Here is a 63,211-nt window from a genome sequence, read left to right on the forward strand (position 1 = left end):
TTGCAAATTGTTTATACTTTAAGCAAAAGCTTGAACTAAATCTATTAGGAAAAGTTATTTCCATCTTATATGTTAAATAAAATTTATAAAAATGTGATCAGTGAAACAAAAAATGGACCACTGTGCTGCTTTAAAATTCTTTATTCTTTTGATGCAGAGTGAAGAGAAAAAGGATGTGATTCATGTTAGAGAAGTTCTTCCACCCCATGGGTTGTGCCAGAAGAGTTACTTTTAAAATTTCATCCAAATCCAAATAATAGAAAATTCAAAGGATAATCACAAATAGGATATGCTGACACGCCATTAAATGTATTACATTTGTTGGAACCACACACACATGCATTCACACACACTATATATGTACATAAATTTTTTCATATGGTTTAGTTGGAGAGATAAAATTAGCGTAATAAAAATAATTTAAAACTAAGCTCTCATTACACAGAAATCCAGAGAAAGGGACTTGAGCAGAATGATCAGGCAGAATTAATATATTTGAGGAAAATTACATGGGAGAGTCCAGAGATTGAAAAATCCCCCCAAATATGTAAATTAATTATATATAGATAGATAGAGTCTTAATTACACATACACATGTATATAAGGATCACACTTCATACGTGATTTTAATGCATATGTATATAATTATATATATTATAATATTATTATATATTATAATATATATATTAACCCATATATATAATAGGATAACATGAGATCTTGAACATAACATTACTTATTCTTCAAGCTATGACTTTAATTGCTGCATGGAATTCCATCATGAGTATATCTTATTTAATTTTATCAATTCTTCTTTTGTAGTGGTCATTTGGTTAACCTTTACTAGTTTTCTAAATAATGTTGAAGAATATCCCTATGTTGAATATATTGATATTTTTGTATAACCAAATACACCACTATTTTCCTTTAGTTTTGGTTCTTCCCCTGCTTCTATCATTGGGGTCTGGAATGACCCATGATTTTTATATTATAAATGAGGTATAGCAACAGGTGCTCTGATTTAAAGAAAGCTCACATATGAAAATCAATTTCTACAAGAGATAAAACTGTGAAAATATTCTTCATTTTATATGAATGGCTTCGCAAAAGGTCTCTAAATACAAATGTGCTTAAAGTATATTTATAATATTTTAACTTACAAGCCTTAGCACATAAATTTCTGTTGTATATGCGATGAGTTTATTTCACTATACTTTAGATACACTTTTAAAGATAAAATTCATTGATACAAATACATAAACTTTATTTTATGTACTTTTTACCAGATTTTATTAAGAATAAACAATATATTTTTAATCATCACTCTGAAAATTATTTTTGTACTGTCCACAAGCTAGACTCTTTGTATCAACCATATCAGTAATTCAGATACTAAGATTTTGGGGGAGAGATAAATGATTCCTATAAATGCAGAGCTTGAGTAAGTTTTTCCACAATGAATATGCAATATTGCCAGCATGCTTTCTGTGGTAATGTGTCTTCAGTTTCCTTTAAGGATTTAATATTTTTCCAAATGCAGCTGTATGAAAAAGCTGAAGTACAGCACTTCCTACGAAACCATTTGTCATTTACCTTCATTTACTGTGTTTACCGTCCTCTGTGTATTGCTAAACTTCACTTTTAATAGGAGAAAATAGGCCTTAAAGGGGAAGCAGCATTTTACTGCTGAGCAAGAAACTATTTATATTCCTTTTACAAAGCCTGCCCAGAAGCATGTAGAATGCCTCTTGACCAAAGGAGATGGGATGAATATTCATGTGTTTTATGAATCACAGAGTTGAGGCCGTATGGTTTTCCCATTTATCAATTACTGGTTTAGGATTATCCAGCCGAAGAGTTGAACTGATTAACAACGCTCTTTTTGTTTGCTCTGTGTTGAGGTGAAACAGCCCAGTGACAACTGTATTATTTCTTGCCTCTTCAGCTGTCCACACTTGTGCAATAAGCTTAACATCCTGTCAGGTTTCATCATGTAGCCTCTTTATTACCACGTTGTGAGAATTTGTATAGTTGTAAATCAGAATGACTTTTTAAAGTTTAATTTCTCATTGCAGTAAAGACCTCATGGTTACTACGGCTAACAAGCATGGCTAATCACGCCCATCATAAGAGAGCTCAGGTATGCTTGGCATCTGACTGGAAAATTAAAGTTTTAAAAGTTAATGCCACAAGCAGTTGAGAAAAGCAGCTGCAGTGGTACAAACTGACTGTTGGAGAGAAGCTGGAATAATTCACACAAACTCACCTGATTGACTAAGTTAGTATATTTATTTTGGTTTTGTTTTACATTTGTTGTTGTTTTTTTCATTTTCTTTCCCTCCAAACTTCTGCCTCAGTTCCTTTTTAAACTGTCACTAGGAGATTTCTTCTAGGGCTATTTTACTCTAATAAAAATTAGGGAAAACAAAACAGTGAATTCTTCCGTGGTTTGAGAACTCTGCTTTTTAGAAACTAAATTCTAAACTCTTTTTGCAAAAGACACTTGATCCTTCTTTCTTTCTCTCTCCTCTCTCTGTCACTCTCTCAATCCCCCAGCTCCCCCTCCACCTCCTCTATGTTTACTTTCATTAGTATGCAACCGTAGGTTTTAATGGGATGGTGTGAAAATAGCCAAAGCCTAAAGGGGCTTTCTTGAGTATATTCTCACTTTAAATGCTGAAGTAGCAATTTCTTTCTCAAGAAAACAATGAACCTGCTCATCCAGTGTTTAGCAGCTTAGACTTAAATCCAAACTTTTCTTTTTGCACGGTTACATATTGATTCCCACTTTATCCCTTTTCCTGTTTCTTTGTGGTTGCCTTTGCTGTCTTTGACTAGGGTCACCTATTTCAGTTTATATGTGCATCAACATCCCCATGAATTGTTCTCTTCCCTCGTGATGGGCAGTCAGTTTCAAATCTATAGAAGATTATTTTTAATATACATTTTGAATTATTTCTAACATTTCACTGTTATTGTGACTATGAAGGAAATCCGGCTGCCTCTACAACGTACTAAATATTCCAGTGTGGTCTGAATTAGCTGGCATTTAATTCTCTCTTCATGTACACAACTTTTATTGCTAACCTACTTGAAAAGGAGCCAGGGACAAGAGAGAATTGCCCTGCACTTTAGTTGTATGGCGCTAGTACCTTTGTTCTAGTGTGGGAGAATCTAATTTTCTCTGTGAATCCAGGGCTACACAAAGGCAAGTTAGCACCTTGGAGCACTTAGGAATTCCTCAAACAGCCTTTGCTGACAGAGTCTCTGAAGCGATTGAATCACCCTACAAAAACCAACCTGATACATAAAAAATAGCTCTATATATTTTACATGGATTAAAAAAAGTCTGTAGTTTGGAAAACAAATTAAACTTTTTGAGGGGCAGGTAGTGAATCCATTTACACATAGGACTCTACTACATCAAGACAGACTGTGTCAGTGCTGTTGAATTTCTTCTCTCAGATCCAAGCATATCACTCTATACAAAGTGCCAGGCTTTGGCTGTCTGGGATTCTGAAAATTCTGTTTGTGGAGGACTGAACAGTGTCAAATTCTTTGTTCGACATTCTGAACACCAAGTCTCACATTGTGAATTCTGTTTTTCTGGTTTCCCAACCCTGAGTGTTGCATGCAAAATACATATGGGATGGAGATTAGAAAGATTCTGGCTGTGTAAGTTTTTACTCCTTTCAAAGCATATGCTTTATTTGGTGAGAGCAACTCAAGTATACCTGTGCTCCTTTTTTCCTAATGAGTGAGTTAGATAGCTTGGTTTACATTTTATCAAATATACTTTCAGCATTATGCACACTCTAAGGCTATAGCACTGCATTTTATTTCTGATTTAGATTTGGTGGCTGCTAAATGACTCACTGGAAAAGACTCTGATGCTGGGAGGGATTGGGGGTGGGAGGAGACAGGGACGACAGAGAATGAGATGGCTGGACGGCATCACCAACTCGATGGACATGAGTTTGAGTGAACTCCGGGAGTTGGTGATGGACAGGGAGGCCTGGTGTGCTGTGATTCATGGGGTCGCAAAAAGTCGCAAAGAGTCGGACACGACTGAGCGACTGAACTGAACTGAACTGAAATCACTATATGGTAAAAAAAAAAGAGAGAGAGAGATTAGGTCGTCACTAACTAAGTAGTGAATAAAACATAAGATAGATTTATGAACATGTAAGAAAGAGAAAAATAACAGCTTTTGATGTTGAGTTTGTTTTTCAACAAAGTTGATCTCTCAGTTATTCTAGTGTCCTTCATCATACACTTTTCCATTCATTTCCTTTCCATATTACAGTGAAATGGAAGTCAGCCAGTCATGTCTGACTCTTTGCCACCCGATGGATGGAGTGGGTAGCTGTTCCCTTGTCCCAGGGATCTTCCCAACATAGGAATCGAACCCAGATCTCCCATACTGCAGATGAATTCTTTACCAGCTGAGCCACCAAGGAAACCCAAGAATACTGGAATGGGTAGCCTATCCCTTCTCCAGCAGATCTTCCCAAACCAGGAATTGAACTGAGGTCTCCTGCATTGCAGGCAGATTCTTTACCAGCTGAGCCACCAAGGAAGCTCATTAAAAGCAAGAATCTTATACCTTTACAATGCCATCTTTATAATTCAAAATCTTGCCTAAAAAAGTCATTCATTCAGCTGTTCAGGCTGAAGAATTATATATAACATCCTTACAATGTTTGGCATGGTGATTACAACTCCAGAGAAAGCTGCATTCAGCAAACAATTGAAAACGTTGCCTTAAGGCTTTTAAATTTACTAATAAACTGCATCTTAAACAGTAAATAATAGCAAATAGAACATCAATCTGAAGCATGAAACGATATCTTTAAAAAATATTAAATATGTTGCCTCAATTTATAGAAATGGAGTATTACTCCTCCCCACTTTTTAAATAGACTATTTTTAGAGCAGTTTTATTCTATTTAAAAAGTGGGGAGGAGTAATGCTCCATTTCTATTAATGGAGATTAGGGCTTCCCTGGTGGTTCAGATGGTAAAGGACCTGTCTGCAATGTGGCAGACCTGGGTTCGATCCCTGGGCTGGGAAGATCCCCTGGAGGAGGGCAGGGCAACCCGCTCCAGTATTCATGCCTGGAGAATCCCCAGGGACACAGGAGCCTGGCGGGCTGCAGTCCATGGGGTGGCAAAGAGTCGGACATGACTGAGCGACTATGCACACAGAGCAGTTTTAGGTTCACAGCAAAATTGAGCAGAAAGGACAGAGAGTTCCTTTAGACACCCTCCCCCCAAACACTCACAGCCTCCCCCAATGTCAAAGTTGCTGCTGCTGCTGCTGCTAAGTCACTTCAGTCATATCCGACTCTGTGTGACCCCATAGACAGAAGCCCACCAGGCTCCCCCCAATGTCAAAGTTACACACCAGAATGGTATATTTCTTTCAATTAACTTTTTTGTTAGTGATTAGAGACAACTGTCAGGTGTTGAATTCACTGACACTCTGGGTTAATAAAAAAATAATAATAATCCCATTTTTAGCTCAGCTTCAAGCCTTGCTGAGGTACATTATTCCAAGAGATAAATAATGCTTTGAGTGCTACTACATTCATGATACTAAATGCATTAGAGGACATACTGTATACAATGCATGACACAGAAGGAAGAGGTGCCAAAAGTAACAACTTGGAGGTGTCAATAGAAGCACTAGTTGGTTTGTGGATATAAATTAACAAATGCCTCACCAGAGATTAACACTGAGGATGCAGTACAGCCCTCCATGAGACTTCACCTCCTTCTGCTATTTGCTGTTACTTCTACCTGTGGGAGGACAAAATTCCAGATGCAACCACTCAGCACCAAAGCCTTGCTTTCTCAATCTACTTCTTAGTGGGACTATTAAAATTGAAGTTCTACAGAGAAATTAAAACAGCAGTTGCCATAACATCTTAGGAATAAGTAGACATTTAAGGCAATCAGACACCAGTGTAAAAGAACATGAAATCTAGAGAAAAAGACTTAAGATTGGACTAAACAATATGAAAGAGATGGTGATTAGAAATCACACATACTTGAATAGCTGGGTTTTTTCAGGCTATTACAATATTACAAACATGCTTTGTGAAGTCAAATGGTGGATCTTTCTAATAGCAATTCCGGTCTGAAAACCATACCAATCCTGAGTGTTAAATATAAACCTGTGAATTAGTTAGATATCTATCTTCTAGATTTTGAATACTAAATAGGAAAGTCTTAAAAACCTTGGTTCTATCAGCTTTCATTCTATTGGAGAAAGATTTTTTTTTTTTTTTTAATGAATCAGGACTATGAGTATTGATTCAATCAAAAAGTTCTGGGAACATGAACAGAAAAGAGATTCTCACGACACCATGTCCCCAAAAGAATGTGTGCATATAGTCCATGTGGGCCATGTGTATTTTATAAAATTATTCATAAGAAAAGGGGATCCCTTTAAGCTCCTACTCTTTAAATGATGTTTCTTCACTATCTTCTTATCTTGTTTCTTAAAGACTTTTCTAAGTGGTTACTGGTTCATGTTTCTAATCAGTTTTTCCACCAGGTTTTCTCCTCTGCTTCAAAAATTGTCCTAAAGCTTGCCTTCAGTCCTTATCACAATGGCCTCTTATCAAATGACACATTTGCCTCTATATGCCTTCCCATCTTATCCTAGTTTCATAAACCATTTACAAATAATTATTGTTTAAGAATCAACTAAGCATTCAGAGTGCTCCTGCTTTTCAGGAAAATTGGTAGTGAAATTAAAAAGCTTATGACATAAACAAATTAGTATAACATTTATGAATGGAACTTTTAATTTCAAAGCAAATAACATGTAGCCAAATTTTTTTTCCTTTTTTACTTTATTAAATTACTTTGTCACTGCTCAATATTACAAACTAATGGTATTTAAGTCATTTCTTATAGCAATAACTTATTTCAATCCATTTTTATTTTAACGATTTACAAAATATTTTTGGATAAAAAATCTTTTTGCATCAACCCTGACTGACAAAATAAGCTCTACAGATATTTATTCTATGAATGAATGAGAAAAAGATTGTCATTTGCCATTTGTGTTTTTTTTTTTACAAGTAAATTATTTAATGAAATAAGTATGGAGAAGCATTACCAAATCCATATGTATACATACCACAAAATATTTGGTCTTTTGTGGTATGTATAAATACTATTTCTTTAAGCATTAAAGGTATTTCCCTTCTCCAGTGTTTACAAGACAATAGAAGGTCTTCTATATTGGAATAGTGTTTTCAAAGATAAAGTACTGTATATAAGAAAAGGGAGGGCTTCCCACATGTCTAAGTGGGTAAAGAATCCACCTGCAAAGCAGGTGATGCAGGTTCGATCCTTGGGTCAGGAAGATTGTCTGGAGGGAGACATAGCAACCCCCTCCAGTATTCTTGCCTGTAGAATTCCATGGACAGAGGAGCCTGATGGCTTACAGTTCACAGAGTCACAAAAAGTTGGACACGACTAAAGTGACTGAGCATGCAGGTAATCAAAAAAGGAAGACTTTTTTTCAGAGCTGTGCTCAGACAGAAAGAAGGGATTGGTGGTTTCACTATGTGCTACATAGTTGAAGGTAGGCAGTTAGTTAGGGCTCATTACATGTGGTTTGAATCACTAAGAATAATTGTGTTCAAAGCATAGATATCCATGTCTTAAAAACCACTTACGGGATAGACAACAGCTTCTTCTTAAGCCACTTAATATTTTCTGTCTCAAAATTAATATTTCATTATTCCTTGGAGCACTTGACATGATGTTTGTGGTTTGAAAATATACAGAAACTGCTATACAAACTAATATTAAACTGGCTTCAAAACTCATAGAGAGAAGGTGCTACAACTAAATGCTTTTGCACATAGCTGAAGTAATTAACTCTTGTAGACAGATATAATGCTATGATCATTTATTTTAAACAAGGACAAAGGTAGAAAGGGGCAAGACAGGAGATGAAATGGATACAGTGAGAAAGTAAAAAAAAAAAAATTAAATAAATGTCAGTGTTTCCCATCTAGGAACAGTGGCTCCCTGCTACTTTCTGAACTATCATGTTCAAAGCTGTTGATTTAGGCTCCTGCTGGTAAACATGCTTTTTTATAACCTCAACTCATCCATATTTCACACAAGGGACTTCATAAAAGAGACAGATTTATAATTTCCTGTCACTGAATTCAAGATTACCAATTATTTCTTTATTGAAATTTTTGCATCCTTTACTAGAATAGGTATTCATAGCTTTATAGACCTTTTCTTTTTTCTCAGTCACTCAATTTAGATTTATGAAGCCTGAGAGTTTTCTCCTGCAGCAACTCACAAAAACATTCTACTTCAAATTTCAGTGCCTCAATCAATGTAATTATTTCCAGGAACAAGCCACAAGTTTTAGAATTTATATGGTTTAATAATTCTATATTCTTGGATTTATGTAATGATTTTGCATGAATAGGAAATAAGGAATTTTAAAGATTCCTTTGTAGATTAATTGGACATTCATATTTCTAATTTTAACTTTCCTTTATGTACAATCCAAGATTTTAAACTTTCCAAGTCATATCAATATCACACCTTCAGAGCTCTAATTATGTTGAAGTTTGCATAAATAGCAGAGGATTTCAACCTGAATATTTTACAGTGAGACTACAAAAATGAGGATAAGAAATTTCTGAAATGTGGCTTATCTCTTGAGCCTGAGAGCTGAAAGTCAGTGTCCATGAAAGGATGAAGGATATGTCACCTCATCTACAGGTGTTGCGCTGTAGCCTGGACAGAGTTTGACTCTGGCGCAAGTCTTAGATGTGTGGAATCTGTGGAGATGTTCGAAAGATACAGTCAGGCAAATTTCCTGGATTATCGTCTGAGAAATGGTTAAGACCCAGAGAAAAACTCTCTGAAATATGTCATGAAGAATCTGGCATTTCTTACAGGGCCAAGAATCCTATCTCATTTGAAGGCAATAGTGATGATTCCAAAGAAAAATACATAGGGTTATCTCACACTTTGGCTTTGGAAGAATAAACAAAGGAATCCCTGGTTCCTAGCAGACAGGGTACCTCCCTCCCTTGCCAGGATATATGGCCTGAGGAATAACAGAAAAGAGGCTGAATTTCATCGCTCTTGCCCCCAGGCACCTAGTATGGACATGGCACAGTCACTTTCTACATTCCATGATTGATTCCCAGGCAGTTGAACAACAACGACTGGCACAGAATGTGAGACCAGACACCTCAACTGTCGGACATTTCGTCTGTAACCTTCCTTATGAACACCTCTGCTGCTGCTGCTGCTGCTGCTAAGTCACTTCAGTCGTGTCCGACTCTGTGCAATCCCATAGACGGAAGCCCACCAGGCTCCCCCGTCCGTGGGATTCTCCAGGCAAGAACACTGGAGTGGGTTGCCATTTCCTTCTCCAATGTGTGAAAGTGAAAAGTGAAAGTGAAGTCGCTCAGTCGTGTCCGACCCTTAGCGACACCACGGACTGCAGCCTACCAGGCTCCTCCATCCATGGGACTTTCCAGGCAAGAGTACTGGAGTGGGTTGCCATTGCCATACCATTAATCACTCAGAATGAGAATTTTCAACAAGTTTGCAGAATAGATAAATAAAACAGAAGTCGGTGTCTACAAATGATGAGAAGTGATAGATTACTCTCTAAAAATGAAAAGTTATTCGGATCTAATGCTATATGTCTAGCTAAATACTGCTAACATAAACTGTACATGCATTTTATAGTATATATAATCTTCTTTTGATCTTCATAACAAACCTGTGAGATAGAGTCAAATACTTTTAGCCAGATTTTCACATTAAGGAATAGTATTTCAGGGAGGTTAATTGGCTTGCCTAAAGCTGCACAGCAAGTCAGGTAGCAACACAAGTAGAACTCATTTTCTGAGTGCAAAAAAGACAGTAAGTACTATTTAGATTCACATGGAAGAAACAGAAGATTTGGGATTTTGAGAAGATTTTATCAAATGATTATTTACATCTTTCACTGAATATTGATGGTTAGGAGAGTCCATGGAAAATATGGTGAGACCTTCCACAGCTGTATAAGTAGTCCTTTTTCTAGTTTTATCTTTCAGGCATTTTGGGGTGGGAGGATCTTAATTCTGGACCAGGGATTGAATCGTGCCCTCAGCAGTGAAAGTGCCAAGTCCCAATCACTGGACCACCAGGGAATTCCCAAGCATTTTTTAAATATACAATAACTCATATTAATTTTGATATTTCTCAGTTTGCTTTGTTTATGAATGTGTGTGAGGGTATCTGTGTAATTTGATATTGGATTCGAGAATAACTGTGACCCATTGAAGCGGGTCCAGAAAAGGATATGAAGATAAACAATTTTGTGAAAGATATTTTTGGTGAAAATTGCTAATACAGAGTATTTTTAAAAGTTTATAAATATCATAGTATTATCTTTGATCATTCTCACATATAGGTAAGTTTTCATAGGGTATTCTTCCAAAATCAAAAGAACAAGGGTATCACATGTAAATGACTCCTAGTTAAGTCATTTTGTTCTCTTGTCTTTGTTCAGAACTTTTAAGTTTACACAAGAATTCCAAGTTAGGCTAGGTGGCCGTTAAGCCAACATATTTTCTTAAGATGTCATGAAATTCAAATGTTAAAATTCTTGAGATTCTAAAGGTAGTATAAGAATTGTAAATATTGTTTTACGAGTGATATAAAAGTATACTATATGTAATGTCAAACAAGTCACACTGTAAATGAGTTGAAATTGTGCAATCCTGAGTTTTTATTTTTCCTCAATGGTATACTGTTCTTCTATTTTAAAAACATAAATATGACAAATACAGTACAGAGGCCCTTTATAGAGTCACATTCACTGGTATAAAGTCCAAGTTGCTATAATAATAATAATAATAAAAACACAGTATAACTTGAAGATAACAAAACAGAAAGAGAAGGCAAGGAAAAAAATGTGTATTTTATATAAAATATGTCAGCTTACAGTAGCCTAAATAGGCAAAAAATTGTTGGACTGTAACATTCACATATTATTTATGGACATACTAACTAACAGTAGGATCTGAGTTTCTCAAAACCTTGTCTTGCCTGTCTTGGCCTATTAACTTTTCATCAGTATTTCTGTTCTTTATCCTCTAAACAATACAAAAAAGAGAAGAGTGATCAGTGAAATTTTCAAGATTCATTTTAATAGAAATAAAATCATATTTTCTAATGGTGAACTACACCATATTGTATCCTAGCTTATCTTAATGCATTGATTTTACCTTTTGTTGCTGTGACCCTTTACAAAAAGAAACAATATTGCAAGTACTTTCAAAGTAAAAAAATTTTATATCTCAATTTCCATCTGTTTTTGTGGTTTAAGAGAATGCCGCAATTTTTAAGTACTATTGAAACGAAATACAAAATAACATAAAATGAACAATAAAAGAAATCTAGGTATAGTGAGTTTAAAATGTCAATAGATTCAAGAATGCCTTAGTTTTTACCAGTACATTTTCAGATTTCTTTTTGAGGAGAAATCTGCCTTTTCTTTCTTTCTTTTTTTTTCATAAGATTTAAGAAATCCTCACAAGATTTTGCAAGCTCCTTTTGGGGGCTTTCCATAATGATGGCTATAGCCTGTTACTTCAGGTGACTGTGAAATCTTTTTCATAGAAGTCAGTTGAAATTATGCTTGTAGTAATCATACTAAATATAGTGAGAATAGAGAGCGAACAAATAAGTATAGGAACAATTTTTACATTCAATTAAACATTTTCATTTTACTCCAATAATTAACATTAGGATAAAAATTATCTTGGAGGACATTATGTACATTGATATAGCATGCATTACCCTACCAGGGTTAAAATATTATCATTATGCCTGTTTTGCACATGTAAAAGCAGATCCTAGGAATGAAGCATTTATAGTAAACATCCATATGTTTTAGAAAACACAATTGCACACTTTCCAGAATAAGTAAATGTGTGAATTCCTTAAATGGTACTGAAGCATTAAAATAGTCACTCTTTTTATATCTCTAAAAGAAAAAAACAAACAACAAAAACAAACACTAAGCAGTATACATTGAGATTATAACAAAACAATAATGATAAAAATAGTAACAGGCACCTATTTGGCTCTATTATCCTCATACTTTGCAGAAGGCTGACCTTAGAGAGGTATTTTAGTAATTTTCAAGTGATAACTAATCTGGTGTAACTTAAGATCTACTGTTAGAAATTAGTCAGTTATAACAGAGCTAACTCTTACATAGTATTTATTCATATGAAGCACTGGACACGTTTCTAAGTACTATCCTTATATTGACTCATGTGCTGTTGCTCAGCTACTTCAGTCATGTCCAGCTCTTTGCAACCTCATGGACTGTAGGACTTTCCAGGCAAGAATACTGAAGTAAGTTGCCATGCCCTCCTCCAGGGATCTTCCCGCTCCAGGGATCGAATTCACATCTCCTGCATTGCATGGGGATTCTTCACCACTGAACCACCAGGGAAGCCCCATATTGATTCATATAAATTACCTTATTTGGTTGATTCAATTATGGTCTTCATTTCATTGATAAGGAAACTGACTGATTAAATAATTTGCCAAAGGTCACATAACTAGTAAATTACAGCAGAAATTTAGCTATTCTAGCTCTTAACCATGCTTTGGCTTAGATGCAGTTTCATTAGCTTAAACGGTTCAAAACTGATCTGATTCTGATAATCCCCAAAGTGTTAATTTATAAATGTTTGAAAACATTAGATGTCACAGGCTCCTTTTTGCTATATTTCTGTCCCTATAGTAGTTCATTGGTATTCCCATCCACAGTAAGAAAGACGGCATCCCTCGCCTCTTTCAATGAGAGACTTCATTGTCATGAAAGCTTCCATATTTTTAGGACTTCATAATCTCCTAATTTGGGGAAAAATGTTTGCCCTTCATTAAAAATTTACCTCCGGGGTAACTGCCTCTAAATAAGGAAGTTACTTTTAAACTCTCTGCTAGGTTGTCTCTTCAAGAGAGAAACCATAGGAACCATATGGTATACTGTTTACAAGAACATTACTGTGAAGAATAATGAAAGTATTTTCTATGAAAAGGTCACAGGAAATAAACTTTGATTAAAGCTAGCAAAGGTCCTTCTAGACCTGTTGCATGCCTAGGCTAGGAATCTAGGGGATCAGAAATCAGGCAGAATTTCAGGAATGTACTGTCATGACTCTAGCTACAACCCTTGTCTACTCCACATGAACATCACCATCAGGATTCAGGGTGTTTTCTAAATCTTTGCCTGCTAAGGCTTAGGTTCAGGGAGTGTCATGAAACCAATCTGAGCTCTGCTCTGACCCATTTTCCTTAAGTGTGACTACATTTCTCACAGCTGCAGGAACCAAATCTTCTCCTTCTCTTATATGTTTTCCGATTCAAAGCAAAGGGTCAGAAGAAAGAAAATGTCTTTTTTACATTAGGGGCCATGTGTCTTAAACCTTACCATCAGAGCCCAATCTCTTTGTCCTTGGGCTAGGTTTCATCTACAACTTCCAGTTTATGATTTTTGGAATGCATTTTGTATCTAGCCTCGTTAAGTGTAGCCTTGGGTCTTAAGGGAATCATGTCTCAAAACCCCAAAACTACTCTTTTTCATTGAAATTTTATAGTGCCTTGAGTGCCTTTTAGACTCATTAAAATAGAATATTAACTTTTTAATAGCTGCACAATTTTGACCATCAAAGAGTGATGTTTCACCAATACATAAGCCCTTTGATAAGAACAGCACAACGTGGTATAGCGACAACTATTTACACAGGTGATTCACTCACACACAAATTTGACTTCACTCTGTAGATCGTATTAAAAACTTCGCCCATATTCTCAACCTTTCTAGTTAGTAAAATGACAGTTATAACCACTGGTCTTTCCTATCACCATTCTATTACTATATATAAACTGACCTTAGTGACTAAGCCATTTGGGTGGGGCAGGGGTGGGAGTGGGGAAAGGGGAGACGGGTAGGGTGTCTGACAATCCAGGTCACAGCATAAAAGTAAATAATGTTAGCAAAAAAACCATGGTTCAGGGACTTTCCTGGTGGTCCAGCAGCTCCCAGGGCTCACAGTGCAGAGAGCCTGGGTTCAATTCCTGGTCAGGGAACTAGATCCCACATGCTGCAACTAAGACCTGAAACAACCAAAAGCATAAACATCTTTTAAAAAAGTAATAGAGAAAGACAAGGTCCAGTTGCCTTTCCAACCCTCATCTTTTCCTTCATGGTCCCAATTTATAATTCATTGCTATAAGTTCTTAATAACATATGAAAATATTATGCAAATGCTAATAATAATCCATCTTTTACATGAGGACTTGGTGGTGGTGGTGAAGTTGCTAAGACATGTCCTACTCTTGAGACCCCATGGACCTGTAGCCTGCCCAGCTCCTCTGTCCAGTGTTCTCCACACAAGAATACTGGAATGGGTTGTCGTTTCCATCAGGACTTTGGAGAAAACAATCTCCATTCTCATTTCTTTGTATGCAGGTTAGCAGACCAATCCCTACCTGGCCAGGAAATTCTTTCACCTAGGACCTGTATTTCTTCACTGATCTGTTACTTACCTACCTGAGCTGATCCCCAACAAGGCTCCTTCTTCCCACTGTCGTTTGTGCCAATAGAACAAGATAAAGTTTGGTTCAGAAGCAAAGGAGAGCTTCATTCTTTCATCAAAAAGGGAGAGGTGCAATCTCTGAAGTACACCCTTCCTTGACAGGCTGTGGGCAGAGCCAGTTTAATGGTTTCTCATCAGCGTGGCTTCCCTGGTGGCTCAGCGAATAAAGCATCTGCCTGCAGTTTGGGAGACCCGGGTTTGATCCCCAGGTTGGGATGATCCCCTGGAGAAGGAAATGGCAAGCCACTCCAGTACTCTTGCCTGGAAAATTCCATGGACGGAGGAGCCTGGTAAGCTACAGTCATGGGATTACAGAGTTGCACAGAACTGAGCTACTTCACTTCATCAGTGTGGGAAAGGGTGGACTTCTCGTGGGTCTGGTGCAGGCAGGCTACTTGAGCTCCAGGTTGCTGTGCTGGGTGCAGGCACAGTCTCTGCACATGGTGTGCCGCCTCCATCTTGGATTAAGGCTGCCTTAGGGGTGCTTCTACACACAGACCTCCAACCTGACGTGTGGCTGCAGCTGTTTCACACAAGAAACTCTGGTCTGAAGATCCAAGTTCAAGGCCTCTGCATGACATTTGCTATATGACAGAAACTAAACACAAAGGAAAATATGTTAGACTTTATTACCTAGATTCTCTATTTTTATTCCCCAGGAATTGTTTATGGGCTTTGCTGGTGACAGTCCTTCTCTTCTTGGAGCGATATTTGATTTTCAGATTATCGCCACAGACTCTTTAGCGGCCTAGTTTGGGCTTCCCTTATGACTCAACTGGTAAAGAATCTGTCTGCAATGCGGGGGACCTGGGTTCGATCCCTGGGTTGGGAAGATCCCCTGGAGAAGAGAATGGCAATCCACTTCAAGATTCTGGCCTAGAAAATTCCATGGACTGTATAGTCCATGGGATTGCAAAGAGTGGGATACAACTGAGCAACTTTCCCTTTCAATTTCACTGTAGGGCTGTTTTCAGACAAGATTTCTGATAATCAAAATGTCTTGCTATTGGATAGTTTTTTAAAAAATAATCTAGCAGTTACTAGATAATTTCCAGATCTGTCAAAATTAATTTTAGTCTTTTTTGCTTAAGTAAGGGAAAAAGAATCATTTGAGTCAATGTCCACCTAGGATATACTAACAGATTCATTTAACCATAACCATTTATAGCTCTAGAAGAGAATGGATTTTACTCCACTTAAACAGATATATTCTTGAGGCAAAGTTTCCTCTTTAACCATAAGTACATTTTCTCATATGAAAAATCTCTGTAATTATCCTATATAAAGGAAAGATACTCCACAATGTGTTTTTCTACATCAGATGAATTCTCACTTATTCTTTACATCTAAAAGCCATATTTTTTTATAACAAAGTCACATATGTCAAACTCATAAAAATCACTCTATTAACATTTGACCAGAATGATTTTTAAAATCTTGTATTGTTCCAGTAATTGCACTAAAATATTGGCTAATATTTTTTATTACCATCTACTTATTGGTATTTTTGAAATCACTTTAGTGCTTGACCTGTAATAAAATTTATATATTCTAACTCACTGAATCCTCACAGTAGCCTAATAGACTAGAAAGTATTACCCCAGTTTGCAGGTGAAAAAACTGAGATATAAAGTTAGGTAGTTTGTCAGTGCTCAAGCAGCTAGTAATTAGCGCAGCCAGAATTTAATTGCAGACCTGTCTGACTCAAAATGAAGCACAGGAAGAATTCTACAAATTTTGAATATCTTTTTACTTTTCCTTGTATATCTAAAAACGTGAGAAAAATATATATATAAAAGAGAAATTAGAAGAAACAAAGTTTTGTGGGTGTACCAAAAGGAATTTGATCAACTGTCAGCTAAAGTATTTGATCATAGCAAAGACTCCATAATTTACATACCCTACCTGATCAGTTCTTCCAGTGGAAAAATGAATTCAGTTGTAACAATGTGTCATTGCTTAAGCAAGTTAAGGGATGAAGGAGGGACATTATGTAGACATCTGTTTTAGCAACAGGGGGTATGGATGATTCATATTCAAATCACAGCACTTTGGGATTCAATGCTTCGGGGATATTACTATCTAAAAATACTATTTGATCAAATACACATGACCAACCACTGCAAGCTTAGTGAGACATCCCATAAGAAACTAAAATGGTAATGATTAACAGACAATTTATAATTAAAAAAACACAGATAACAACAATTAAAATAATGGCTAAATCTAGACATTTCTGGTTCACTGATAACAAATTGTACTCCCTTAGAACTGAGGCAATATTGTCAAGCATTGTCAGCACTTCTGAAAATAAAACTGAATTAGTCTACGGGAAGCTCTAGCAACTTGATATTTTTGGTATATAAATACTAAATGTTAATATCACCAGTTACTAGTTTAAAAAAACAAACAAACAAAATCTCTTAGTTGTAATTAAAGATAAGATTGGGCTTCCCTGATGGCTCAGTGGCTAAAGAATCTGCCTGCTATACAGGAGACACTAGAGACATGAGTTCAATCCTTGAGTTGGGAAGATCCCTTAAAGGAGGAATTGGCAACCCACTCTAGTATTCTTGCCTGAAAAATCCCATGGACAGAGGAGCCTGGAGGGCTACAGTCCATGGCATTGCAAAAGAGTTGGACATGGCTTAGCAACTAAGCAACAAGTTTAGTCCAGGCATTGATCCTCCCTGGGTACCTGCAATAGCTGCCTGTTAGACCTTCTCTTTCTGCCTGTGCTTCACCACTCTTCCTACTCAACAGAGTGATCTTTTCAAAATGAAAATCAGAGCATAATACTTTGATGATTTCAACCATCCAGCCTTCCCATGTCATGGAAACCCAACATTCTTCCCAATCAGCCTTGACTCCTACCTCTCCTCTCCTCTGTCCCTGAGGGTAGAGAATCATGTGGACTCCTTCCTAGATTAAACCAGAAATATTCCCACCTCACAGTCTTCACACTTGGAATTTCTCTGCCTGGAATGCTTTATCCAGAAATTGGTACACAACTTGCATGTTTGCTGCACTTGTGCTTCATACTTACATCATTTCTTCAGAGATCTTTTCCCTAAAAAACCCACCCAAAATGCCCATTCTCTCACTCCTTTATCCTGTTTCTCACGCCTTTACCCTGCTTCATGTTTTTCTACCTAGTCCTTATCACAGTGTAACATTTTATTACGTATACATTTGCTTAAATGTAGTAGTGTCTCCCCTACAACAAAGTAAATTCTACTGAGGCAGGGACTCTGTTTTATTTACCTCTGCCACCGAGAGTTCCTAAAAGAGGTCCTCATATTTAGATCATGTCAGTAAATATTTTTTAGGTGAACTGATATCTATATGTATATCTAACTTCAGTCATGGTGGAGCTGAATTTAGATGCCTAATGTCACCTTCAGGTAGCAAATTACTGGAGAATTTCTCTAAAATTCTTACTCATTTGCAGTATACTTGATGGTTCCGTAGGCTGCCTAAGACCCAGTGACTATATTCCAATGTAGGTTGAAATAAGCAGGATGGCAGTGTTGATTTCAGTTTCTCCCATTCACAGCTAGCTGGACATTCAGCATTCCAGATTTAATCTTTAAAAAAAAAAAATAGCTATCTCCCTTGAATCTCCCCAATCCCACTCTCAGTGATCTGAACCTCTATCCAAAGTGCCCCTATTCATAATTCTGAATGACAGCTATTGTAATCACACTCCTCCCCCTGATTTTGCTGCTCCTGGGAAAGAAAAAAAAAATGTTTAAGAGCCTAAAACTTTAACAAGCCTCTCCCTTTATTTCATGTGACACTTTGACTTGCCAGCTAAAAGGATTGCAAATTGAAACTGAATTATATTTTAAATGAGCTAAATATATTCCAAGAGGGGAAATATATTTAAAAGATATAGCCTAGCAATATCATGCAACTCTAATCCAATATTTTTTAAGATTTATAACTATAGTTACAAAAATTTTACTGAAATCGTTGAGTAATTAACATCAGAATATGATATCATAGTAATTGGAAACATGATGTAGGAATAAAGATATTTTATATTTTGTGTTAGTGATAATAACCAGAAAATAATAATAACTATAATACCATGTGACAGGCAATGTTACAAGCACTTTAGAACTCTCTTCAAACCTGATCATCATCTCGCCTGTGGATTACTGCAGTAACTTCTGACCTTGCCTATCTGCTACTTGCCCTTGACCCCTCCAACCTAATTTCGATACATGTTACCCAGTGATGCTTGAAAGAATAAGTAGTACCATATCACTTTCTGCTCAAAACCCTGTGATGGCTTTCTACCTCTCTTAGTGTAACACCCAAAGCCCTTAACCCTGTCCTACTAGGTCCTATATAAGGTGGCCCCCAAGAATTCCCTTTTATCATCTCCTCTTTGCTCACACTGCTTTCTGTGCTACTCCTTAAATTTTCCAGGCATCTTTCTTCCCCAGGGCCTTGAACTTGATACTCCCTCTGCCTGAACACTTCCCCCAAATGACTGCAAGACTGCTTACTTTTCCTCCTTCGAGTCTTTGCTCAAATGTTGTCTTCTGGGTTACACTTCTCTGACCACACAATTTAAAGCTGAGGTCCCCACTGCCTATACGTATCACCGTCCTGCATATTGTATACATTTACTTACTATTTTACTTCGTTTCCAGCCTCTACCTACTAAAATACAAGCTCCATAGAAGGCTTTTTTGTCTTGTGTTATTCATTTCTTATAACCCTAGTCCTTAGAACAGTGTCAGGTATATAAAAGCTAACAACTATTTGTTAAAAAAATAAGTAAAATTAACCAACAATGAGATAATTTTACCTGTAAAATAAAGGTATAAGACACTTATACCTTTTATCTATAAGAATGGAAAATATCTAAAACATAGTCTTTTGGTGATACATATGACTGTTTTGTATTCTTATTATAATAATCTCAGTATGGATAGATTCAGAGACACGTCTTTCCTATTTTGCTTTTCAATTCACTTGTGAGGCTAATATGTGATCTATGCTAAAGGGGGACACTGGGTTGTCTAATTTTTGTAAAGGATTTTGAAATTATACCTAAGGTGGCATTTACGTAAGATCAGAGATATGGCAGTACAAGTCATTGAGTGCAAAACAAGGAATTCCAGCCAGCTGATGAGACCCCAGGCACATCATCTAGTGCTTTATGGTTTTCTTCTTTAACGTAGTTTTTAGATATTCTGTTACAGTGACAATTCTTCTTAAAGTCTGGATCTTCAAAGTGACCTTTTTCCTGTGCTGCCCAAAATAGAATTTTCACTCCATCTCTGCCTGTGGCAGTAATAAAACAACCTTAATATTCAGCCTCTTTCCAGATTGTACGGTCTATAATAGGATATCATCATAACTTATTTCCAGAGTATAATATTCATCCAATTAACCTTGAATATTTTTTAAGAAAGCTCACAATAGAAAAGATAATTGCCTGGTTGTCAAAAATTATGACTAACCAGGTACAATAGAGCCCCGTAAAATAATTCCTATCAAAAGATTAACGTTTATCATGTTTGCCTAATGAAACATATTGTAAGGATTTAAAAATGGATAACTGGAAAAATAGTAAATAGTTATTGCATTCAAAATATACAACCAAATTGAACTTTTAAAAGGTAGAAAAATACATTAAACATAATAAATGTATTTTCTATGTTTAACATAAAACTATGTCCCACTGTAGGGCTTCCCTGGTGGCTCAGCTGGTAAAGAATCTGCCTGCATTGTGGGAGACCTGGGTTTGATCCCTGGGTTGAGAAGATCCCCTGGGGAAGGGAAAGTCTACCCACTCCAGTATTCTGGCCTGGAGAATTCCATGGGCTGTATAGTTCATGGGGTCGCAAAGAGTCAGACATGACTGAGCAACTTTCACTTTCACTTTCATGTCCCATTGTATAGGAATTATTCTTCCCAAATACTTGTTAGAGGAAAAACAGATGAACTAAAGTGCATGTCCTGCCTCTTTGTGGTGTCATGAGGCTATTCTATTTACTAAGATATGGTGCTTTAAAAAAAAAAAAGCAGAGAAAGCCCTTCACACAAGTAGAAATGGAGAAAATTGCTAAAGAAAGGGGACAAAAGCCCCCTTGGCAGATAAGCAACAGCTCTGCTTACACAGTAATTTATGGAAATATAAGGAAGCTTTTGATAAAATTTCACACATACTGCAGGGAAGGACATTGGAGAAGATAAAGGACTCCAAAGAGATTTGGAAAAATTAAACCATTTATAAGAGGGGGAGTATTTTGTTACAAAAAAGTGGCAATTCGTTTTGATAGTCATGTAATTCCTGTGTGCATTTGGCACTTGCAGTCTGAAAAAGTGGCAACCTAGCATTTCCCCCATTGCTACAGAAAGTCAATTTTGAGAACAAAAAATAGGGGAAGGTTTAAATATATATATACAAATCTATTATAACACATTCAAGTGTTTGTGAGCTAAATTTATACCTTTTGACTAGTTTAAAGATTTTAAACTTTTATCTCTATTTTATTTGATAACAAATCAATTTTCCAATAAAATTATTTGCCTTTGGGGTATTATAATGAAAAAGCAATTTAAAATATATTTCTATAAATACTGAAAAATATTTTCATTCTAGATATGCAGTAAATAAATGAAGAAATATTCACACAAGTTCCTACTGCCTTTCTTGTTATCTGAAAAATAATGAGTCTTTATTTACATAATTCTTCATCAAGCCCTGAAGCTGTTATTAAGGTCAAAGCATGAATATATCTGTTATTCTACAGAATTTTATATTTCAAAATTTAAAGTACTATTTGATGCTCTAATTTCACCTTCTGTATTAAAAAATATAAACAGCTTCATGAAGAGGTTTTGAATGACTTTTTAAAAAATAATCTTCAATGGCCATTTTTAATATAGTGGCTCTGCTATCCTCTGAACTTCAGTGGTATTTGGGCTAACATTGTCATTCTTACTTATTGATTGCTCAGCTCAGTTTTTGACTGCATCCACTACGGAGATCTTCACTTGAGGGAATAAAAAAATTATGTCTTTCAAAAAGACCATATTATGAGAATTCTGTTACTTGTTTTTAAAGAATATTAACAAGAAAATTTAGAAGAAGAAATGCCAGTCTGTCTCTCTTCTCCCTAACAAATTTCTCCTGAGACAGAACTTTAATGAGTAGATCTGGAAACTTCTTAAATAATATATGTCACTGACCAAGATGGCTGACCCTTTCAAACTTGCTGATGCTATTCAGTAAAGATACTATCAGAATCTGAAGTAACTGGTTTGAGTTTCTATAGTATTTTGAGGAAATATTTTGTGAGAGTGGGAAGCATGTTTTAATACCATCCACATGTTTCCCAGAGAATGAAAGCTGATCTGCAGGACCATAGAAAGCATTATAGCTAATATCATTGCAATTTCAAGGGCTGGGAGAGAGGTTGGAAGAACCAATAGTTGGGGTGGGGGCGTGGTTCAAGAACATTGAGGTGAACACTGTTGACTCATTGGAAAATCACAAAATGCTGGAACTCACTCTAGTAGGCTCTTGTTTTGAGCCTTTAAAGCAGTTGTGCAGCTCTCTTGAAAATTTACACTGATATTTTATTTATAACAGATGTCTCTTAAAGCAAACATTTTTATTTTATACTATACAAATCTTACGGAAAATTGCAAACATAATGTAGAGTTTTGGTCATGCTGAAGAAATCTCTAGTTTTTCTATAATGGATTATGAAAAAGGGAAAAAAAACTGATATTGATCTAAGGCTAAAGGATAAAGGGTAATCAAAACAAGGCTTCTGCAGATGATTTTATGAAATTTGTTTTAAAAGAAAAAGGCAAAAGTTGAAACTGTGGATTAAACCAGCGAAATTAAATCAACTTGTATTCAAAATATATTCTGACCATCAGAATGAAATGACCAGCAGCCAGCCTGAGGCTTAATCAAAACACACAGTTGCTTGGACAATTATACTGTCTGGGTTATTAAAAAAAAAAAAAAATATATATATATATATATACACACACATATATATATAATTTTACATGGATTTCCTTAAATGTAACTAGTATTTGTTTCTTATGTACATCCAGTGAAAAAGAAAGCCTAAGAAAGCACTTTATTTATCTAGCTTGTTCTGAATAATCGTTCTCTTATAAATAAGTTTTGGTTATAGTAACTTAAATATATGTCTTGTAGCTGCTCAGCAGTTGCTGAAATGCCTGATAGAAAAGTTGTAGCATCTGAAATTCAGCTCAAAATATAAAAATATAATATGCAATTAAAGAAGAAAGTAAATTCTGTCTGTAAAGTTACTGGAAAAACAGTGGAAACAGTGTCAGACTTTGTTTTTTTGGGCTCCAAAATCACTGCAGATGCTGATTGCAGCCATGAAATTAAAAGACGCTTGCTCCTTGGAAGGAAAGTTATGACCAACCTTGATAGTATATTAAAAAGCAGAGACATTACTTTGCCGACCAAGGTCCGTCTAGTCAAGGCAATGGTTTTTCCCGTGGTCATGTATGGATGTGAGAGTTGGACTGTGAAGAAAGCTGATCGCCGAAGAATCGATGCTTTTGAACTGTGGTGTTGGAGAAGACTCTTGAGAGTCCCTTATACTGCAAGGAGATCCAACCAGTCCATTCTAAAGGAGATCAATCCTGGATGTTCATTGGAGGGACTGATGCTAAAGCTGAAACTCCAATACTTTGGCCACCTCATGAGACGAGTTGACTCACTGGAAAAGACTCTGATGCTGGGAAAGGTTGGGGGCGGGAGGAGAAGGGGACGACGGAGAATGAGATGGCTGGATGGCATCACCGATTCTGTGGACATGAGTTTGAGTGAACTCCGGGAGTTGGTGATGGACAGGGAGGCCTGGCGTGCTGTGATTCATGGGGTCGCGGAGAGTCGGACACGACTGAGCGACTGAACTGAACTGAACTGAACTGAAAGTTACACTAGGAAATATAAATAGTAAGGAAACAAGAGATACTGCAGTTTTACAAAAGTGAATATCAGTGGCTTTAATTTTCCAAAGAATCCATCCAGCTACAAATATTTACCATTCTATTTGTTTTTATAATTAGCAGGATTTAAAAATAGAGTTTCCCTTGTGGCTCAGCTGGTAAACAATCCGCCTGCAATGTGGGAGACGGGTATGATCCCTGGGTTGGGAAGATCCCCTGGAGAAGGGAAAGGCAACCCACTCCAGTATTCTGGCCTAGAGAATTCCATGAACTAAGTCCATGTGGTCACAAAGAGTCAGACAAGACTGAACAAATTTCACTCACTTAAAAACAGAGAATTATATCAATTATGAAAATTGAAATCTAGAGAAACAAAACCTACATTGCTGAGACATTGCTGTTCATTATGCCTATCTTGTTGGAGACGGAAACGGGAACCCACTCCAGTATTCTTGCCTAAGAATCCTGTGGATGAAGGAGCCTGGTGGGCTGCTTTCCATAGGGTTGCACAGAGTCGGACACGACTGAAGCGACTTAGCATGCGTGCATACATAAGAGAAGGAACTGGCAACCCACTCCAGTATTCTTGCCTGGAGAATCCCAAGGACAGAGGAGCCTGGTGGGCTGCCGTCTGTGGGGTCACACAGAGTCGGACATGACTGAAGCAACATAGCAGCAGCAGCATGCCTGTCTTGTTCAGCTCAGTTGCTCAGTCATGTCCAACTCTCTGCAACCCCATGAACCGCAGCACGCCAGGCCTCCCTGTCCATCACCAACTCCCGGAGTCCACCCAAACCCACGTCCATTGAATCAGTGATGCCATCCAACCATCTCATCCTCCATTGTCCCCTTCTCCTCCTGCCCTCAATCTTTCCCAACATCAGGGTATTTTCAAATGAGTCTGTTCTTCACATCAGGTGGCCAAAGTATTGGAGCTTCAGCTTCAACATCAGTCCCTCCAATGAACACCCAGGACTGATCTCCTTTAGGATGGACTGGATGGATCTCCTTGCAATCCAAGGGACCCTCAAGAGTTTCCTCCAACACCACAGTTCAAAAGCATCAATTCTTTGGTGCTTAGCTTTCTTTTAGTCAAACTCTTACATCCATACATGACCACTGGAAAAACCATAGCCTTGACTAGATGGACTTTTGTTGACAAAGTAGTGTCTCTGCTTTTTAATATGCTGTCTAGATTGGTCATAACTTTCCTTCCAAGGAGTAAGTGTCTTTTAATTTCCTGGCTGCAGTCACCATCTGCAGTGATTTTGGAGCCCAGAAAAATATTCAGCCACTGTTTCCACTGTTTCCCCATCTACTTGCCATGAAGTGATGGGACCAGATGCCATGATCTTTGTTTTCTGAATGTTGAGCTTTAAGCCAACTTTTTCACTCTCCTCTTTCACTTTCATCAAGAGGCTCTTTAGTTCCTCTTCACTTTCTGCCATAAGGGTAGTGTCATCTGCATATCTGAGGTTATTGATATTTCTCTCGGCAGTCTTGATTCCAGCTTGTGCTTCCTCCAACCCAGTGTTTCTCATGACGTACTCTGCATGTAAGTTAAATAAGCAGCCTGTCTTGTAACAATATACATTTCAAAAAGGAAGTCATTAAAGTAATATGGCTGCTGTTTTCATAGGCCTTTGTGAGAAGTTAACCAATAAGACAGCATAATCTCTCTGGACTTAAAAAAACACAAATTCAAGAGAAGGACGTGAGATTAATGGAATTTGTAATCATGCATTTTTTACTTGTGTAATAAATTTATCATTTCAAGGACATTCTTTAATATGGCCCCACAGTGTGTGGATCACAACAAACTGGAAAATTCTTGAAGAGATGGGAATACCAGACCACCTTACCTGCCTCCTGAGAAATCTGTATGCAGGTTAAGAAGCGACAGTTAGAACTGGACATGGAACAGCAGACTGGTTCCAAATCAGGAAAGCAGTACATCGAGGCTGTATATTGTCACCCTGCTTATTTAACTTATATACAGAGTACATCATGCAAAATGCTGGGCTGGATGAAGTACAAACTGGAATCAGGATTGCCACAGAAATATCAATAACTTCAGATATGCAGATGACACCACCCTTATGGCAGAAAGCAAAGGAGAACTAAAGAGACTCTTGATGAAAGTGAAAGGGGAGAGTGAAAAAGTTGGCTTGAAGCTCAACATTCATAAAACTAAGATCATGGCATCTGGTCCCATCACTTCATGGCAAATAGATGGGGAAACAGTGGAAACAGTGAGTTTATTTTGGGGGGCTCCCTCAGAGGTTAAAGCGTATGCCTCCAATGTGGGAGACCCGGGTTAGATCCCTGGGTCAGGAAGATCCCCTGGAGAAGGAAACGGTAACCCACTCCAGTATTCTTGCCTGGTGAATCCCATGGACGGAGAAGTCTGGTAGGCTACAGTCCAAGGGGTCGCAAAGAGTCGGACACGACTGAGCGACAGAACGGATCGGAACAGACAGAAAATCACTGCAGATGGTGACTGCAGCCATGAAATTAAAAGACGTTTACTCCTTGGAAGAAAAGCTATGACCAACCTAGACAGCATATTAAAAAGCAGAGACATTACTTTACCTACAAAGGTCTGTCTAGTCAAAGCTATGATTTTTTCCAGTAGTCATGTATGGATGTGAAAATGGGACTATAACGAAAGCTGAGTGCCAAAGAATTTATGCTTTTGAACTGTGGTATTGGAGAAGACTCTTGAGAGTCTCTTAGACTGCAAGGCGATCCATCCAGTCCATCCTAAAGGAAATCAATCCTGACTGTTCATTGGAAGGACTAATGCTGAAACTGAAACTCCAATACTTTGGCCATCTGATGTGAAGAACCGACTCATTTGAAAATACCCTGATGCTGGGAAAGATTGAAGGCAGGAGGAGAAGGGGACAACAGAGGATGAGATGGTTGGAAGGCATCACTGACTCAATGGACATGAGTTTGAGTAGGCTACGGGAGTTGGTTATGGTCACGGAAGCCTGGTTTGTTGCAGTCCATAGGGTTGCAAAGAGTTGGACACGACTAGGCAACTGAACTGAACTGTGCTACAATGTGTAAATTCCTATGTAATTTTTCATTTACATCTGAAGAAACTTTCTAGATCTTAACAGTCTTTCATTGGTGTTTTAGTGGGTAACTTACTGTTGTAATTTTGGTCACAGATGAGGGTTAAAATATATCTAACCTTTGCAAATGTATTATATGGCACCACTGACATAGCTTTTATTGCAGATAAAATCTATGACAAATTTTCTATATGACAGAAGAACATGATTTCATATTAATTTCTGATGATAGAGACATATTTCTTTGCTTGTACTTCTGAAATGTTTTGGATATAGTAACAATGGGCAACAGTTCCTCTTCAATTACATTAATAAAATCTCAAAACCCACTTTATTTTTACGAGTCCAGAGCTTCAGTAAATATTTCTTAAACATAACTGGAAAACCGTGCAAAAAATGTTCAGAATTCAGCTCACTTCTAAACTTGCTGATCAAAACAGACAAAACATTCAGCTGGTTAGGCATAATGAGAAGCAGAAAGAGGAATCTGCAAAAGAGCCTAGAAATTGAATGCTGCCATGAAGGTGTATAAGAGCTCCAGCAAAAGTTTCTCAAATATAAGTGTCAAGATAATGGTAGGTCCCTCTGACAGTCATTTAAAAGAAAGAATAAAGCCTATTATAGTAACTTTATGGAGTTACAAAAGCACTTGAGTTTTCAGAGAACCACAGACTTATAAAATGTTTCTGACATCCCATCAAAAATTGGTATTATGACACTGTCATAATACATAATCATATAGTCAAGGAGTGATTGGGAGTAAATCCATAATAGCAGATTTTTTAAAATAAATTTCACATTGAATTCCAGACATCTTTTTTCTCCCTTCTACTCTTAGATGTCAAGATCGAGAGAAAAAGTAGATAAACACATTGTTTCTTCTGATTCCTTTATAGACAGTCTCTTGGAAAATTTGAGAATTCTGGTTGGTTCGTATTTTTTTTTCGGATTTTGGGTTGTGAAGAATCTCAAGAAAGCCCATATCTAATTATCTAAACTATCTAATATTTTACTGAACATCTGTCTAACGTTATCCACTTAGGAAAAATTATTACTTTAAATTGCTAGGATGCCTCACAGCTATGTCAAAGGCTCTATGTATTGTCTTTAAGATTCTTGAGGAACTGCTGAACTTGTCTCCTTCCATTGCCTTCTCTGCATGTCACTACAGACTGCCCTAGACTATTAGGAAATAGGCCTTTAATCATGCTGCTGCTGCTGCTGCTAAGTCACTTCAGTAGTGTCCGACTCTGTGTGACCCCATAGACGGAAGCCCACCAGGCTCCCCCATCCCTGGGATTCTCCAGGCGGGAATACTGGAGTGGGTTGCCATTTCTTTCTCCAATGTGTGAAAGTGAAAAGTGAAAGTGAAGTCGCTCAGTCGTGTCCGACCCTTAGCGACCCCATGGACTGCAGCCTACCAGGCTCCTCCATCCATGGGGTTTTCTAGGCAATAGTACTGGAGTGGCTTGCCATTGCCTTCTCTGCCGTATTTAATCATAGGACTACCTGAAACCAGACCAAAGCTTAACATACTGAGTAGCCAGCAGTCATATAAACATGGCTTCCCATCCACCTTCCTCCCTCAAAAAAAGTAACATATTGCTTCAATTTTTAAAATTTATTTATTCTTTCCATTTATTTGATGCTGGGAGGGATTGGGGGTGGGAGGAGATGGGGACGACAGAGAATGAGATGGCTGGATGGCATCATCGACTCGATGGACATGAGTTTGAGTGAACTCCGGGAGTTGGTGATGGACAGGGAGGCCTGGCGTGCTGTGATTCATGGGGTCGCAAAGAGTCGGACACCACTGAGCGACTGAACTGAACTGAACTGAACTGATTTATTAAAAAAAAATACTTGCCATTGCCTAAGTCTTTGGGCATATGTACATAATAAAAAACATTGATGAGCATAAATAATATATATGAACTCTATTCGGATTCTCAGAAAACATCTATCAAAATGACTTATTTTATAGTTTGAAGTCTCAATTCAAAATCTATTAGCAAAATATTTCTATTAAATTGTATGATATTTCTAATGTCAATTAATTACACATATCCAGCTCTATAGTGTAATGACTTTGTAATATTAATTTTGATTTTAATTTAGAAAGAGAACTTGTAAGTTTGCCCCAAGTTTTAGTGTTTAATGGTTTTTCCATATTTAGATTATGTTCACCGATCACAGCTTTTTTTCATTTTTCTAGTTGAATGACCATTTTAAAACCTATCTTTCATGTTTTTTTTTTTTTTTTAGTTAACCAATTTGCTTTGGGGCAGGGCAGATAGTAGAGAAAATCAGTTAAAAAAAGGACAATTAAACTAAAAGCTACTAAAGAATAATGCTTCATTTTGGCCATAAGACCAGTAACTTATTTTTACAAACATTGAAATTAAAATTTCCTGTGCTTGAAGACAGAGAAATCCAACAATCTGATTTTAAAATAGAATATGTCATAAGGAAGACTCTTGAGAGTCCCTTGGACTGCAAGGAGATCCAACCAGTCCATTCTAAAGGAGATCAATCCTGGGTGTTCATTGGAAGGACTGATGCTAAAGTTGAAACTGCAATACTTTGGCCACCTCATGCGACGAGTTGACTCACTGGAAAAAACTCTGATGCTGGGAAGGGTTGGGGGCGGGAGGAGAAGGGGACGGCAGAGAATGAGATGGCTGGATGGCATCACGGACTCTGTGGACATGAGTTTGAGTGAACTGCGGGAGTTGGTGATGGACAGGGAGGCCTGGCGTGCTGTGATTCATGGGGTCGTGGAGAGTCGGACACGACTGAGCGACTGAACTGAACTGAATTGAACTGAACATTAGTTAGTAAAAGCAAGTGAAATGTCCATTCTGCATCAGCACTAAGCTGATTCTTTCCCCAAATCATTGTTTTACATCTGGTCATTTCAATCAAGAAAATAAACTGGCTGAAAGATTACTTGGGTTTGGATTTCAGTTCCTTCAAAGGCAAGGCATAAATTTCTTTATGACTCTTGTTTCTTCATTTATAAGAAAGACTGTTGATGAAATGAGGTAGTAGATGTAAAGGGCTTAGAACAGAGTCTCAGGCAAGTAATCAATAAATATTTTCTACTTGTTATTATTATCATTATAGCCTAATATTGTTATTCACATGTTTCACTTTTAACATGCTATGATTCTTGCCTGAAATGATCTCCTCTTTCTGTCTTATATTTATAAATTCTATTTTTTTATTCATGACACACCTGAGCACCAGTCTAAGGTGATCTCTTTTCCCAGAACTTGCTCTTTATCCCAAATCCCATTTTAAAACATGTGTCATTCTCCAGACATTTCTTATATCCACAAAATGAAAAAAGTACAAGTTATTTTAAGAAGAAGACACTCCCTGTATTTCGTGTGCCTAGATTTGACAAATAATATACACTCTACAAACATGTCACAATTAATGCTTCACAGACTCAAAGGAGTTAACTAGCTATTCTTTATGATATCGTTTATTTTTCCTTGTCAAATCAGAGAATCATATTCTTTCAAGACAAAGCTAATTCATTTTTGTTTTGTTATGTTTAAAATCAATAAGTCATGTTTCTATAGTGGTGACCCTTTATCTGCCTTTGGATTATAAAACACATTCTTGCACACTAAAATTATTTGGACTGAGTTCAACTAGACTTAGGATTATACCAAGTTTCCCCCTATAATGCAGTTTATAAAATGGGCTATATTACTTTATGCTGCCTTACAGGATATAAACATAAATTCTTGGAAATCTCTGTCAGGCTCCTTCAGTTCCCTGAAACTAAAACAAATAGGTACACTATTATTGACATAGTTAAGCGTTAAACTATTGAGCATATACCTGTATATACCTGCAGTGTATATCTGTATATACCTGCAGTTTTAATTGTCAACAATGGAACTTTCAAGTATCTAAGATTTCTCTGTGAATTTCATTTGAGCTTATTAAGTAAATGGCTTAGATGAAGGGAAGGTAGTTATCTGAATGCTTAGATACCTGGAAGATAATTTTAAATTTTCAATTATCTTGTACTAGTTTTAAAAAATCTGTTTGAATTTTATGATGAAACCACCCCAAATTTGATTATACTGCTTATTTTGTTTTGTTACCTTCCTAAAAAACATTGACTTCTTTCAAAAAGTTATCAAAAAAAGTTATCATTCTTTTTTTCTCATCATAAACCAGAGTTCTTTCATTCTTCCACTGTCATAAAAGACAGTAAATTCTGATTTGCATTTCAAATCCCACTCTCTTTTTTAGAAGGACATCAGATTCAATGACAATTTTATCACTAATCTCTTTAGCAGTGACAGTGGGAAGTCATGCTCGACTCTTTCTGAGTGAAGTCCTGAAGAAGGTCAGGTAATGTTCTTCTTTATCACTAATAGTAACATTGTATGTGTGTGAATTCTTCATTTCTTTTTTATTAATCAGTATGTGCTCATTTAGTCATTTGCTTTCGTTAGCTGTTTCAGAATACTTGTTTCCTTCTTCTTTGATTAAGAAATGTGTGCCATTATTTTGCTACATAAAGAGGAATAGTTTGTGTTATTGACCACAGTAACTTGTTTCTGTTAGTGATGTTCTTCTAGAAATTTTACATGAGAATAATTTCCCCGGGTAAAGTTACAACAGTGTTGGAAAGATCTTTATCCATTTTATTTTTGTTGGTTTTTTTAAGCAATTGAAGTAACAAAATCTTAAGTATTCATCTGTGGCTGTATTTGTATTCATATGAGTGTGTTCAAATTTATAAACATTTTGATGCCTAGTGCTAGGGATAAGGAGAAATCTAGCTCTGAAATAAATGTTTGGTGAATCAATCTTTGCTGTTTTATTTTTCTATTTTTTAAAGATTTATTTTTTTATTTTTATTTTTGCCTGCACTGGATCATTGTTGCTGCACACAGGCTCTAGTTACAGTGCTTAGACTTATTGCCGTGGCTTAGTTGCCAAGAACAGGCCAGTTGCTAAGAACAGTCTGTAGGCGCACGGGCTCAGTAGTTGAGGTTTGTGGGCTCTAGCGTGCATGCTCAATAGTAATGGTTCATGGGCTTAGTTGCTCCACAGCATGTGGGATCCTCCCTGACCAGGGATCTAACCCATGTTCCCTACACTGGCAGGTAAATTCTTAATACTAGACCACTGGGGAAGCTCCAGTCTTTGTTATTTTAGATTCCATGTAATACTTTCTTCTACTTTCATAGACTTGTCATAGTTAATTCCAATTACACTGCAGAAACTATACATAGTTACAGAAGTTCTATTTCTAATAATACTTTTTCTTGACTCTTTAAAAAAACAAAAATTACAAATTCACATAGAAGTCATTATAATAATTTAGTATGCTGCTGCTGCTGCTAACTCACTTCAGTCGTGTCCGACTCTGTGTGACCCCATAGATGGCCTCCTACCAGGCTCCCCCGTCCCTGGGATTCTCCAGGCAAGAACACTGGAATGGGTTGCCATTTCCTTCTCCAATGCATGAAAGTGAAAAGTGAAAGTGAAGTCGCTCAGCCATGTCCGACTCTTAGCGACTTCATGGACTGCAGCCTACCAGGCTCCTCTGTCCGTGGGATTTTCCAGGCAAGAGTACTGGAGTGGGGTGTCATTGCCTTCTCCAATAATTTAGTATAGATTTTAATAAATATGAGATATCATGATATAACTACGTGGATGACAAATAGAAAATAAAGAGAAAAAAGTATTTAAAAGAAGTAATATAAATTCCCAAGCTATTTAGCCATGCTATATGCAAGCAAGATAATCTTCTTTTTGTACAGAGTGGAAATTTTAATGTCTGAACTTTTCTGTATTTTAGTTTATCAAATTGTTTGAAATTCCAATTGGTTTATTAAATCACAATTTTAAATATGTGAATTATCCATATAAGAGCTATAAACCAATATTTTTATATTCCATCAAAAAATAAGAAGGGGAGGACAAATTGAGACAGTAGCATTAAAACATATACATTACCATATGCAAAGTTAGATAGCCAGTTGAAATTTGCTGTATTACACAGGGAGCCCAAATCCAGTGCTCTGTGAGGATCTAAAGGGGTGGGATGGTGTGGGAGGTGAGAGGGAAGTTCAAGAGGGAGGGGACATGAGTGTACCTATGCTGATCCATGTTTATAGATGTCAGAAACCAATACAATATTGTAAAGCAATTATCCTCCAATTAAAAATAAACAACTTTTTTTAAAAGGGGGGAGATTTCAAATCAGGATGTATAAAAATAACGTTTATTGCTATATAATTTATTTAGGGACTGAAACTAGTATTAAATGTGCTTATTCAACAATAAATAAATTCACACAAATTAAAAAAAAAAGCATAAGGATAAAGTTGAGTTGAGACGTACAACCGTATTACAAAACAAAATGTACAAATGCCATTTCCGTATGTTTAAATCACTGTATCTGCTTTGACTGTACTGGACCTTGTAATTAACCCAAATAACTATTACGTACCCATATTGTTTCAAGTATAAAATAAGTGTTAATAAACACTTGCTAAATTAGATTAAGGGGAAAAAAGTCAGTAAGTTATTTAGCTTATTGTGACCAAGAAATTCCATTATTATAGCAGATTAATCTGTTTAAATTAGCCTAAGGAATTTTTTGATTTGGTAATTATTTAAATTCTGTGTAATGGTGTATGTGTGTGTGTAGACACAAGTTTAGAAAATTTTAATAAACAGTATCAAAAACAAATTCAAAATAAAAACAAAATCAACAATGTGGTGTGGAGATATTTTCATGTAAATTTAATATAAAATGCCTGCTCACATTAAGAATTATGTAAATACTTAAGGAGTTATGAAGGAAGGAAGGAAATTTAAAAGTTGATTAAATCAATAAACAAATATTCATTTGACAAAAATAATGATACTAATGGTGAAATAAATAGTAACTTTTCTTGATAAAGAGTTCTTACATTCACACCAATATAAGATTAGGTAAATGCTTTTTTAAAAAAACAATCTCTCTCTCTTCCTGTATAAATTCTTTATTTTACACTTTTTATGAAAGAATAGAAATGAATTTTTCAGTTATGATTTTTATATATTACTGCAGGGATATATCAAAATAAATTTCTGTGTTAGAACTAATTTCTTTGCCTGTTAATTTACATATATATGTAAGTATATATAAAGACCTATTGATTATGTGACATGTATAATTTAAATGAACCTGTGTGATGAACTGAAACTAACATTTTTCTTGCTGCTGCTAAGCTGCTAAGTCACTTCAGTCGTGTCCGACTCTGTGTGACCCCATAGACGGATGCCCACCAGGCTCCCCTGTCCCTGGGATTCTCCAGGCAAGAACACTGGAGTGGGTTGCCATTTCCTTCTCCAATGTGTGAAAGTGAAAAGTGAAAATGAAGTCGCTCAGTCGTGTCCAACCCTTAGCGACCCCACGGACTGCAGCCTACCAGGCTCCTCCATCCATGGGATTTTCCAGGCAATAGTACTGAAGTGGCTTGCCATTGCCTTAGAATAAGCCTAATTATAGAAAAAAATATCAGCAATGAGTTCACAATACATAAATTAGTCTCTAGGTATTAATAGCATCTGTAAAGCTGTGTCTGCTGAAAACAGACAACTTAAAAATATCTGTATCATTATTTAAGGAATACCTATTTATACATATATTAAGAAATAAATTTTTATATCTTCTAATTAAATCAATATCTAAATGTTAGGTGTTGTGTGAACCAAACAACTGAATGATTTGACTGAATTTTCCAGTAGGATGTTTCAGCATTATATAAACACAATCTGTGAATTACTATACTCTTAAAGACCCCTGAGAGCTCAGTTGGTAAAGAATCCACCTGGAATGCAGGAGACCCCAGTTCAATTCCTTGGTCAGGAAGACCAGTGGAGAAGAGGTAGGCTACCCACTCCAGTATTCTTGGGCTTCCCTTGTGGCTCAGCTGGTAAAGAATTCGCCTGCAATGCGCGAGACCAGGGATCAATCCCTGGGTTGGGAGGATCCCCTGGAGAAGGGAAAGGCTACCCACTCCAGTATCCTGGCCTGGAGAGTTCTATCGACTGTGTAGTCCATGGGGTTACAAAGAGTGAGACACATCTGAGCAACTTTCACTTTCACTTTCAAAGACCTGGATGGGTTTTGGGAAGTTATTTACATGCAAAAAGACAATGCAGTTCTATATGACTTCATTACTACATGTGACATTATGTGAACAAATTTCAGTCTGAGGGAGATTAAAATGTTTCTAATTTTCAGTAAAAAATTTATAAATACCTTTTTGCTCAAAATTATCTCCTTTCCTTTAACGTAGCCACAGAAAGGACTCAGAAAATGTCTCCTAGTGGAAAGATAGAGCTCTGGGAGGATATAGTTGGCAATCAATAGAAGACATGGTTGACAGAGCATAAACAGAAAAAAATCCCAGAGGCAAAAAGTGTGTGAGAACAGCTAGTCATGGATGAAGGAATATGTGGGGATTATACAAAAGTGAAGAAGATAGATTTGTACTGAAACCAGACTATACCCAGCTCCCAGATCTAAAATCTGCACATTCACTTGTCCTGGTAACCTATAATTTCAGTATTCTACATATAGTTGTTACCATTTGCTTTGAAAAAAACCACAGATTGATAAAGCAGAGTGTGAGTTTCATTCACTGAATTAATCAGAAGGTTTTTGCCTAAATAACAACCATTCAGTTCAGTTCAATTCAGTTCAGTCGCTCAGTTGTGTCCAACTCTCTGCGACCCCATGAATCACAGTAGGCCAGGCCTCCCTGTCCATCACCAACTCCCGGAGTTCACTCAAACTTATGTCCATAGAGTCAGTGATGCCATCCAGCCATCTCATTCTCTGTCATCCCCTTCTCCTCCCGCCGCCAACCTTTCCCAGCATCAGAGTCTTTTCCAGTGAGTCAACTCGTCACATGAGGTGGCCAAAGTATTGCAGTTTCAGCTTTAACATCAGTCCTTCCAATGAACACCCAGGATTGATCTCCTTTAGAATGGACTGGTTGGATCTCCTTGCAGTACAAGGGACTCTCAAGAGTCTTCTCCAGCACCACAATTCAAAACATCAATTCTTCGGCAATCAGCTTTCTTCACAGTCCAACTCTCACATCCATAAATGACCATGGGAAAAACCATCGCCTTGACGAGACGGACCTTTGTTGGCAAAGTAATGTCTCTGCTTTTTAATATACTATCTAGGTTAACAACCATTACCAGTTGTTATTTAGTTTTATATATTACATATATATATCATTTGGATGCATATTCTTCAGTAGAGGCAAAATAAAAAAGTAAAGTTTGGGTTAAGATGCCACAAAGTCTAAAAACTCTTTTAATGTAACTCCAGCTAGTCACTTTGTAATTTTTACACACATGTAGATTTAGATAGAAAAATGAGCAACTAGAAAAGAGAAGCCCATCAGCTGTGACTTTAAGAGAATTTGTGAAATTAAACTCAGAAACAGATTTGTATAAACAGATTATCTCGGTAATCTCTGTTTTCTCAAGGAAGAGTGTTGAATTTATAAATGTCACTACCCACATCCTGTTTCACTTTGTAAGAGTTGAGCACTAAAAGCCATCTTTTAAAAACCAGAGCTTCTGATATTTAAACCTGCCACCATCAGCTAACCACCAATCTTTCTTCCAAAAGTACTGCCACTGGTTTGTACTTTCCAAAGTTTACTATATATCTCGAGGACAAGACCTTTCTGTAAATAATAAACAAATGCAGTGAAAATATGAAATGAAATACTATATGACAAAGTTCTATTTGGTTACCCATAAACCTTAGCAACTTTCTTTTAAAAAATAAGCCTTTTTATCATTGTCTTAAATCTGTATTTTTATACTTAAGACACCTAGGAAAATTAGAAGACAAATGAATGCTTTAAATAACCCAAAGAGCGGAAAATATCTGAGCCTCTGTTCTAGAAAAGTGCCAGAAAAAATTCTGGTGTCTGGTTTATTACAATCGTCAACAGTATTAAAATAAATAAATCAGTTATAAAAATAATAATAATGCTGAACATGTTGAACTGATTTTAGTAGAACAATTTCAAATGATTTTAGCTGGAAACTTCTCCGACATTCAACAAAATTTCATAAATTTTACTTTATTTGTTTTATTTGCCTTTCATACCTGAAGGTCAATGCTTAAAATAACTCCAGATTCAGGTTCCCTATGTCATTTTCATCTGTGTTATTTAGGACATTTCTTTTATCCCCTATTCTACCTATATCCCTTATCCAACAAAAGAACTACCCATGTCATTCTCATTTGTACTACATTTTCATTATGTTTTCCTTAAAATCTATTCTGTGGGACCATGTCCAATGTGAAAATGTTATAATTAGATCCTTCTGGTTCATTTGGTAGTAAACCCTTCTGGATTTGATCCAATGTATACTGGTATTATACCAAATCTGACCTATTATGGTTAGACTTACACTAAGGATCCTTTCCACATTCTTTCTTAGGATTTTAAGCAGTAAACTATGAAAACTAGTTTACATAAAGATAATTTCGTTACTTAACAAACACATTATTAGATGTCGCTTTCCTTGAGGAGAATTGAGGACAAAGACAAATAACATGGTGTGGGGTCTCCTGCTAATTAGAATAGTAACTCTCAAAACTATTTTGATGGGGTCTCACTTCAACGTGGCAAATGGCCCTGACACCTACCTTGCCTTTCTTAATTCCCACTGGAACTCTTACTCCATGGTAGCAATGAAATGTTACTCAGTACAATTAAATTTGGGGGAAGAGATTAGGGTTAGGTGGTATGGATGGTTCATATATGATTTACAATACCTATCACAGAGTCAAGTTGTAAGATTAGAGGACAAAGAATTAGTGATAAAATTGTGCCTTGCTTCCCACTCTAGAGTTGAATAAGCAATATACAGCCAAGTGGAGAATGATGAAGTTAAACTAGAAGGAACTTTTAAATAAAAGCTAAGAATAATAATTAAAAATCATTACCAGTCCAAGACAGTTTCACAGCATTCATGAAAACAACCTTCATAAGGATTGTGAAAGTGTCACTCATCTCTAACAACTTCTTAGAATCATTAAGCATTGTGTATCAGAGATTATTTAGTAAAGAAAGAAATCTAGCAAATGTAAGACTATGCAAATTTTGGCTCATAAACATCAATTTATGGAATTTTACGTATTTTGCATATAACAAGGCTTTGTACATTGAGACAAAATCCTACAGAATTGCTTTCCATTAATGCAAAAAAAAAACAAAGGAAGACCCCCTAATATTACTGTAACAGTTTACAGTCCATCAGTGGACCAAGGAAGTTAATTTTAAAATAAGTGTTCTTGAGTCCTGAGCTCTTAAAGCTGTTGATGTATGTTTAGTGTGATAGCCTAAAATTTTGACAATAATCATATTGTGGATCATCTGAATGATAGCTCTTTAAACTATAAGCTATAACTCATTTGTGAGTCAACTCGTCGCATGAGGTGGCCAAAGTATTGGAGTTTCAGCTTTAGCATCAGTCCTACCAATGAACACCCAGGATTGATCTCCTTTAGAATGGACTGGTTGGATCTCCTTGCAGTCCAAGGGACTCTCAAGAGTCTTCTCCAGCACCACAATTCAAAAGCATCAATTCTTCGGCAATCAGCTTTCTTCACAGTCCAACTCTCACATCCATACATGACCACGGGAAAAACCATAGCCTTGACTAGACGGACCTTTGTTGGCAAAGTAATGTCTCTGCTTTTGAATATGATGCTAGGAGTGATTGTGGGTGGGAGGAGACGGGGACGACAGAGAATGAGATGGCTGGATGGCATCACCGACTCTACGGACATGAGTTTGAGTGAACTCCGGGAGTTGGTGATGGACAGGGCGGCCTGACGTGCTGTGATTCATGGGGTCGCAAAGAGTTGGACACGACTGAGCAACTGAACTGAACTGATAACTCATTTGTGGCTCTCAGATACACTTTTGTATTCAGGATGTTACTGGATCAAGCTGAACCCTTTTAATTGTCTCAGGCTAATGAGAAGTAAACTTAGTAGATAAATGAAGGGTACCTGCTCTATAAAGGCCAACTAATGTCATTTGAAATCCTGATAAAGATTGTTCTATTGTTTGAGTATAGAAACTGGTGAGCAAATTAAGTCATAACAAGTGACAAGATAGCACTGGCATTCCAAGCTTAAAAGAACCTGATTGCCATTTAGGTTGTGAGTAGCAATTTAATTTCCACAAAACTTCATCTGTCCATTAAATTAATGATCTTAATTTAAATTTTATGAGTTTTATAGTTTTTATTGACTTGAACTTGTAAAATGGTTTTTCTTATACATGGTTATATAAGGCCAGTAGGGCTTCCCTGGTGGTTCAGACAGTAAAGCATCTGCCTGGAATGTGGGAGACCCAGTTCGATCCCTGGGTCAGGAAGATCACCTGGAGAAGGAAATGGCAACCCTCTCCAGTACTCTTGCCTGGAAAATTCCATGGATGGAGGAGCCTGGTGGGCTACAGTCCATGGGGTCGCAAAGAGTAGGACACGACTAAGCAACTTCGCTTTCTCTCTTTCTAAGAGGAGAGTAAAAAAGCTGGCTTAACATTCAATAACACTCATATAAGGCCAGTAAGCATACAGAGTTTATACTTGATTTTATGTTTATATATGTTTAAGTAATACTATAACAAGAATGATTAAGTCAAAGCTTAGGGTCATTAAGAAACTGTGCTCTTAAAAGGGACCTATACAATAGCCCTAGTTTGTGGTACAGAGAAACAGCTATTTGGCCTGGTCACAGTTTGCCCCAGCTAATCCCCAAAAGAATAAAGCCATTGGATGAATGGAGCATGCTGAACCTAGGGACAGAAATTAGGAAACAGTTCTGTAGTCAGCTGGGAGGATTATAGTAGAGAAGTGCTGAACAAAAAGCTTCCACATGCTCTTTGAAGATTTTTAGAATATTATCTCCAGGGAAACCCAAGCAACTGGCTCTTCCTGATTCTTCTAAAGAGTTCTATAAAGGCCTCAAAATGTCTTTCTCAAAATTCCGGAAATATTGCATTTTGCCGTTTGTCACATATCAAATCAAATACCAAACTTGTTTACCTTCACATTCTCTTGAATCAGAATTTTCCCCACCATTTCCATTGTCAGTGTGTGTGTGTGTGTGTTATTTAGTCCTGTCAGACTCTTTGCAACCCCATGGACTCTAGCCTGCCAGACTCCTTTGTTCATGGAATTCTCCAGGCAAGAATACTGGAATGGGTTGCCATTCCTGTCTCTGGGGAATCTTCTACCCCCAGGGATTGAACCCAGGTCTCCTGCATTGCAGACAGATTCTTGACCATCTGAGCCACCAGGAAGGCCCTCCATTTTCACTACCATTGCCCAAAACAATGATTTCTTCCTTTGGACACTGAAGGTAATTCGTCAAATTGTTCTTCAGTGTGAACTCTTCTTCCATGTCAAAGCTTTTTACACAGTGTTTGATACTCCGATAGCAAATTCTGATCATTCTCATTGCTTTCTCTAAAATATATGACTGTCAACACTGCCAATTAAATTAGACTTTCAGATAAACATCCTGACATTCAATATTTTATGATCTGGCTTAATCCTTCTTCCCAAGCGTGTTTCCCAATACTCCCTAAATTTCAACAACATGAGTTAGTGTTCATACCTATTATTTTTTCACCTCTGTTAATTTATACCAGCTGACTCATTAAAGGAAATATCCTCTCTTTATATGTTTTCTTCTATCATGGAATCTCTAAGAAGCTGATTCTGTGAAATGCATCCACTGCAGTGTGCTCCCTGGAATGATACCTGTAAAGAGAAAGGAAACATGCAGAGGTTGAAGTAGCTCTCACATCAGTGGATTCAACTGATCCTACTGAAAATTTGAAAATGGGGAAGGTCTTTTAGAGAAATTCCCAGCCTAGGTAAAGCAGCCAGCCAGACCTTTGTATCTCTGTATTTACCAGTCCCTGGACACAAGCTTCCCTGAAAATGGAACATAGCTTTTGGCAAGGCAGCTTTTCTCAACTGGGGGTAAGATAGAAGGATGTCAGTTCAATTCAGTTCAGTTTCTCAGTCATGTCCAATTTTTGCGACCCTGTGGACTGCAGCATGCCAGGCTTCCCTGTCCATCACCAATTGCTGGATCTTGCTCAAACTCAGTCCATCAAGTTGGTGATGACAACCAACCATCTCATCCTCTGTCGTCCCCTTCTCCTGCTTTCAATCTTTCCCAGCATCAGAGATTTTTCAAATGAGTCAGTTCTTTGCATCAGGTGGCCAAGTATTAGAGCTTTAGCATCAGTCCTTCAAATGAATATTCAGGGTTGATTTCCTATAGGATTGACTGGATTGATCTCTTTGCAGTCCAATGGACTCTCAAGAGTTTTCTCCAACACCACAGTTCAAAAGCATCTTTTCTTCAGTGCTTGGGTTTCTTTATGGTCCAACTCTCACATCCATACATGACTAATGGAAAAATCATAGCTTTGAATAGACCGACTTTGGTTGGCAAAGTAACGTCTCTGCTTTTTAATAGGCTGTCTAGGTTTGCCATAGCTTTTCTTCCAAGGAGCAAGTGTCCTTTAACTTCATGGCTGCAGTCACCATCTACAGTGACTTTGGAGCCCAAGAAAATAAAGTCTGTCACTGATTCTGTTGTTTCCTCATCTATTTGCCATGAAGTGATGGGACTGGATGCCATGATCTTGGTTTTTTGAATGTTGAGATTTAAGCCAGCTTTTTTACTCTCCTCTTTCACTTTCATCAAAAGGCTCTTTAGTTCCTCTTTGTTTTCTGCCATAAGGGTGGTGTCATCCACATGTCTGAGGTTATTGATATTTCTCCTGGCAATCTTGATTCCAGCTTGTGATTCATCCAGCCCAGCATTCCGCATAACTTACTTTGCATATAGTTTAAATAAGCAGGGTGACAATATACAGCCTTGATGTACTCCTTTCCCAATTTGGAAGCAGTCCGTTGTTCCAAGTCTGGTTCTAACTGTTGCTTCTTGACCTGCATACATATTTGTCAAGAGACAGGTAAGGTGCTCTGGTATTCCCATCTCTTTAAGAATTTTCCAAAGTTTTTTTGTGATCCACACAGTCAAAGGCTTTGGCATATAAAGCAGAACAAGGATGTAACTAGCTATAAATAGTCAGCTAAGATTCAAGCAGGTGATAAAAGCAAACCAGTACACCACAACACATCCACTTTAGCTGATCCCTCATGTCACTCAAACCTATTTGCTTCATAGAGCAGTTTCACTGTACCCACGAAAAATTCCAGAATACTGGTTGGGCTCTCTTCCTGGGACAACTTAAGAAAGGAAGATGATTGTAACAAATCAGAGCCTGAAACTGCATTTGATACTCACTGTCCATCCTCTAATATTTGTTGTATATTACACTCCCCCAGTCCAGGGCTTCTGTTGGTTTAGGTAGGTCACCATGTAAATGAACTATATCCTAATATCTGAGGTTTCTGGTCCCCGGGTCACCATAAATTTATCAGACCGTGGCTGCTCCCTTTTCTTTTTCCCACCAAGCTGTATGGTGGGAAAGTACTAAGAAATGCTTCAGGAATGGAAGTTGATCCATTCAGTGGATTATCTGGGTGCCTAATTTATTCTTCTTTGCTCCCAGTGTGTTAACAGTAGCCCTACTTCCTCCTGTGAGTTAACCCACAAAGGTCACTACTGCTGTCCTTGCCTTTTGGTCTCTTGGCAAAAATAATCAAATGTGACTAGGTAGGAGCCATCACATAAAGCTTAATGGAACTCATGTGGCATCCCCTGGAGTAAAGGATCCTCCTGTAAGAATTAGTATTTCTGGGCATACGGAGCCTAGTAATAGATGTGGATGCACAATGTTCCCAAGTAGTTCACTGCAAGAGATGGGAAGTGAGGCCACTTACATTTCTACCCTCTGCTTCCCAGACATGCTTTTCATCTTTTGGGGACATAGCACCATACAATGGTCATTTATTTTACTGAATCGTACATCCCATGGAATGATATTTATTGACTCTGGGTATTAGCATAAAATTAGTACCGCAGTTGTACCTTAAAGAGAGCAGCAACCAGTGAATGGTGTAGTATATGGTAGAACCAGTGTACCCATGACTATGTGCCCACTGTCACACTTCCATTGCTATAAAGTGGGTTCATTGAGCCAAGAAATGTTAAGCAGGATTCTATGTTTGGATAAAACACTCTCAGATAGTTGTGCTGGCTAAGGCACAGATTCTGGAAGTGCAAACCCATATCAAGAGTATACCATGATCTCAACCAATATTCATCACAGCCCTTCTAGAGTAAAAAGAATTCTGCAAAACCAGCTTGCCATTAATTTGGTGGTTATTCCCCTGAGGGTTGGTGCCATATCAATGACTCATTATTGGTGTCTATTGCCAACATATTGGACTCTAAATTACAGCAGTAGTTAGATTGGTCTTTGTAAGTAGGTGCACATAATCTGGAACTCTATCATTTCCACCATGGCTACTCTGTTCATAAGTTCATTTTGGCAGCATTTGATTGGCTGATAACAAAAGACTTATTGAGGTCAACCAGTTGACTGCTTGATTTATTTTACTTAGTTGATTAGCAGTTTTTCTGTATTAAATGCTCTCGTAGAAATTAACATGCATTTCAAAAATTACCTCACTTTATGCCCATTCACATAGATCTATTCACTTTTCTCTTCTGTAGACCTCCTTATTCTGACTTCTTTTTTCTTTCTCTTTTCAAACCACCTAACCACTGAGCTGAGTCATTTGACACTGCCCATAAGTCCATATATATATTTAAACTGGAATTCTTTCCACATAGAGTGCTAAATTTGGGGCAATGACCAAAGCTGTGATAAATGAGAAAACTTCCCCTTAACACACATATGGGATCATTCCTGAGTGGAGTTCTCGTGCACTTACACTCACATTCCAAGCCAACCTAACTGGTGAAACATAGTCAGCCACTTTTCTATCACCTGGTCATAAAGGACACTCCCTCATGTGGCCATAGGATAAGATAACAGTACAACTATGATAGATGACATGTGGTTCTGGGCAACCTGTTCAAGCCTCTTGTATGTACCTCATGGCTCTATTCATACTCCATCCCAAAACTGGGCCTGCCCGATCTTATAATTCAAGGGTCTGCCAGGACAGTGGGCATCTCTGGCCACATGAACATTTGATGTTTCATAGTTCAATTCTCCATGTCTACCAGAAGTCCATAGCACACAAGGAGTTGTTTATTTGAATAGTGTGTAACTCTATGCTGCAGATGGCATGACTGACGCCAGATCGCTGCATGTCTATATAATGATTCTTTTTTGGAGTTTTACCCACCAAGATACCTAATACCAGAGGGAAGACCAGATTGTATAGCCCAAGTGGCAAGACTATTTGAAATGCAGCCTGGATTACACAGAGCATATTCCTTGTATGTGGCAGCCTTCCATGTCACTCAGTAAATGGATTGGAGCAATAATTCTAAATGTGGAATCTGCTTCCTCCAGAATTTGAAGAAGCTTACCACATACCATATTTATTTCTTAGTGATAGGAATATAAGATGCAACCATTTGTCTTTACTTTGGAAAAGATGTCCTGGCATGCACTGGACCCCTAAAATGTCACTGATGAGTCAGTTTCCTGAATATTTGTAAGGTTTAGTTTCAATCCTTCAGAGTGTACATACTTACTAATGCCCTCAGCGTACCTGGCACTTTTTGCTCACCTGATCTGATTAACATGATGTCATCAGTGTAGTAGTCCAGTATGATATTATATGGCATGTATATGTGATCTAGATCTCTTCTAATTATATTTTGATAGAGAGCAAACAATAGTAAATAAGATAAGGTAGTAAACAAGTACTCCTGTTCACTCTATGAGAATTCAATTTGCTTCTGGTCCACCTTGTTGATAGAGATAAAAAAGACTGCATGCTCCAGTTCACTGGTAATGTACCATGTGCCTAAGGCCATGTTTATCTTTCTAGCAAAGACAGCAACATTTGGTATAACAACTTCAATTGGTGTTGCTACTCAGTTGAGTCTGAAGAAGTCTGTTGTCATCTTCTAGGCTCCATCTGTGTTTCCATAGAAACTAGACTGCAGAATTAAATGGAAGCTGTCATGGGGACGTGGAGAATTGAACTATGAAACTGTTGAACTAAGAAACATTAAATGTTCATGTGGCCATAGATACCCATTGTTCTGGTAGACACACAATTATCTCTACATCCTTGAAGTCTTTAATAATTGCAGTAGTATTTACTATTATTTCCAGATTGCAGAGTTATTTTGATTAACTATCTTAGGATACACTTTTGAGGGAGAGGTTTCAGAGACTTCTGCTTGGCCTTCCCTGTGATAGTTCTTACTCCATAGAATGAAGGAATCAATGAATCGTTGGTTTTGCCAAATACCAAATATGTCTCCTCTTGGGCCTCATACTCCACTCTAACAGGTACCCTATATCAAGATTAACTGAGGTCCTGTATCCAGTTGTTCTCAAAATATCTGACTAATCCTCTTTTCCCAGTGCACAAGATCAGGGGTTATTTAGGTAAAGAACTGGGGTATTATATTTACTCACTGTAGCACTAGTATTATAAGATCTTTCTTCCTGGAACCTTTTATTCAGTCAATTCTAGACCTGAAAACAGGCTTAATTATAGAAATTGAGCAAGATATATGATTTATTTATGGCTGTTGGCCTCATCTTTCTAGTTATGAATTCTTTTTTAGAATTGTGTATGTAAACAACACTCTTGATATCTGCCGCTTACCTAGGAAAAAAATATATTCTACTAATCATCTCCACTGCTTTCAGCAAGTCAACATCTGCCCACATCCTAGTTACCACTCCAACCGTATGTGCATCATAAATTCTCTTGCTTCTATTTTGATTATTATTTGGGAATCCTGCCATTCTCATTGTCACCAGTGTATAGTTCTTTTCCCCAATTAAGAGGCTCAGCATTTATCTGCTGGATTTATTATTGAGATTTGATATTATTTGTTGATTTGGCACCAGGAGAGAAGGTAGCCTTTAACTGGGAGCAGTGGACCACTTCTGTAGTCCCAGATAATTTAGAGCATCTAAAAATTCAAGAATTTTAGAGCATAAAACCATAACCCATTTTTCACCTTGGCATAACAAGTTTGCTAACATGGAGAATTCAACTTTCACTGGAGATTTGTTACTCTTATAACTAAACCCTAGGCTGATCTTCAGCTTCTTCTGCCTTCAAACTACAGGAAATGAGAGACTTTTTCACATTATCTAAGAGGGGCCCCTGGCTTTCACATTTAGATTGAAATTGGTGATTACTCTCAGCCTCCCATTGGCTTTCTCGAATGTCTAGATTCTTTCAAAAGAGCCATCCAAGCCATTACACCTATAATTACAATTCCTTCAAATCTCTCAACATTTAAGATACTGCACCTGTTGGCACATTCCCTTCCACCAATAACCTATCCCACATCCAACTCACCACTACTGAAAAAAAGAAAGTTTTAACGATTGTCCTCCTATGGCATGTCAACAGCTATCCATATTCCAATCACCAAGAGTGATGAAATCCTCATGGCCAACTGGTCTGTCCAAATCCAAAATTCCATTTTATAGTCTACTTCCTAGCACCACTCTCAGTGCCAATTGATACAAATTAGCTTTCCTGGAAACAAACGCTGAAAATCAGAGATTTGTGTACAGAAGTTTATTGGGCAGTGCCATGAGAAAAATTGTGAAGGAAGAGAAATGAAAGCAGCAGTGGGCAGAAGTGGGAAGCTGAAATGTGATGCAACAGCAGGTGATGATATGTAAGCTCTGAAACTGAGATGATTCTTTGGAGTTTAGCTCAAACAAGGAAACAGCGTCAGATATTTGTGATGCCATGCTAATTTCTGGTTAAAGTCATCCCCCCAAAAGAGATATAAATTTGGGAGAAACATGTTCCTTTCTGTCAAAAACAAACACTGGAGAAGGACACAGCTCCTAGCTCTTATCACCCAATATTCACAGGATCTTTGGGAATGCGTATTTTGATTATGAAGAGAGACCTGGGTAGTACAACACAATATTCACTATCACTTCAGTTCAGTTCAGTCACTCAGTCATGTCTGACTCTTTATGACCCCATGGGCTACAGCACACCTCTTCTTACTATCTTTTGCTTCTGTGAGGTCCATACCATTTCTGTCCTTTATTGTGCTCATCTTTTCATGAAATGTTCCCTTGGTATCTCTAATTTTCTTGAAGAGATCTCTAGTCTTTCCCATTCTATTGCTGTCCTCTATTTCTTTGCACTGATCACTGAGGAACGCTTTCTTATCTCTCCTTGATGTTCTTTGGAACTCTGCATTCAAATGGGTATATCTTTCACTTTCTCCTTTGCCTTTACCTTCTCCTCTTTTCTCAGCTATTTGTAAGGCCTCCTGAGATAATCATTTTGCCCTTTTGCATTTCTTTTTCTTGGGGATGGTCTTGATCTCTGTCTCCTGTACAATGTCATGAACGTCCGTCCATAGTTCTTCAGGCACTGTGTCTATCAGAGCCAACCTCTTGAATCTATTTGTGACTTCCACCGTATAATCATAAGAGATTTTATTTAAGTCATACCTGAATGGTCGAGTGGTTTCACCTACTTTCTTCAATTTAAGTCTGCATTTGGCAATAGGAGTTCATGATATGAGCCTTCAGCTCCTGGTCTTGCTTTTGCTGACTGTATAGAGCTTCTCCATCTTTGGCTGCAAATAATATAATCAATCTGATTTTGGTATTGACCATCTGGTGATGTCCATGTGTAGAGTCTTATCTTGTTTTTTTGGAAGAGGGTGCTTTCTATGACCAGTGTGTTCTCATGGCAAAACTCTATTAGCCTTTGACCTGCTTCATTTTGTACTCCAAGGCCAAATTTACCTGTTACTCCAGGTATCTCTTGACTTCCTACTTTTGCATTCCAGTCCCCTATGATGAAAAGGACATCTTTTGTGGGTGTTAGTTCTAGAAGGTCTTGGAGGTCTTCCTAAAACCATTCAACTTCAGCTTCTTCAGCATTACTGGTCGGGGCATTGACTTGGATTACTGTGATACTGAATGATTTGCCTTGGAAACGAACAGAGATCATTCTGTCGTTTTTGAGAGTACATCCAAGTACTGTATTTTGGACTGTTTTTTTAACTATGGTAGTTTTGTTTACTACTCCATTTCTTCTAAGGGATTCTTGCCCACACTAGTAGATATAATGGTCATTTGAGTTAAATTCACCGATTCCAGTCCATTTTAGTTTTCTGATTCCTAAAATGTCAATGTTCACTCTTGCCATCTTCTGTTTGACCACTTCCAATTTGCCTTGATTCGTAGACTTAACATTCCAGGTTCCTACGGAATTTTGCTCTTTACAGCCCCAGACTTTACTTCCATCACTAGTCACATCCACAACGGGTATTGTTTTCATTTTGGCTCTGTCTGTTCTTTTTTTTTTTTTTTCATTCACTATACCATAACTGAAAGACCATATCAAATTCTATTCTTTTTCCTCCAATCTGGAAATACTTTCATTTTTTCCTCTGAACCATCACTGAGCCTTGCTATATATTTCTTATGACATTTTCTCTCTTCTATTTATAGATAAATTTAATCTTAGTTTTATATTTGAAATTCCTTGGGTTCAGAAGTTGGGTCTGATTTATCTTTGAGTTCTTTACTAAGTCTGTTTCTGTAATTTTTATTGTGTAATCAATATTTGCTTTACCTTGCAAACTTCTATGCATCTTCAGATTTCAGCTAACAATAATTTATTCAAGAAATCTTTCCTAATTCCCCAGATTCAGGAAGGATATTGGTGTTTTAACATCCTGTCCTTGCTAAACGTTGCATTAATTACAATATAACATAATTTGTCACAGAAGTAATTGCTGGTAGAAAATAAAAACATGAAGGATCGATCTAGATCTCCTTTGTCCATCATTTATCTACAAAAATATTAACACAACACCTGGTACATGACTGGTTGTTAAATAGTTCTTGAGTGAATAAGAGGATAAAGGATTAACTAATGAGTGAAGAGAAGAATCCCCTTCAGAATGAAAATCACCTGGTAAAAAATGGAAAGTAACCGTCATTCCTAAATTGGTCCATGACCCTGCTTTCTTCCTAAGATTTTGCTAGGATCAACAGAACAAGAAGGGTGAGGAAATGATGCGGAAATTAAAGGTTCAGGTATTTCAAGCATTTTGATTGCAAGGCAGAGTGAAAGACTCCTAAGAGATTCAGTTCAGTTCAGTTCAATCACTCAGTCATGTCTGATTCTTTGCAACCCCATGAACTGCAGCACGCCAGCCATCTCTGTCCATCACCAACCCCCAGAGCCTACCCAAACTCATGGCCATTGAGTCGGTGATGCCATCCAACCAGCTCATCGTCTGTCGTCCCCTTCTTCTCCTGCCCTCAATCTTTCCCAGCATCAGGGTCTTTTCCAATGAGTCAGCTCTTCGCATCAGGTGGCCAACATATTGGAGTTTCAGCTTCAAAATCTGTCCTTCCAATGAACACCCAGGACTGATGTCCTTTAGGAGGGACTGTTTATATCTTCTTGCAGTCCAAGGGACTCTCAAGAGTCTTCCCCAATACCAAAATTCAAAAGCATCAATTCTTTGGCACTCAGCTTTCTTTAGAGTCCAACTCTCACATCCATGCTTGACTACTGGAAAAACCATAGCCTTGACTAGACGGACTTTTGTTGGCAAAGTAATGTCTCTGTTTTTTAACACGCTGTCTAGGTTGGTCATAACTTTCCTTCCAAGGAGTAAGCGTCTTTTAATTTCATGGCTGCAATCACCATCTGCAGGGATTTTGGAGCCCCAAAAAATAAAGCCTGACCATGTTTCCACTGTTTCCCCATCTATTTCCCATGAAGTGATGGGACCGGATGCCATGATCTTTGTTTTCTGAATGTTGAGCTTTAGGCCAACTTTTTCACTCTTCTCTTTCACTTTCATCAAGAGGCTCTTTAGTTCTTCTTCACTTTCTGCCGAAAGGGTGGTGTCATCTGCATATCTGAGGTTATTGATATTTCTCCCGGAAATCTTGATTCCAGCTTGTGCTTCTTCCAGTCTAGCATTTCTCATGATATACTCTGCATATAAGTTAAATAAGCAGGGTGACAATATACAGCCTTGATGTACTCCTTTTCCTATTTGGGACCAGTCTGTTGTCCATGTCCAATTCTAACTGTTGCTTTTTTACCTTCATACAGGTTTCTCAAGAGGAAGGTCAGGTGCTCTGGTATTCCCATCTCTTTCAAAATTTTCCACATTTTGTTGTGGTCCACACAGTCAAGGGCATTGGCATAGTCAATAAAGCATAAAGAGATGCTTTGCTGGAACTCTCTTGCTTTTTTGATGATCCAGCAGATGTTGGCAATTTGATTTTTGGTGCCTCTGCCTTTTCTAAATCCTGTTTGAACATCTGGAAGTTCATGGTTCACGTATTGCTAAGCCTGGCTTGGAGAATTTTGAGCATTACTTTTCTAGCATGTGAAATGTGTGCTATTGTGCAGTAGTTTGAGCATTCTTTGGCATTGCCTTTCTCTGGGATTGGAATGAAAAGTGGCCTCCAGACCTGTGGCCACTGCTGAGTTTCCAAATTTGCTCACATATTGAGTGCAGCACTTTCACAGCATCGCCTTCCAGGATTTGAAATAGCTCCACTGGAATTCCATGACCCTCCACTAGCTTTGTTAGTAGTGATGCTTCCTAAGGCCCACTTCACTTCTCATTCCAGGATGTCTGCCTCTAGGTGAGTGACCACACCGTTGTGATACACTGATCATGAAGATCTTTTTTGCAAAGTTTTTCTGTATATTCTTGCCACCTCTTCTTACTATCTTCTGCTTCTGTCAGGTTCATATGTTTTCTGTCCTTTATTGAGCCCATCGTTGCATGAAATGTTCCCTTGGTATCTCTAATTTTTTTGAAGAGATCTCTAGTCTTTCCCATTCTATTGTTTTCTTCTGTTTCTTTGCATTGATCACTGAGGAAGGCTTTCTTATCTCTCCTTGCTCTTCTTTGGAACTCTGCATTCAAATGGGTATATCTTTCCTTTTCTCCTGTTTTTCACTTCTCTTCTTTTCACAGCTATTTGTAAGGCCTCCTCAGACTGCCATTTTGTTTTTTTGCATTTCTCTTTCTTGGGGATGGTCTTGACGCCTGTCTCTTGTACAATTTCACGAACCTCTGTTCATAGTTTATCAGGCACTCTGTCTATGAGATCTAGTCCCTTAAATCTATTTCTCACACAGATCAGTCATCTGGGAAAAAAAGCCAAGGACCTTGAGGCTCTGAATTCTAGATATGATAAAAAGGCAGGAATGAAGAATATAGGGAGTCAGATTATATTGGTAAAGACAAATTTTATCTTGTTTGCTATTTGACAACAGTTCAGTTCAATTCAGTCACTGAGTTGTGCCCGACACTTTGCAACCTCATGGACTGCAACACGCCCAGTCTCCCTGTCCATCACCAACTCCCACAGTTTACTCAGACTCATATCCATAGAGTCGGTGATGCCATCCAACCATCTCATCCTCTGTCGTCCCCTTCTCTTCTCACCTTCAATCTTTCCCAGCATCAGGGTCTTTTCCAATGAGTCAGCTCTTTGCATCAGGTGGCCAAAGTATCGAAGTTTCAGCTTCAACATCAGTCCATCCAATGAACACTCAGTACTGATATCCTTTAGGATGGACTGGTTAGATCTCCTTGCAGTCCAAGGGAATCACAAGAGTCTTCTCCAACACCACAGTTCAAAAGCATCAATTCTTCAGCACTCAGCTTTCTTTATAGTCCAACTATGTTTGATAACATTCCTCCACCCATGAGGGCTACCTTGGTAGCTAAGCTGGTAAAGAATTTGCCTACAGTATGGGAGACCTGGATTTGATTCTAGGGTTGGGAAGATCCCCTGGAAAAGGGAATGGCTACTCACTCCAGAAGAATAGCAAGAAGATATAAGAAAGACTTCCTCAGTGATTAATGCAAAGAAATAGTGAAAACAATAGAATGGGAAAGACTAGAGATCTCTTCAAGAAATTTAGAGATACCAAGGGAACATTTCATGCAAAGATGAGCACAATAAAGGACAGAAATGGTATGGACCTCACAGAAGCAGAAGATAGTAAGAAGAGATGGAAATAATACACAGAAGAATTATAGAAAAAAGATCTTCATGACCCAGATAATACAATGATGTGATCACTCACCTAAAGACAGACATTCTGAAATGCGATGTCAAGTGGGCCTTAGGAAGCATCACTACGAACAAAGCTAGTGGAGGTGATGGAATTCCAGTTGAGCTATTTCAAATCCCAAAAGATGATCCCGTGAAAGTGCTGCTCTCCATATGCCAGCAAATTTGGAAAGCTCAGCAGTGGCCACAGGATGGGAAAAGGTAAGTTTTCATTCCAATCCCAGAGAAAGGCAATGCCAAAAATGTTCAAACTACCACACAATTGTACTCATCTCACATGCTAAGAAAGTAATGCTCAAAATTCTCCAAGCCAGGTTCAACAGTACATGAACCCTGACTTTCCAGATGTTCAAGCTGGATTTTAAAAAGGCAGAGTAACCAAAGATCAAATTGCCAACATCCTCTGGATCATCAAAAAAGCAAGAGAGTTCCAGAAAAACATCTATTTCTACCTTATTGACTATACCAAAGCCTTTGACTGTTTGGATCACTACAAACTGGAAAATTCTTCAAGAGATGGGAATACCAGATCACCTGACCTGCCTCAGAAGCAACAGTTAGAACTGAACATGGAATACTAGACTGGTTCCAATCAGGAAAGGAGTACATTAAGGCTGTATATAGTCACCCTACTTGCTTAACTTATATGCAAAGCACATCATGAGAAATGCTGGGTTGGATGAAGCACAACCTGGAATCAAGATTGCAGGGAGAAATGTCAGTAACCTCAGGTATGCAGATGACTCCACACTTATGGCAGAAAGTAAAGAAAAACTAAAGAGCCTCTGGATGAAAGTGAAAGAGGAGAGTGAAAAAATTGACTTAAAATTCAACATTCAGAAAACAAAGATCATGGCATCTGGTCCCATCACTTCATGGCGAAACAATGGAAACGGTGAGAGACTTTATTCTGGGGGCCTCCAAAATCACTGTAGATGGTGAAATGCAGCCATGAAATTAAAAGATGTTTGTTCCTTGGAAGAAAAGCTATGACCAACCTAGACAGCATATTAAAAAAGAGACACTACTTTGCCAACAAAGATGCATCTAGTCAAAGCTGTGGTTTTTCCAGTAGTCATGTGTGGATGTGAGAGTTGGACTATAAAGAATGCTGAGCGCCAAAGAATTGATGCTTTTTCACTGTGGTATTGGAGAAGACTCTTGTGAGTCCCTTGGACTGCAAGGAGATCCAACAAGTCCATCCTAAAGGAGATCAGTCCTGGGTATTCAGTGGATGGACTAATGTTCAAGCTGAAACTCCAGTACTTTGGCCACCTGATGCAAAGAACTGACTCATTTGAAAAGATCTTAATGCTGGGAAAGATTGAAGGTGGGAGGAGAAGGGGGTGACAGAGGATGAGTTGATTTGATGGCATCACCAAACTCGATGGACAGGAATTTGAGCAACTTCCAGGAGCCAGTGGTGGACAGGGAAGCCTGGCATGTTGCAGTCCATGGGGTCGCAAAGAGTCTGACATATCTGAATGACTGAACTGAACTGGATTGAACCCACTCCAGTGCTCTGGCCTGGAGAATTCCATGAACTGTATAGTCCATGGGATCACAAAGAATCAGACAGACGTCAGCAACTTTCACTCCATCAATGAGGAATGCATTTTGGCTGTCTCAGAACTCTTATACATAAATCACCATGGTTTACTTTCAGAAAACTAAGACCAGTGGTTGTAATGGTCCTGTAGACATTTTTCCCTCAAGTTCCTTGACAGCATTGTGGGTGGTGAAGAACACAAGAACTCTCCTTTCCAACCTCATCATGGTCAGGCTTAACTCACAGTATGTGTGTGCTTGTGTGTGTGTGTGTGTGTGTGTGTGTGTGTGTGTGTATACACTTGGTTTTTTGTTGATAAATAAACATATATTCCATTTTCCAGGCGGCAATATGTATTGTTTCATATTAGTATTTTTTAACATTCAAAGAGGGTGAAATTTGGCATCAGAATATCTAAGTTCAAGTCCTATGTAAACCACTTATAAAGTTAACTATTGAAAACTCACTTGGTCCCAGTTTTGTCATCTCCAAAACTAAAGATAGTAGAAAAAGCTGCCTCAGAGCTATTGTAAGGAACAAATTAGAAAGTCAATCCAAAAGCACTTTGTAGGTGATAAGTCAAAACCCCTATGATTAGCTGTGTTCATTGTGACAGGCCATGCTCAGTAAAGAACTTTGTTAAGGAAGTTATTGATAAGGCTATGGGCTTTTCTACTTGTCAATGCTTTATCTGAGGCAAGTTAAAAAAAAAAAAATCTCCATCATTATCTAAATAATTGATTTTAGTAGTAAAAGTGATTTAGAAGAAAGCATCTAGTATTAGAAGGGTACTAAATACATGTACTCACTTAATCACTGGTTGAGTTTCAAGGATGTTAGGTCAAAAATCTGGGGGACATTCTCAATTGTTGTGAAGTCAGGTCATCACCAGATGTACTTAGAGTGCCTCCTTTTTACATGATGTATTGAAATTCAGGAAAAATAATTGGCTTGATTTTCCAGGTCAAACTAATTATATTCATACATAGTATTAGCTTTCTCATAGCTGAATATAATCTTTATTTTTTATGTCACTTATTTATGAATAAATCCTTAAAGCCCACAGGTCCAATTAAGTTTCTGCTAAAGGAATCTTCGAAGTAGTTTGTGACCACAGGGAGCACTTTGCCATCTCACCAAACAACTGTGAGTGCAGAGCACAGGCCAGGCATCATAAGTGCTCTTTTCTAGTTCAATCTCTTCCAAGTGGACATACCACTTAGCTAGTGTCTGAGTCCTCATCTACAAAATGAGGAATTTGTTTCAACTAGCATTTACTGAGCACCCACTACAGTCAAGGAATTGTGGAAGGGGACAGATGATGGTTCCAGGATGTATTTGATGGTAGAACACATCTTAAAACCAGTGTTGTGCTTTTGGAATCTTGAAGATGATTTCCTCTACTCTCAACCCATTTTCTGCATGTTTTTTCTCCTTCTATTCTTTCCTTTGTTTACGACAGGATATGTTACACACATATATATACAAGGCCCCACTTCAGAGTATCTACAATGGCATTTCCTGGGCCTAGAAATTTGTTTCCACAGATAGTTCTGCCACTTGAGCACTTGATACATTCCAACTTCAGTTCAACTGTCACCTCCTCAGAGGTTGACTTACCTAGCTATGCTATCTGAAGTAACAGCCCTCTTTATCCTTTAATCATTTATTTAGCTTATTTCTCTTCATAATTCTTCTATCCAACATAAAGATAACTGTGAAGGTCATCAAAATCAAGGAATGTCTGAGAAACTGTCACAACCGAGGTGCCTAAAGAGATATGTAATGTGGTATTTTGGACGGTATCTTGAAGCATTAGGTAAAAACTAAGCAACTCTGAATAAATTATGAATTTGGTAAATAAATTTATATTACTAATAGATGTTAAAAATAGAGAAAATGGTGTGAGGAAGCTCTCTGTACTATCCTTATAATTATTTTATAAATCTAAAACTAGAATAAAAAGTTCATTTTAAAAACGTTTGTGTGTGGTTTCCCAGGTGTCACTAGTGGTAAAGAACACGCCTGTCAATACAGGAGTCATGAGACATGGATTTGATCCCTGGGTCGGGAAGATTCCCTGGAAGAGGGCGTGGCAAACCACTCCAGTATTCTTGCTTGAGAATTTCATGGACAGAGGAGGCTGGTTGGCTACAGTCCATAGGGTTGGACTGTAAAGAGTCAAACATGATTGAAGAGACTTGGCATGCATGCACGGACTATTTATATTCCACCTCCCTAGAAACTCTTAGGACAATGCCTGGCACACAATGGACATTTATAAATATTTGTCTAATTATTCAATCAATCATTTGTGTCATTTGTACTTCATGCAAATCCTGTGTTGAGTTCTAAGATCTTAAATAACATTTGCTAGGTTATATAAAGAACAAGAGTTAGGATTAAAACATAGTGCAATCCAATTCCAGAGTTTGTGTGTTTAATCAGTTCTTAGGACTAAAAACGGAAATCAGAGTACTGAATTTGTATTGTAGGTGCAATAAGGAATTATAGAAGGTTTTGAGCAGAGATAATAGAAAAGTGGATCTTTAACATGAAGAATGGACTAAGGGCAGAGTCAGTGATGACCAGGCCAATCTGAAGTTTATGACAGTGATGAAAAGAAATTAGATCTAAACTAGACTGCTTTAGGGATTAAAAAAAAAGAGAGAGAGGCATATAGAAGATATTTTGATGTAGGACCATCAAGTGATTCATCAATGTAGGACTTACAAGTAATTCAGGGTACTGAGCAAGAAGAAAAAATTGAAGGTTAGATTGAAGTTATGGATCTGAAGGACTAGAAGAATGTTAATATCATCAATTAGAATGAGGAGTGGGCTTCCCTCGTAGCTCAGCTGGTAAAGAATCTATCTGCAATACACGAGACCCCAGTTTAATTCCTGGGTGGGGAAGGTCACCTTGAAAAGGGATAGGCTACTCACTCCAGTATTCTTGGGCTTCCCTGGCAGCTCAGCTGATAAAGAATCCACTTGTAATGCAAGAGACTTGGGTTTGATCCCCAGGTTGGGAAGATCCTCTGGAGGAGGGCATGGCAACCCACTCCAGCGTTCTTGCCTAGAGAATCCCCATGGACAAAGGAGCCTAGTGGGCTACAGTCCACGGAGTCACACAGAGTCAGACACGACTGAACGACTAACCACAGCACAGAACAGAGAATAGTAATTTCTCTCTGACCTTCCTGTATATTCACGTTTCATTTGGTTATCATAAGCAGTAAATAAATTAAAAATATAGAAAATAGGATATTTTTGAACAGTTGAAAATATTAAGTAAAATACAAAATACTATCACAGGGATTTTTTATTTATAAGATTTCTAGGTGAAAAAGCAAAAGAATATATTGCTTAGTATATGCTTTGCTTTATCTGATAGAGCATTATAAAAGGCTTTAATTTTTCCATGTCTTAGTTATAAAACTTTGGTAATTAAAAAAATAAAAATCCCTATAGATAGCATATTGAGACCTTTGCTCTTCACAGCAGTGTTGGAGTTACTAAACAATAATTATTACTGTTACTTAATATCTACCTGAGACTAACATACTTACAACCTACAGAACAAATGCAAGATGTTGCCCTGGAGCAAGATAATTTTTTTATAATCAATAGTCTATCATTAGCATAATGTTTATTTTATGCATCTGCAGACATTTTATCACTTGAATTGTGGTTTATAAATATTAACCTATTGATCTTTGAGCTCTTCTTTCCACCATAATTTCTGATAAACATCATCACTTCTTTATTTGTATGTAAAGGACAAAACAGTAAAACTTATCTCTAGGTATTTGATGACTAGATATGGTTAGAGAGGATTCAGAATCCAAGGATGTCTAATTATATAAATTCCTTAAGCTTTCTTAAAGCCTTATATTCCAGCTTATCCATAAAATCCAAGCTGATAATATGCTGTTTTAAATAAAAATGTAGAATGAGTACAATAACATATATACTTTACCTAGCATTATGACTTGTGAATTACATATGCTTTGTAAATTATCAAATGATAGGCTGAAAATGTACTTGGCTTGTTTCAGAAACATTTATTGCCATTTATTTTCTTTTACATTTACTTTTTCAAGATTTAGCAGCAATTTACTAAGCAAGATTTCCTGAATTCTTTCTTGGAAATGTGTCTTTTCTTTCTTTTGCGAATTTATTACTCTAGATAGCAGTCTGATTTCTATAAGGTAGCAAAAAAATCAATTCTTTGAATGACCAAAATAATATATTCTTAAAAATAATTTTAAAAATCCATTTAGAAGAATCCAAGAAATCCACTATCTTTAAAAAAAAAAATTTTTTTTTATTCAGTTTGTGTGGATTTCCTGATAAAACACTTTATTTGGTCCATTATTTCTCTAATTTATTTTGCTAAAGTAAACCTGACACAAGATTGAAGTCTGAGACTAGCATTTGAGTTATATTTAATGAAAATTTAGAGCACAAAAGCACTTCAATTATTCGTATTTCCTAATTTATACTGAAAATGGGGGTACATATGTGTGTTCCTTTGATAGGGCTCAAATTAGCAGCGAGCTTTTGAAAACTGGTCCTTAGTAGCTTCAACAAATGTCTTTTAACCAGCTTATCTGGAGCAAAACAGAGACTTTTAAATCAAACTTCTATTTCATCTATTTCTTTCTTTATTACAGAAATGAAAAAAGTAATTTTGTATGGAAACTTAAATGCTTATCAAAATTGGGAAGTAATAAGTACAACAATAAAACCATTTGTTAAAAACTCCATATATTATTATATTATTATGACTTAAGTGATACATTTGTCTTTTCATAGGAAATTACATGGATTTCTAAAACTGTGAACCCAGATATGCCAGGTCTGTGCAAGGCAAAGGACCACAAATTATGTCTAGCTGAACTTACTGAAATTTCTTTATACAAAGGGACTTTAGAACCGGGAACCACAGCCACCATTTCAGCACTTGCAACATAGAAAAGACTCAGTAACAGGTTTGACAAATCCACATTCAGTTCCATGTGGTCATTTATCCTCCCTATGTCTTTGAAAGTAAAATACTGTGAATGCAGCATTTGAGGTTTTGGTGACAAATTACTTTTCTCAATGGAATCAAAGGCTGTGGCCATCTGCAATGAGATAGATGAGCCACAGCTGGCTTTCATAATAATCAATCCTGATTACAGCAGGACTGTGGCACTTCTGGATTGATTCTGAGGACCTGCTGTGACAAACAATACTGACCAATTCAGTCACATTGACAACAAGTTATTTCAATACAAACACTACCTCATGTCATCAGAGGGAAAGGAGGAGTGGAAACCATCCAATACTCTTGGTCAATAGTGGAAACATGAAAATCCAAAATCGGAGACCTAAATGATTAATAGATGATATGCCAAAACTGAGAGTACATCTATGTTATATCAGTTAAATAGGGGATCATAGTTTACCAGGGACTTTTACCATTTCTGCCTCAAACTCCATGTGCATCCTAAAGGAAATGGCTTACCTACCAACAATTCCTACTGTATGAACAGTAAACTCCTGGATTCCATATTTTCTCTTTTATCTCCTAGACATAGCTGAGTCAATTGTGGGTGGAAACCAATGGAAAGGCAGACATTTCATAAGAATGGTGGTGACTTTGTGGCCTAAGCCAATCAAATTCCTCTGTTTGGATTTTGTAATGAAGCATCTAAGACACTGAATTAGTTAGATGTGGAGAATTAAACTTAAAGTTATATAATACAGTGTCAGACTTTATTTTTTTGGGCTCCAAAATCACTGCAGATACTGATTGCAGCCATGAAATTAAAAGACGCTTACTCCTTGGAAGGAAAGTTATGACCAACCTTGATAGTATATTAAAAAGCAGAGACATTACTTTGCCAACCAAGGTCTGTCTACTCAAGGCAATGGTTTTTCCTGTGGTCATGTATGGATGTGAGAGTTGGACTGTGAAGAAAGCTGATCGCCGAAGAATCGATGCTTTTGAACTGTGGTGTTGGAGAAGACTCTTGAGAGTCCCTTATACTGCAAGGAGATCCAACCAGTCCATTCTAAAGGAGATCAATCCTGGATGTTCATTGGAGGGACTGATGCTAAAACTGAAACTGCAATACTTTGGCCACCTCATGCGACGAGTTGACTCACTGGAAAAGACTCTGATGCTGGGAAAGGTTGGGGGCGGGAGGAGAAGGGGACGACGGAGAATGAGATGGCTGGATGGCATCACCGACTCTGTGGACATGAGTTTGAGTGAACTCCGGGAGTTGGTGATGGACAGGGAGGCCTGGCGTGCTGTAATTCATGGGGTCGCGGAGAGTCAGACAGGACTGAGCGACTGAACTGAACTGAACTGAAGGCTGTATAAATTGTTATAGCCAAAATTAGTGGCAGAAAACGAAAAATAGTTATGGTTAACAAATGTTGAATATTTACATCAGAACCTCTGCTAAATGTTTATCATCCACTGTCTTTTAAAAAAATTATTGAAGTATAGTTGCTTTACAATGTTGTGTTAGTTTCTACTATACAACAAAGTAACTCAGCCATACTTACATGTATATCCCCTCTTTTTTGAATTTACATCCCTTTTAGGTCACCACAGAGGACCGAGGTAGGGTTCCCTAACCACTATTTTCAACTTCACATCAGTATTAAATCTGTTCGCAGATGCTGTTATCATTTTTGTATGACTGATAAAAAATTTGAAATTTGAAGTGACTAAATTCCTTGTAGCCCTATGTGTAAAATGAAGAAAAAAGCAAAGCTTAATTCTGTTGAATACTTCTGGGAATCTACAGGGAGTGGAGAGGTGGAGAAAGAAAGAGAGAAAGAGAAAGCAGATATAAGCAGAAATGACCTCACTCTGTAGTCCGGGGATAGTGGTCTTCTTTCCTTATAGCTTCTGAGCTGCAGTTCCCAAGCTTGTCGTTGGGTTCTCATGAACGTATGCTGTGTCTCTAGATGGATTTGCAGTATACAATACTTTGGTTAGAACTATCGAGAGAAGTAGCATAAATGTCGCAACAGAAACGTAATACTACGTAGAAATGTCTTCATTTCTTTAGATATTCATCTCAATGTTTGATAATCACTTTGCTATCAGAAATTTGTTTCTTTGACTATACAATATCTTTTAATTTCAATTAAATGTGAAGTTTTGATTTTTTTCAGCAATTTTCTACCTTTCAATTTACAAGGAACACCCAAGATCAAGTAGGAAAAGCTTTATTTACCTAGTATTAATAATCTATATGATATGTGATTATACACATGTTTTTTCTTCCCTCTAGAATTACTTTCATATTGTGAGATTTTAAATTTTGCTCCAAATGAGCAGGTCTCTGATGACTTCAGTCCTTTGTAATATTTCAGTTTTTTAAATAAATCCCCAATTTGCAGATAGCAGAGCTGGTCCCTTTCCTCACTTTAGCAACTAAATAAACTGTTACTCTAAAAATGAGAAATCGGATAATGTATACCTAAACTTCTCAAGGCCTGAATAAAGTTGCAAAAGAAGAAAACCAGAATAAAATTCAGATAGTCTGAAATTTCTGAAGATTTATGTTTTCTTATATAGTATTAACTTTCAAAGGAGAACAAAAATTCTGTATTATCTTACAGCTTATATTATTTGTGCATTTCAGTGTTTCAGATTTTATTATCCTATGCTTTTTTTGAGGGTGGAAGTTTTAACTCCATTGTCAAGTTAGACAAATTCCAGTTTTACTGCTAAAAGGCAAGATTCTCCAAGGGCTCCACCACTAGTTGTGTGTCTCAGTCTGGGCAGTGCCTCCATACTGATTGTAGTCTGTCAACAATCAGTATTTCTTTTCCAGGGGTCACTACTGCTATGTTTAGCAGTAGTTAACTGTTTAAGAGGGCTTTCCTAGTGGCTCAGGGGTTAAAGCGTCTGCCTGAAATGTGGGAGACCTGGGTTTGACCCCTGGGTAGGGAAGATCCCCAGGAGAGAACAGTAATTTAAGATGTATAATGAGACACAGAAATCATTCTTTAGCATTTTTGATTGTTTACATAATGCTTCACCATCATTCTCTCTAAAATAGTTTATCTTTAAAGAGGATGAGAGTGTGGAAGAAAAGGTTATTTATTGCAAAAATGTGAAGATCTTCTTTATTATCTTTGATATTGTTCCCAAACTCTGTTATTATAGACAAATTGTTGAGAAGATATGTAGATAATCTTCTCAAAGTTGTCTTCTTCTCATTCCACTGTACTTTTTCCTTAGAATAATGCCCCCCACTATAATGAAATTGCAAGCATACTAACAGACCCTGCCATTGATCTTTCTTGATGTCAAAAAACCTATTTAATCTATATGCTGTATTTAAAAATATAGACATCATTTAAATATGCATACATTTATTAATATATTTTAAATAATTCTATTCATTTAATAGTGTATTTTTAAGGATCAATGACCATTTTGCATTTCTTTGAGTTGTAGGTCTTTTGCCACAACTCCCACAAAATGCCAAACTTTTTAATATGATTCAGATATATTATATAAACTATACATTGAATATATGTGTAGTGGATTGTCATTATAGTATTTTCTTTTTTCTTAAAGTTTTGTACATGGTTCCAAAGCTGAGATCCACAGATGCTAGAACATCTGTGTAGAATGTGTCAAAAGGCCATGAAACTGATTTAGCAACTATACATTGAAGGTATATAAAACTAAGTCGGGAGACTGAGAGAAAAAGGGTTTTCTGAAGGTAGTTGTAGGTGGGATCAAATGAAGGAACTTCTTGACAGCTATGCAAAATGCCTTACATATGTCTTCTGGAATTTGAGAGTAGGCATAGGGAGAAATCCCAAGAAAGAGGTTAGCCAAGCACAGCAAGGAGAAATGCTGTGCATTCAGAAGGAGACATGCTCTATCACCAGAGAAGTTGGGGGAGTAGTAGTGAAGGGCAAAAATGAAGGCATTTTTCTTTGGTTCAAGAAAACTCACAGAGGATAGCTAGTCTTGAGTCAGTTTGAGAAGAATCTAAGGAGAAATGGAATTGTGTCTCTGAAAGCAAAGCTGATGGATGATTTAGCCATGTAGTAAGAACTAAGGAATAGTCTAGCATGAGACCCTCAAGAGAAGGGTTTCTGAAGAACCCATAAAATTTCCCCTAAGTGAAAAAGTCAATACTTGGGTGTCCTCCACATCCAGAAAGCACCTATTCTAGTTTGCACTGGCATCTTCAAATATCATCTCTGTCACTTCTTACCTCACTCCAAGAGAAGAGGTATACAATAGTGAAAGAGAAGAGTGAGGAAGTCAGCATGACCCTCTTCCTCACTGTGATTTGGTCAGCTGAGCCAGGTCCAAATTGCTGCTTCTGCCTTTTAAAAAAATTTGTTTTTAATTAAAGGATAATTGCTTTAAAGTGTTAGTTTCTGCCATACACAAAAATCAACCATAAGTATACTTATGTCCCTCCCTATTGAACCACTCTCTGACCTCACACCCCATCCCGCCCCTACAGGTTGTCACAGAGCCCCAGATCCTTAAGTCATAGGGCAAATCCCCACTGTCTATCTGTTTTACATGAGGTAGTGTATATGTTTCTGTGCTACCCTCTCCATTCTTCCCACCCTCTCCTTCC

At 37.4% G+C, this 63,211-nt stretch overlaps 1 long non-coding RNA gene across 1 annotated transcript; it reads right to left on the reverse strand.

Annotated features, from left to right (window-relative positions):
• Nucleotides 1-10,770: 10,770 nt before the first annotated feature.
• On the reverse strand, nucleotides 10,771-60,537 carry LOC148778054 (uncharacterized). Its single transcript, XR_016037117.1, has 3 exons — nucleotides 60,451-60,537; nucleotides 40,436-40,581; nucleotides 10,771-15,272 (listed from the first exon to the last, which is right to left on the reverse strand). It is a non-coding gene; the product is annotated as an uncharacterized LOC148778054 (long non-coding RNA).
• Nucleotides 60,538-63,211: the final 2,674 nt, after the last annotated feature.

The sequence above is a fragment of the Moschus berezovskii genome, chromosome 4 (genome assembly GCF_049115385.1).
Source record: "Moschus berezovskii isolate FMDL1 chromosome 4, NW_MosBer_1.0, whole genome shotgun sequence".
Taxonomy (NCBI): domain Eukaryota; kingdom Metazoa; phylum Chordata; class Mammalia; order Artiodactyla; family Moschidae; genus Moschus; species Moschus berezovskii.